This window comes from Zea mays, chromosome 5, assembly GCF_902167145.1.
Source record: "Zea mays cultivar B73 chromosome 5, Zm-B73-REFERENCE-NAM-5.0, whole genome shotgun sequence".
NCBI classification, from domain to species: domain Eukaryota; kingdom Viridiplantae; phylum Streptophyta; class Magnoliopsida; order Poales; family Poaceae; genus Zea; species Zea mays.
Genome location: NC_050100.1, coordinates 214455335 through 214527257, shown reverse-complemented (window position 1 = coordinate 214527257; position 71923 = coordinate 214455335). Strand labels below are relative to the sequence as shown.

General features: G+C 47.8%; 1 protein-coding gene across 1 annotated transcript; it reads right to left on the bottom strand.

The window, feature by feature from the left end:
• Nucleotides 1–32781: 32781 nt before the first annotated feature.
• LOC100384705 (uncharacterized) lies at nt 32782–35466 on the bottom strand. Its single transcript, NM_001366873.1, has 7 exons — nt 34945–35466; nt 34718–34771; nt 34411–34608; nt 34184–34289; nt 34035–34076; nt 33870–33926; nt 32782–33618 (listed from the first exon to the last, which is right to left on the bottom strand). Exons 1-7 carry the CDS (start codon nt 35079–35081, stop codon nt 33154–33156), a joined length of 1059 nt encoding a protein of 352 aa, NP_001353802.1. The 5' UTR covers nt 35082–35466; the 3' UTR covers nt 32782–33153.
• Nucleotides 35467–71923: the final 36457 nt, after the last annotated feature.

Here is a 71923-nt window from a genome sequence, read left to right as displayed (position 1 = left end):
AAGTTTTACTACTAAGTCTCTTTACAGGTTTAGAACATATTGGGAGTTTCCAATAACATCCATTCCATAATCCGGAAATGCGGGGTGCCTAAAAATCAAGATCTTCCTCTGGCAGCTTTATAACAGGAAAATTCAAGCGGCTATGGTAATGAAAAATAAGGTTGGAAAGGCGGCGGATCTTGTTCCCTGTGTGGGGGAAAATAAAACTATTTATCACATTTTCCCCACTGCGTGTTAGCCAAATATGTTTGGTGCTGCTTACACCTTGTCTTTGGGCTGGACCCCCACCCAGCGCGGTGGACGACTTCTTTGGGAATTGGGTTGTCCCTCAGACTGACTGCAACCGTTCCTCCTAAATGTTACTATGCAGCCACGTCAGCAAGATTCCATCCTCTATATTCACTCGTCCCGCAATTGTTCCTCCTAAATTTTCCCCTATATATCCCTCTACTCATTAAATATACATTTCCATACAACTAACTTAACCAACTTCATTTTTTATTTTCATTTCATTTATTTGCACACGTCGGACATTTTGCGCATGTTTAAAAAAATTAAAATATTTATTTGTAGCATTTAAATAGCGCAAAATATATATGAAGGAATTGCATTTAAAAATAAATTCGTAATTCCAAACTTTTGTGCTCAATTATGGTCCGTCTTAAGTTTTCAAATATATTCATACGCAATATATAAAAACCACGCGTACGGTACAAGCAAATTGGACATGTCGTGCGTGGCAAGGCGCACTTGTCTTGCAACGAATGCCACACTTGGCTTTCAACGCAAGCCACTTGCTTCCCCCTGAAGCCACATTGCTCTCCCCTATATATTTGCAATCCATCTCTTGACATATGCACCAACAAAGTCTAGTTGTTCAACATTTTAGCCATTTCACGGTATGTCTCACAGGCATAGGTATCATGATTCTGATTCGAGTGATAGTGACGACGAAACACTTATGCTGGTCAATCTTCTTACCCTCAACATCGAGGCCAGACGCCTTCACCGACGACGGTCCCATTTACCTCATCGCGTCATTCACAGGGGTCATTTTGCTAGAGAAAATCTTATCCACCATCACTACTTCGGCCCGAACCCAGTGTATCCACCCCACGTGTTTCGTAGACGGTACGCACTAAATTGTATTCGAAGACTTTTGATATTTGCAAATTATTTACTACTATCGTACGTTTAAATATTAGGTTCCGCATGAGTAGGCCTCTATTTCTTCGTATCTTGCAAGGACTTCAACAACAAGATTCGTACTTTACACAACGGGTTGACGCAACAGGCATGCCAGGACTAGGTCCCCTACAAAAAGTATGTGCCGCAATGCGGGTACTTGCATATGGGTTACCTTCTGATGCAGTAGACGAGTACATTCAAATTGGCGAGTCCACAGCTAGGGAATGCCTTCACCATTTTTGTCGAGCAATAATTGCATACTTTAGTGGGTGGTATCTACGAACTCCTAACGAAGCTGACATAACCCGCATAATGCACCATAGCGAATCAAGGGGTTTTCCTGGTATGTTGGGTTCTATAGATTGCATGCATTGGGAGTGGAGGAACTGTCCTACGTCTTGGTGTGGTCAGTTTTGTGGCAGAAATGGTCGACCTTCCATGATACTAGAAGCGGTAGCAACGTATGATCTTTGGATTTGGCATGCTTTTTTGGCATGCCAGGGACAAACAACGACGTCAACGTGCTGCATCGATCACCTGTATTCGACCCCATGACAACCGGTCGAATGCCACCAGTCAATTACACAATCAATGGTAATGCTTACAACTTCGGTTATTACCTAGCTGATGGTATTTATCCGAACTGGCCAACATTTGTAAAAGCAATCAGACATCCATATGAGCAAAAGAAAGTATATTTCACACAGATGCAGGAAAGTTGTCGAAAGGATATTGAGCATGCATTTGGAGTTCTTCAAGCTCGATGGGCGGTGCTGCGAGGTCCAGCGTATGGTTGAGATCGTAATCGTTTAACTGAGATAATCATAGCTTGCATCATCATGCACAACATGATTGTCGAAGACGAAGGGGCGTTTGCTGCTAATATTGATTTTGGAGACAACACTTCACGCATTCAACCATCTCAACTCATTGCAGAAGGTAGGGCCGAATGGGTGATAAACCACTTCGATCTTCGTCGCCAAGATAGATCGTGCTCCCTCCAAAATGATCTTGTCGAGCATTTGTGGGCTCGGCGTGGTACCATGTAAATATTTGTATTCATTGCTACGTACTTTGTATTGTGCACTGTCATGTCCTACTTATGCGTGTTCAAATAAATATCCGGAATTATATGAAGCATGTTTCGCCAATTTGCTTAGTAACTTTGTACATTCATAAATAGTACGTTGTCATGTACACAATATAATTTGAAAAGGACTACACACGTGAGTCCGGGTGCCACGCAAACCATAACATTTGCAATGAAAACAAAGTAGCCATATTATTTTGACCGACAAGGCCATGACAAACTAATGGAACAAATTATAATCAACATGTTCACAGCACGCAGACAAGCTTATTTTGGTTTACAGGCCGATACAACAGCAGTGACAGCACAATTGTCCTTCACGACTTATGGTTCCTGATAGTCGCCTAGAGGGGGAGTGAATAGGGCGAAACTGAAATTTACAAATATAAACACAACTACAAGCCGGGTTAGCGTTAGTAATATAATCGAGTCCGAAGAGAGGATGAAAACAAATCGCAAGCAAATGAGAAGTGTGGCAAGTGGATTTGTTTTACCGAGGTTCGGTTCTTGCAAACCTACTCCCCGTTGAGGTGGTCACAAAGACCGGGTCTCTTTCAACCCTTTCCCTCTCTCAAACGGTCCTTCCGACCGAGTGAGCTTCTCTTCTCAAATCAAAGCCGAGAACAAAACTTCCCCGCAAGGGCCACCACACAATTGGTGCCTCTTGCCTTGATTACAATGGAGTTTTGATCACAAGAACAAGTGAGAAAGAAAAGAAGCAATCCAAGCGCAAGAGCTCAAAAGAACACGACAAATCTCTCTCGCTAATCACTAAAGCCTTGTGTGGAATTGGTGAGGATTTGATCTCTTTGGTGTGTCTAGAATTGAATGCCTAGCTCTTGTAAGTGGTTGAGAAGTGGAAAACTTGGATACAATGAATGGTGGGTGGTTGGGGGTATTTATAGCCCCAACCACCAAACTAGCCGTTTGGTGGGGCTGACTGTCGCATGGTGCACCGGACAGTCCGGTGTACACCGGACATGTCCGGTGCGCCAGCCACGTCACCAAACCTGTTGGGATTCGACCGTTGGAGCACTGTCTTCTGGGCCCGCCTGGATGTCCGGTGGCGCACCGGACAGGTACTGTAGAGTGTCCGGTGCGCCAGCATGCGCGTGCCTGACTTCTGCACGCTCTGGCGCGCACTAAATGTCGTTGCAGGTGACCGTTGGCGCGAAGCAGCCGTTTCCCCGCAGTTACACCGGACAGTCCGGTGAATTATAGCGGAGCAGCCGTTACAGTTTCCCGAAGCAGGCGAGTTCATGAGGTCGCTCTTCCTTAGAGCACCGGACACTGTCCGGTGTACACCGGACAGTCCGGTGAATTATAGTGGAGTTGCCTCAGGATTTTCCCGAAGGCGACGAGTTCGCGCTGGAGTCCTCTGGTGCACCGGACATGTCCGGTGGCACACCGGACAGTCCAGTGCGCCAGACCAGAGGTGCCTTCGGTTGTCCCTTTGCTTTTTTGTTGAACCCAATACTTGGTCTTTTTATTGGCTAAGTGTGAACCTTTGTCACCTGTATAACTTATACACTGGAGCAAACTAGTTAGTCCAATTATTTGTGTTGGGCAATTCAACCACCAAAATTATTTAGGAACTAGGTGTAAGCCTAATTCCCTTTCAATCTCCCCCTTTTTGGTGATTGATGCCAACACAAACCAAAGCAAATATAGAAGTGCATAATTGAACTAGTTTGCATAATGTAGGTGCAAAAAGTTGCATGGAATTGAGCCAATATAAATACTTACAAGGTATGCATGGATTGTTTCTTTATTTTTAACATTTTGGACCACGCTTGCACCACATGTTTTGTTTTTGCAAACTCTTTTGTAAATCCTTTTCAAAGTTCTTTTACAAATAGTCAAAGGTAAATGAATACGATTTTATGAAGCATTTTCAAGATTTGAAATTTTCTCCCCCTGTTTCAAATGCTTTTCCTTTGACTAACCAAAGCTCCCCCTAAATGAGATCCTCCTCTTAGAGTTCAAGAAGGTTTTGATATATCATTTTTGAAATACTACTTTCTCCCCCTTTTGAACACAATAAGATACCAATTGAAAATACTCTTTGAAAAACTAAGTTTTTGAAATTGGTGGTGGTGTGGTGGTGCGGTCCTTTTGCTTTGGGCTCATACTTTCTCCCCCTTTGGCATGAATCGCCAAAAAACGGAATCATTAGAGCCCTTCAAATACTCTCTCCCCCTTTGGTCATAAATAAGTGAAGATAATACCAAAGACGAAGACCTTTTGCTTGGTGCTCATGCTTTCTCCCCCAAGAATGGAGAGGTGCTTGGAGTGACGGCGAAGGATGAGTTACGGAGTGTAAGCCTTTGTCTTCGCCGAAGACTCCAATTCCCTTTCAATACACCTATGACTTAGTTTGAAATAGACTCCCGTGTCGAGGTCGAGATGCCCATTAGTTCCCATGGGTGTCTTGATGGGTTTGGCATCCTTCATTCCAAACTTAGTGAGAATATCTTGAGTATACTTTGTTTGGCTTAGGAAGGTGCCTTCTTGGAGTTGCTTCACTTGAAATCCCAAGAAATACTTCAACTCCCCCATCATAGACATCTCGAACTTTTGTGTCATGATCCTACTAAATTCCTCACATGTAGATTCGTTAGTAGACCCAAATATAATATCATCAACATAAATTTGGCATACAAACAAATCATTGACAAGAGTTTTAGTGAATAAAGTAGGATCGGCCTTGCCGACTTTGAAGCCATTAGCTATAAGGAAATCTCTTAGGCATTCATACCATGCTCTTGGGGCTTGCTTGAGCCCATAAAGCGCCTTAGAGAGCCTATAAACGTGGTTAGGGTACTCACTGTCTTCAAAGCCGGGAGGTTGCTCAACGTAGACCTCTTCCTTGATTGGTCCATTGAGGAAGGCACTTTTCACGTCCATTTGATAAAGCTTAAAGCCATGGTAAGTAGCATAGGCCAATAATATGCGAATTGACTCAAGCCTAGCTACGGGTGCATAGGTTTCACCGAAATCCAAACCTTCGACTTGGGAGTATCCCTTGGCCACAAGTCGAGCTTTGTTCCTTGTCACCACACCATGCTCATCTTGCTTGTTGCGGAAGACCCATTTGGTTAGGGATGAAAACGGTACGGAAAAATCCCATACCGCCCCGTTCCGATTACCGGTTTTTTTGGATCGTTTTCGTATACTTCGGTTATTTTTCGGTTTCGGGACGAAAACGGGTAGAATGTCTTCGGTAACGGTATCGAAAACGAGCATACTATTTTTTCGTTCGTTTTTGCGGTTACTGTTTTGATTCGGGAAAATCCCGTTTTTGTACCGTTTAGGCTATTCGGTTCTGGGCCTTTTAGTTCTTGTCTTCCACTCTTCCAGCGATCCAGAATTCCAGATTCCAGCCCAAGGCCCAAGTTGAACACACAAAACGTAAAAACCTAATACCCGACCCCGGTTGCTACCCTGTCGTCCCTGCGTCCCTGCCCTGCTGTCCAGCTGCTGCCTGCTAGCCGCGGCCGCCTCACCGGCGCCAGCTCGCCCTCTGCCTCTCGCGTCGCGGACCGCCGGACCTCGGTTAGCTCCTGCCTTGTGCTCGATCGTGGCCACCAGCCCACCAGTACACCAGTACACCACGGCTTGCTTTGCTTCACTGCTTCAATGCGTAATGCGTTGACTGCGTTTGGACTTTGGATGTTCCTCTCCACGCAGAACAGGGAGCGGCCTTGTCCATCTGCTGAACTGCTAAAGGGGGCGGTACTCCACTCTCCACTGGACCTGCAGCTAGTCAGTGGCTCGGTGCCAGCTTTGTCTCCCGTCAGTCGGTCATGTGATCTGTGCCATAGCGTCAAACTATCAGTATGCTGTTGTATGTGACATGAGTGTAGATATAATTTCTCACTCAAATAATGTCACTATGTGTTTATTGATGCTATGAACTTAATATATATTAATGTTTGAATTAAGTCATTCAGTTTATTGTTTGTTTTTGTTAATTACCGACTCAAGTTTCATATATCGATCGTTTTCGACGTATCTTCGTTTCGAATTTTTCGTTTTCGAATGATCGGTAATTTCGATATCGTATACCGACCCGAAACTTTCCATTTTCGTTTTCGTACCGTTGTTATAAAACAAAACCAAAACCAATATCAGTGTTTTTCGATCGTTTTCGACCATTTTCATCCCTACATTTGGTTCCTACAACATTTTGATTGGGACGTGGAACTAAATGCCATACCTCATTCCTAGTGAAGTTGTTGAGCTCCTCTTGCATCGCCACCACCCAATCTGAATCTTGGAGTGCTTCCTCTAACCTGTGTGGCTCAATAGAGGAAACAAAAGAGTAATGCTCACAAAAATGTGTAACACGAGATCTAGTAGTTACCCCCTTATGAATGTCGCCGAGGATGGTGTCGACGGGATGATCTCGTTGGATTGCTTGGTGGACTCTTGGGTGTGGCGGCCTTTGCTCTTCATCCTCCTTGTCTTGATCATTTGCATCTCCCCCTTGATCATTGTCGTCATCTTGAGGTGGCTCATTTGCTTGATCTTCTATTTCATCAACTTGAGCTTCATCCTTATTTTGAGTTGGTGGAGATGCTTGCGTGGAGGAGGACGGTTGATCTTGTGCATTTGGAGACTCTTCGGATTCTTTAGGACACACATCCCCAGTGGACATGTTCTTTAGTGCTATGCACGGAGCCTCTTCAATACCTATCTCATCAAGATCAACTTGCTCTACTTGAGAGCAGTTAGTCTCATCAAACACAACGTCACAAGAAACTTCAACTTGTCCAGTGGACTTGTTAAAGACTCTATATGCCCTTGTGTTTGAATCATATCCTAGTAAAAAGCCTTCTACAGTCTTAGGAGCAAATTTAGATTTTCTACCTCTTTTAACAAGAATAAAACATTTGCTACCAAAGACTCTAAAATATGAAATATTGGGCTTTTTACCGGTTAGGAGTTCATAGGATGTCTTCTTGAGGATTCGGTGCAGATATAACCGGTTGATGGCATAGCAGGCGGTGTTGACCACCTCGGCCTAAAACCGATCCGAAGTCTTGTACTCATTAAGCATGGTCCTTGCCATGTCCAATAGAGTTCGATTCTTCCTCTCCACTACACCATTTTGTTGTGGCGTGTAGGGAGAAGAGAACTCATGCTTGATGCCCTCCTCCTCAAGAAAGCCTTTGATTTGAGAGTTCTTGAACTCCGTCCCGTTGTCGCTTCTGATTTTCTTGATCCTTAAGCCGAACTCATTTTGAGCCCGTCTCAAGAATCCCTTTAAGGTCTCTTGGGTTTGAGATTTTTCCTGCAAAAAGAATACCCAAGTGAAGCGAGAATAATCATCCACTATTACAAGACAATACTTACTCCCGTCGATGCTTATGTAAGCAATCGGGCCGAATAGATCCATGTGGAGTACCTCAAGCGGCATGTCGGTCGTCATGATGTTCTTGTGTGGATGATGGGCACCAACTTGCTTTCCTGCTTGGCATGCGCTACAAACCCTGTCTTTCTCAAAATGAACATTGGTTAATCCTAAAATGTGCTCTCCCTTTAGAAGCTTATGAAGATTCTTCATCCCAACATGGGCTAGTCGGCGGTGCCAGAGCCAACCCATGTTAGTCTTAGCAATTAAGCAAGTGTTGAGTTCAGCTCTATTAAAATCTACCAAGTATAGCTGACCCTCCAACACTCCCTTAAATGCTATTGAATCATCACTTCTTCTAAAGACAGTGACACCTATATCAGTGAAAAGACAGTTGTAACCCATTTTGCATAATTGAGATACAGAAAGCAAATTGTAATCTAATGAATCTACAAGAAAAACATTGGAAATAGAATGATCAGGAGATATAGCTATTTTACCAAGACCTTTGACCAAACCTTGATTTCCATCCCCGAATGTGATAGCTCGTTGGGGATCTTGGTTTTTCTCGTAGGAGGAGAACATCTTCTTCTCCCCTGTCATGTGGTTTGTGCACCCGCTATCGATGATCCAACTTGAGCCCCCGGATGCATAAACCTACAAAACAAGTTTAGTTCTTGACTTTAGGTACCCAAACGGTTTTGGGTCCTTTGGCATTAGAAACAAGTACTTTGGGTACCCAAACACAAGTCTTGGAACCCTTGTGTTTGCCCCCAACAAACTTGGCAACGACCTTGCCGAATTTGTTAGTCAAAACATATGATGCATCAAAAGTTTTAAATGAAAAGCTATGTTCATTTGATGCACTAGGAGTTTTTTTCTTAGGCAACTTAGCACGGGTTGGTTGCCTAGAGCTAGATGTCTCACCCCTATACATAAAAGCATGATTAGGGCTAGAGCGAGACTTCCTAGAATGAATTCTCCTAATTTTGTCCTCGGGATAACCGGCAGGGTATAAAATGTAACCCTCGTTATCCTGAGGCATGGGAGCTTTGTCCTTAACAAAGTTGGACAATTTCTTAGGAGGGGCACTAAGTATGACATTGCCTCCCTGTTGGAAGCCAATGCCATCCTTAATGCCCGGGCGTCTCCCATTATAGAGCATACTTCTAGCAAATTTAAAATTTTCATTTTCTAAGTTATGCTCGGCAATTTTAGCATCTAATTTAGCTATATGATCATTTTGTTGTTTAATTAAAGACATGTGATCATGAATAGCATTAATATCAATATCTCTACATCTAGTACAAATAGAAGTGTGCTCAACGGTAGATGTAGAGGGTTTGCAAGATTTTAATTCTACAACCTTAGCATGCAACATATCATTTTTAGTTCTAAGGTCGGAAATGGTAGCATTGCAAACATCAAAATCTTTAGCCTTAGCAAGTAATTTTTCATTTTCATTTCTAAGGCTAGCAAGAGAAATGTTCAATTTTTCTTCAATCCTAGCAAGTAAATCATCATTATTATTTCTAGAATTGGTAATTGAAACATTACAAACATGAGAATCAACCTTAGCTAACAAATTAGCATTTTCATTTCTAAGGTTGTCAATAGTTTCATGGCAAGAGCTTAGCTCACTAGAAAGTTTTTCACATTTTTCTACTTCTAGAGCATAAGCATTTTTGACCTTAACATGCTTCTTATTTTCTTTAATAAGGAAGTCCTCTTGGGTGTCCAAGACATCATCCTTTTCATGAATAGCGCTAACTAATTCATTAAGTTTCTCTTTTTGTTGCATGTTGAGGTTGGCAAAAAGAGTGCGTAAGTTATCTTCCTCATCACTAGCATTTTCATCACTAGAAGACTCATATCTAGTGGAGGATTTAGATTTAACCTTCTTCTTTTTGCCGTCATTTGCCATGAGGCACTTGTGGCCGACGTTGGGAAAGAGAAGACCTTTGGTGACGGCGATGTTGGCGGCGTCCTCGTCGTCGGAGGAGTCGCTAGAGCTTTCGTCGGAGTCCCATTCCCGACAAACATGGGCATCGCCGCCCTTCTTCTTGTAGTACCTTTTCTTCTCCTTTCTTCTCCCCTTCTTGTCATCACCCCTGTCACTGTCACTAGAAATAGGACATTTAGCTATAAAGTGACCGGGCTTACCACACTTGTAACAAACCTTCTTGGAGCGGGGCTTGTAATCTTTCCCCCTCCTTTGCTTGAGGATTTGCCGAAAGCTTTTGATGACAAGCGCCATCTCCTCGTTGTCGAGCTTTGAGGCGTCGATTGGTTGTCTACTCGATGTAGACTCCTCCTTCTTCTCCTCCGTCGCCTTAAATGCGACCGGTTGTGCCGCGGATGTGGAGGGATCATCTAGCTCGTTGATCTTCTTCGAGCCCTTGATCATATACTCAAAGCTCACAAAATTCCCGATTACTTCCTCGGGAGTCATTAGTGTATATCTTGGGTTGCCACGAATTAATTGAACTTGAGTAGGGTTAAGGAAAATAAGAGATCTTAGAATAACCTTAACCACCTCGTGGTCATCCCACTTTTTGCTCCCGAGGTTGCGCACTTGGTTCACCAAGGTTTTGAGCCGGTTGTACATGTCTTGTGGCTCCTCCCCTTGGCGAAGACGGAAGCGACCGAGCTCCCCCTCGATCGTTTCCCGCTTGGTGATCTTGGTGAGTTCATCACCCTCGTGCGCGGTCTTGAGTAAGTCCCAAATCTCCTTTGCACTCTTCAGCCCTTGCACCTTGTTATATTCCTCTCTACTTAGAGAGGCAAGGAGTATGGTTGTGGCTTGGGAGTTGAAGTGCTCGATTTGGGCCACTTCATCCACATCATAGTCTTCATCCCCTACGGATGGTACCTGTGCACCAAACTCAACAACATCCCATATACTTTTGTGGAGTAAGGTTAGATGAAATCGCATTAAATCACTCCACCTAGCGTAATCTTCACCATCAAAAGTTGGTGGTTTGCCTAATGGGACGGAAAGTAAAGGTGTATGTTTAGAAATGCGAGGGTAGCGTAGGGGAATCTTACTATACTTCTTGCGCTCTTGGCGCTTAGAAGTGACGGATGCCGCGTCGGAGCCGGAGGTGGATGCCGATGAAGAATCGGTCTCGTAGTAGACCACCTTCCTCATCCTCTTTTTCTTGTCCCCACTCCGATGCGGCTTGTGAGAAGAGGATTTCTCCTTCTTCTCTTTGTGGTGTGAAGAAGATCTCTTCTCCTTCCCTTTGGAGGAGTCCTTCTTCTTCTCCTTCCTCTTGGTGCGGGACTTTTCTGATGAAGTGCTCACATGGCTTGTAGTGGGCTTTTCGCCGGTCTCCATCTCCTTCTTGGCGTGATCTCTGTTGGAACTTGCTATCAGTCGCAAGAAAGCCAACAGGGGTGGACAGTAGGGTTACGCGTGAGATGGCAAATAGCTCTATTAACCAGGCCTCTCACGGGCACTGTGCGGGGGTATTTATAGGTACCTGAGCGCCCAGCGCCTTGTGTTAAGGACGCATGTGCCCTCAGCTACCTAGGCTATCCCCAGAATATTCCTATAAAGCAGGGTTACAGACTGTAATTACAGGGATGCCTTTACAAATTAGGCCCGTAACACGCGGCGGCCACGCAGGGCCCGTTACAATGGGCCGGATCACACGTGGGCCTCTGAGCTGGACGAGGCCGCACTGTGGGATGCCTTCGTCGCCGGTCTTCGTCTGGTGCCGATCAAGCGAAGGGTGTCCCTGCCTGCTTTGTCTGTCAGAGCAGCGGCTAAGCAGCGGAGACTTCGAGCGAAGGGTGGCGTTTCTGCCTTCGCTCCAACATTTGCCCTCCGAGGGACCAGTTCGACAAAGTCACCTGGTGCCGAAGACGTCGCTAGATGGCGGAGACGTTGCCCTCGCTCGAAGTGGTTCCGCGTGGGTTTTTGATGTGACCGTTGATTGACCGCGTACTGTTGGATTGCGGGTTTCCCGAAGCGCCGCACTCTGTTGGATTACGGGTTTCCCGAAGAGCCGCGCCCTGCCTATAAAAGGGGGTGGGGGCCGGCACTTTTGAACTTTACTTTCCGCGCTCCGCGAAAACCCTAGCCGCCCGCCGTCTTGCTGCTCGTCTGCCCGCCGCCTCTTGTTCGCCGGAGATCTGGCGCGAGTGAAGCAGACTGCCCGCCGCCGCCGACGGTACGTAGCGATGTCGTCCTCCTCTTCTTCCACTGCCGCTACGCCGCCGGTCGATTCCTCGCCGCCGACCGCCGCCTCGTCGGAGGAGACGCTGAGTAGTTTGATGGCGGCTTTGCGCGCCGGCGATTCTGTCGATTTCGGCGTGTCGCGAATGTCGTCGGCCCGCGTGGAGGATATGCAGCGGTTGGGCTACTTCGGCGGCGGAGTTGGTCGTGCCCTGGGGACGGAGGAAGTCCCCGAGCCGGAGGCGAGTTGGTTGTTTTCGAGGCGTTCTTCGCCGCCGGTCTCCGCTTGCCTGCACACCGGTTCGTCGGCGAAGTCCTGCGCAGGTTCAACGTTCAAATACATCAGCTGACGCCGAATGCCGTGGTGGCCCTGTCGAAGTATGTCTAGGCGACGACTTCGTACGGCGGACAGCCATCGGTCGAAGTTTTGCGAAGCATTATTGTTTACACTGGCAGAAGAGGATGATTGGGGACGAAGTTGCTCAGTTTGGGTCATGCACTTTCACGCCGAAGACCGGCAAGACCACAATGCAAGTAGTGGAGTTGGTTCCATGCGCCCGCAATAAGTGGGGCAACTGGAATGAATTTTGGTTTTACGTTGCCGAGGGTACCGTCGAAGGCCATGAGGGACTCCCCGTGTCCGAGATGTGCTCTCATTTCTACTCAGCGTACCCGCCCTTTGAAGTGGCAGAGGAGGATGTGGACGAAGGGGCCCTTCGGTGTGCCGCCGGCTAGAGCAGTGGGCGCGATTTAGTTGAAGAGTTCGTGGCGTACGGGGTGTGGCCCTTGGCGCATGGCTGGGCGTTGGGCGAAGTGTGCCCTCGCCAGATGCCTTTTCGCGGTGGAAGGGTAGTGCGGAGTCCTGCCTTCGCACTGAATCTGCGAAACCGCGACCCGGCCGCCTTTGTGCGTGAGGCGGAGGATGTGGCGGTGCGGCTTGTTGGACGTTATGTGCCGAGGACAGAGGGCCCGCGCAGCTGGGAGATCCGCGGGTCGAATGACCGTCTGAACAGGGTCTTCGAATTGAACCAACTGTCATATGACGGCTATCCTGGATAAGACGATGCGGACCGCCGAGGGAAGAAACCGGTGGTGGAGACTAAAGACGACCCTGCGCCGGCGGCCGCCCCATCCTCTAAGAAGAGGAAACTAGGTACTGCCATGGGAGGGCTTGGGGTTTCCGATGGCTTTGCTAGAGAGTTGATGAGGACGTGCGCGGCCCCGGGGGAAAGGATGTCTTCGCCCGAGCTCCGGGAGTCTTCGGCTCGGATGCTGGAGGTTACCGGGGGTTGCTGGCCTAGGAATGTTCCTATCCCCCGCGCGGCCAGCGGGGACGTTTTTACATCTCGCATGGTTCACAAATGGAGAGTTTTTCCTTACGGGTGGAATATTGCTGCTGTTGTGTCGGCAGTGATGGACAAGGATCGCCAGGGGGCTGCACAAAAGCGGCAGGCGACTATCAGGATTGTTGAAGCCAGGCCAAAGAGGCAAAAGCGGGGGTCGGCGACGGCTGCGGCCCCCGGTGGAGGCAAGCCGCCGCTGGCGGTGAAGTCTGGCGTCCCTGCATCTAGCAAGGCGCCAGAGGCAGCGGCGGGCGCTGGAGGCTCCAAACCGGCGAAGGCTGTGTCGCCGCTCAGCAGGGTGGCGGAGGCTGCGAAGGCGGCCCGAGCGTTGCCGTCGGCAGGCAAGCGTGTCGCCGACTTCGCCACCGACATTTGTGTGGAGGACTATCTTGGTGGTAAGTCGCTGGCTCTTTTTTTTAATTCGTTGGTGCGTTGCAGGGTCGGACGAGGGCCAGCTTGCTACAGTTGCGCCTGCCTCGGCGATCGCGACGGCTGCCATAGTGCCGAAGGCGAGGGGCGAGGCCCTTGGCTCTGGAGGCGAGGTGTCGGCCCTCGCGGTTGTTAGGGACGAGGCGGACGCAGCGACCCGCCGGCTGAAGGAGGTGACGGAGGCGCTGAGTCAGGTCCGCTGAGCTATACTCTCTCCCCCCCTTTCTTTTGGGGCAACGGCCTTACGTGTGCTCTGCAGGTGGCTGACTTCGCCAGCCGTGCTGCGTCGGGGGCCCTCACGGCAGCTGTGTCTGCCGAAGTCAAGAGACTTCAGACGCAACATGCTGACGCTGTCCGTGAGAAGTCCGCCTCCGACAGCAAGTGTCGTAAACTGACGAACAAGGTGGCCGCATTGGAGAGGGAGAAGGCTGACCTCCGGCGCCAACTGGCGGCGGAGAGGAGGGAGGCCAACGAGGCCATCGCCAAGGAGCAGGTTGCGCAGGCGGAGGCCAAGCTGGCGCGGGCGGAGGGCAATCTTGCCAAGGAGCTCGCCGAACATCTGCAAGAGCGGCTCACCGCCCTGGAGAGCCGCGCGAAGGGGGCCGAGGCCGCGATGCGTGCGGAGGCCGAACGGACGCGCACGCAGCTTATGGATACATATCGTGAGCTGGGTGCGCAGACCGGTGACTTCGAGGTGCCGGACCGAGAGCCCGGGCTTCGTTGCCTGCAATGGGTGCAGGAGGAGCTGCTGGAACTCCCCGCTGTCGTGGGGGGGTTTATGTCGTACGCCTCCCTGGTTACCTGCGAGGGGGCGATGAACGCGCTCTCCCGCGAAGGGTGCCGGCACTTCGAGGTCTTCGACCAGGCGGATGAAGATTTTGATCGAGATGTCTATAAGGTTGAAGACATCGTGGTGAAGGATTCTGCCGGGGCCCTTTACGACCGGATGTGGGGTCCGCACGGTCGCGAGGTGTTCAGGGAGCGGGCGGAGACGGCGATGGCTCAGGTAACATTTTCGTTTGTTTGGCGTTTGTTGGATGTGGGGTGTGGGTGTGTTTGCTGACTCTTGCGTGTTTTGTCTTAGGCGTTGCGTGGCGAGCGGGTGGACGACCTCGGGGCGTTGAACAGCGCGCTGCCTGACCCGGAGCCGACCCCTGCGGAGGCCGTGTCCGGGGTCGCCCTGGAGCCAACCCCGGAGACCGCGGCGATCGCGACGGCTGCCCCCACATCTGCTGCGGCCGGCGAAGACCTGCCCCCAAAGGTGGCCGAAGGCGAACCGGATGCCCCCGCGGCTGCTGTGCCGAGTGCTGAAGATCCCGCGGCGGTGGCGGCGGAAACAACAGCGGAAGCAGCGGCGGAGCCAATGGCGGAGGCTTCCGCAGCGCCAGGGCCTTCGCAGGTGGCGTAGTGGGTGTAATAGGGTTGGGGAATTTTGGATATGTTACTGAATTTTGGTTGCTGCGCAGGTTCAAGATTTTGGGCCTGCGCACGCAACCGCTACTGCTAAATTTTTGGCGGCTTCGACCGTGGAAGGTGGTAATGAATGTGGTGGATCTGGATCTGAATTTTCTGAGTTTTTTGATGTTGTTGATTCTGGGAGCTCGGTTGAGTGGACTGAGGAGTCGTCGGAGGAGGATTTGGACTATTTCGCGGCTTTGGATGTGGCTGCGGCGGAGACCTCGCCGCACGCTGCGGACGCGCAGGATGTGCCAGGTCCTAGCACCGGGCGCCGACGGCGAAGGGCGGTTGCAAAGCGTAGAGTTAGCACGGAGGAAAGGTCTCGGCTTCGTGTGAGTAGGGCTGGTCAGCAGGAACTGTTGTCTTTGCCGGCCGCCGCGAGTATAGGGGAAGGGGAACTGCGAAGTCTTTTTGCGGGTGAGGAGCTTAGGATAATGTTATTTAATTATAGGGAGATGGGAATTATTCCTAAGGTTGAGCCGATGTAGAGTGTGGCGCCCTCGCGTGTATATGTGTAAAGGCTTGTACGATGAAGTTGTGTGCCCTCGCTTGCCTGTGCCTGCAGAGGCGTTGTGTACTTTGTCTGGTATGTTATGTTATGCTGTGCTGGTGTGATTATAGTCGGTCTTAGCGCGGACGGTTTGATGCTGTCGTTTCTGCTTTTGTTGTACTAGTTCGGCTGCGCCTTTAGGCGGCTTCTGCGTGGATAGTCTTCGCGGTAGACTTCGGGTTTTTTCGCACTTGTTGTGCTAGTCCGGCTGCACCCTTAGGCGACTTCTGCGCGGATAGTCTTCGCGATAGACTTCGTGTTTTTTCGCACTTGTTGTGCTAGTCCGGCTGCACCCTTAGGCGACTTCTGCGCGGATAGTCTTCGCGATAGACTTCGTGTTTTTTCGCACTTGTTGTGCTAGTCCGGCTGCACCCTTAGGCGACTTCTGCGCGGATAGTCTTCGCGATAGACTTCGTGTTTTTTCGCACTTGTTGTGCTAGTCCGGCTGCACCCTTAGGCGACTTCTGCGCGGATAGTCTTCGCGATAGACTTCGTGTTTTTTCGCACTTGTTGTGCTAGTCCGGCTGCACCCTTAGGCGACTTCTGCGCGGATAGTCTTCGCGATAGACTTCGTGTTTTTTCGCACTTGTTGTGCTAGTCCGGCTGCACCCTTAGGCGACTTCTGCGCGGATAGTCTTCGCGATAGACTTCGTGTTTTTTCGCACTTGTTGTGCTAGTCCGGCTGCACCCTTAGGCGACTTCTGCGCGGATAGTCTTCGCGATAGACTTCGTGATTTTTCGCACTTGTTGTGCTAGTCCGGCTGCACCCTTAGGCGACTTCTGCGCGGATTTGTCGCACGCGAGGGTGGCTAGCGCTTAGCCTCGCGGTGACCTCGAATTGGTCGAATGTCGAAGACCGTCGTCGCGGTCTTTTTTCGACGCATGTTTTTGCGGGGGATGTTTCACACATATATTACAAGGCTCCGCCTCGTTAAAAACCTCACCCCCCGGGAGGAAAAGAGTGCGGGCCAGTACAAGATTGTTTTTGGCGAATTACAAGGGCAGAATCAGCCCCGATGAGTCAAACAAAAAATTTGCGAAGGTTGTCGATGTTCCAGGAGTGCTCCAGGTCCTCGCCGTTCGGCGTTGTGAGCCTGTAGGCGCTGGGGGAAGCTTTTGTCTTGACTATAAAGGGGCCCTCCCACTTGGGCTCCAGCTTGCCCCTGGACTCCGTCCGAGCTGTTCGGACGAGTACGAGGTCCCCTTCGCTGAACTCCCTCGGGATGACTGCGTGGTCGCGCCATGCTTTGGTCTGGGCTTGGTATTTGTTTAGGGCCTGTAGGGCGAAGACCCGGTCTCCGTCAATGAGATCTTTTGAAGTTGGCTCGTCCACGTCGGAGACGGCTGACGGAACTGTACGCGGGTACCCATGCTTTATTTCTTGCGGGGTCATGGCCTCCGATCCGTATAGAAGGCGGAAAGGAGTGAACCCAGTCGCCCTGCACTCGGTTGTGTTTAGCGCCCAGACTGCCTCCGGTAACAAATCGGTCCATCTGCCTTTTTTTCATCGAGGAGCATTTTCTTGACAGCTGTGAAGATTTTCCCATTGGCGCGCTCCACGACCCCGTTGGACTGCGGGTGATAGACTGAAGCAAAGGCAAGCTTGGTGCCGATGGAAAAACAAAAATTCTTGAAATCTTGGCTGTCAAACTGCTTGCCGTTGTCAACTGTTAGCTCGGACGGTACTCCGAAGCGGCAAACGATGTTTTGCCAGAAGAATTTTTGGGCAGTCTTTGATGTTATTGTAGAAACAGCCCTCGCTTCGATCCATTTGGTGAAGTATTCGACGGCTACGAAGGCGAACTTGAGGTTCCCCTGAGCGGTGGGCAGGGGCCCGACAATGTCCAGGCCCCAGCGCTGGAGAGGCCATGTATGGGCAATCAGCTTTGTATACTGCGAGGGGCTGCCTGACCGAGGAGAAAACTTCTGGCAGGCTTCGCAGGACCTTGCGACCCGATTAGCGGCGCAGATCATTGCGGGCCAGTAAAACCCTTGGCGGATCACCTTGGCAGCTAGGGCCCTTGGCCCTGCGTGCGAGCCGCACGTGCCACTGTGGACTTCACGTAGGATCTGCATGCCTTCGGTTTCGGTGACGCACTTAAGCATTGGCTGACTGACCCCTTTCTTGTAGAGTTGGCCCTCAATCAGTGCGAAGTCCCGGCTTCGATGTCTGAGGCGCTTGGCCTCACTGACGTCGGTTGGATGATAGTACCCCTGTAGGAACAGGGTTATTGGTGCCCGCCAGTCTTCGGTCATGATTAGGTTGACTATGCGGTGGCCCTCGCTATCATTAGTTATTTGGAGCCCTTCGGGGCTCCGGACGGCTGGCGTGCCGATGGTGTGAAAGAACACGTCGGAGGGCAAGGGCTCGCCCCTGGCGGCAGCCTTGGCCAATGCATCGGCCTCCTCGTTCTTGGCCCTATCCACATGCTGCAAGGTGAATCCCTTGAACTGTCTCTCGAGACTTCGGATGGCCGCGAGGTATTGCATGAGCGTGGGGTCTTTTGCTGCATAGTCTTTCTCGACCTGGCCGACAACTATCTTGGAGTCTGTTTTGATGATACATGTGGTGACTCCGAGGGCCCTTAGCTTACGGAGGCCGAGAATAACCGCTTCATACTCTGCTATATTGTTTGTGCATCTGTCGGATTCCAGAGCGAAGCTGAGGCGTGCTGCATATCTATGTTTGACTCCGGCTGGTGAGGTGACGATTGCGGCGACGCCTGCCCCCGCATGGCACCATGCGCCGTCGCAATGGATGGTCCAAACCTTCTCTGTGGACGGGTCCGGCTGTGTTATTGGCCCAGTCCAGTCGACGACGAAGTCTGCCAGGACTTGTGACTTGATGGCTGTCCTGGGCTCGAAGCTGATGTGGTAGCCGGAGAGTTCGGCTGCCCACTTGGCAATCCTCACCGATGCCTCCGGGTTTCTGAATAGTTCGTCGAGCCCCCTGTCTGAGGTGACTCGGACCTTGAATGCTTCAAAGTAATGGCGCAGTTTGCGCGAAGACATAACAACTGCGTAGGCGATCTTCTCCAGCTCTGTCATGTTGCATTTAGACGGTGTCAGGACCTCGGAGACATAGTAAACAGGGCACTGTCTGACCGCGCCCTCAACTGTCTGCTCCTGCACTAGTGCCGCGCTGACCGCGTGCGGCGAAGCCGCGACATAGAGCAATAGGGGGAGCGAGGAGTCGGGGCTCGTGAGGATGGCCAGCTCCGACAGGTACTGTTTTAGTGAGGCGAAGGCCGCTGCTTGCTCCGGTCCCCAGGCGAAGTCTTTTGCACCGCGGAGTGTTTTGAGGAAGGGGAGACTTCGCTCGGCAGACCTGGAGATGAATCTGTTGAGAGCGGCCAATCTGCCTGTCAGACGCTGGACGTCCCTGGCGGACTGCGGAGGCGACATGTCGACGATGGCCTGGATCTTGGTTGGGTTGGCCTCAATGCCGCGGTGTGACACCAGGTAGCCCAATATCTTGCCCTGGCGAACACCGAAGACGCACTTTTCCGGGTTTAGGCGGAGTCGTGCATCTCGCATGTTCGCGAATGTCTCGGCGAGGTCGGCGAGGTGGTCCTCCTTATTCTTGCTGGCGACGACGATGTCGTCCACATATGTAAATATATTTCTTCCAACCTGCCCTTCAAGTACTGTTTTGGTGAGTCTGGAGAAGGTGGACCCGGCATTCTTGAGTCCCTCCGGCATTCTGATGAAGCAATAAGTGCCGAAGGGTGTTATAAAGCTGGTGCTAGCCTTGTCTTCCTCCTTCATGTATATCTGGTGATAGCCGGAGAAGCAGTCGAGGAGTTACATGACCTTGCATCCGGCCGCGCTATCGACTATTTTGTCGATCCGCGGCAGCGGGAAATTGTCCTTTGGGCATGCCTTATTGAGACTGGTGAAGTCTATGCACATTCGCCATTTCCCGCTTTTTTTCTGCACCATTACGACATTGGAGAGCCACGTGGGGTAAGCCACTGGCTCGATGAATTTAGCTTCTAGGAGGCGGTGCACCTCCGCCTTGGCGGCCTCTGTCTTTTCGTCGGACATTTTGCGAAGCCTTTGCTTTTTTAGTCGCACCGAAGGGTCAATTCCCAAGCTGTGCTCAATTATGGATCGGCTGACTCCGACCAGGCGAAGACATCTTTATTCTTGGCTAGGCAGCAGAGAAGTTTCTCTTCTTCATGTGAGGTAAGGTCTTCGCTGACAGTGACTGTCTGCTTGGGCATGGCCTGATCGAGGGGGACAGTCTTGGTCCCGTCTTGGCTCTGCAACTGTGCTTTGTCATGCTGCTTATTGGTTGGGCTGGCGGGCGCAGGGACCTCGCGCTGGGTCGTGAGACAGTGCACGTTCCTCTGACCAGGCACGAAGTCCCGCTCTATGTTGCGCGCCGTCTGCTGGTTGCCGTGGATCGTAATAGCGCCTAGCTGGCCTGGTATCTTCATACATAGGTACAGTTCGTGGATGGCAGCTTCGAACTTATTGATGGAGCCCCGGCCCATGATGGCGTTGTATGGATATACCATGTCGACAATGTCGAAGGTTACTTGCTCGCTTCGGGCATTGGGTGCTACACCGAAGGAGAGGGACAACTCTATTTTGCCAACGGGAAAGGTGCCCTTGCCGCCGAAGCCATACAACGGGTTGTCCGAAGGCTTGAGCAGGCTGTGGCTTATACCCATGCGGTCGAAGGCGTGGAGGAAGATGATGTCCGCCTGACTGCCGTTGTCGACTAGGACTTTGTGTAAGTCCCAGCCTGCCACGCTGCAATTGATGACCATGGCGTCGATGTGGGGGGCGCTGCGTAGGTCGACGTCTCGTGCGTCGAAGGTTAGCGGTATGTGGGACCACTTTGTCTGCACGACTGGGCCAGTGACGGCGACATGGTTGATGCTGCGGTAGTGGTCCCGCTTCTGCCGCTTGGTGTCGAAGTCAGTGCTTGACCCCCCTGTTATCATGTGAATGACTCCGCGATATGGTTGATCGGCGAAGTCTTCCTGCTTTGGGGCATGGGGGATGTTTTGATGTTGCTGGTGTGGAGGTGGGGGCGGAGGAGGTACGATTTGTACTTCCTGATGATGTTGGTAAGCGTGGTGCGGTGGATGCGGAGCGGGGGCGTGGATATATGGTGGAGGGGGTTGCTGGTAGTTGTGCGCGGCAATTCTGGGGTTGTCGGCTGGCTGCGCCCGTGCCATTCTGTCTCTGGTGGCCTTCGTTTCGGGGCAGTCTTTGGTTTGGTGGGCGCAGTCTTCGCCGTGAAAAAGGCAGTAGAATCGGCGCGGCGGCTGTGCGCGCCCTCGGCCCCTGCCACGAGTTCCATTTCTGCGGCCTTGGGGGGGATATTCCTGGCGGCGAGGGGGGTCAGCAGCGGGATGCTGGTTGGCGATGTTGTGCACTTGCTGCTGACTGCGGCCGTCTCGACTGGAGTCTGGCTGCGGAGTCCTCGTCCATGTGCGGCTGGACTGCGGGGCATCTTTGGGCTTCCGCTGTGACTCAACCTTGCGCTGGTGGAGCTCTTCGGATTTGGCATATTTTTCAAAGAGCTGATATAGCTCCTGGAGGTTTTTGGGTGGATCTCTGATACAATGACTGTAGAGGACGCCAGCACGAAGGCCACTGATGGCGTAGTGGATAGCGATCTGATCATCGACGGAGGGCAGCTGTGACTTGAGTGTTAAGAATTTGCAGTAATACTCCCGCAGAGTCTCCTTTTCCAGCTGCTTGCAAAGCGAGAGCTCGGCCAAGGCGTCGGTGTCTGGGCGGTACCCTTGGAAGTTGAGCAGGAACTTGTCCCTGAGACTTCTCCATGAATCAATGGACAACGGAGGCAATCTGGTGAACCAGGTGAGTGCTGGGCCCTCTAGGGCGATGATGAAAGACTTCGCCATTGTGGCGTCGTCCCCTCCGGCGGATGCAACGGCGACCTGATAACTCATTATGTATTGCGCCGGGTCGGTGCTGCCGTTGTACTTGGGATAGGTCCCTGCTCGGAAGTTAGCTGGCCAAGGCGTCACTTGCAGGTGTGGCGCCAGGGGACTTCGCTCGTCGAGGTAGTTGACCCCTTGGAATGGTGCGCCGTGCTGGAAGGTGTAGTCATGCTGGGGGAAACACGGGTTCTCCGGCTGCGCTCGGTGTTGCAGGGGTGGGCCATGCTGCAGGCCGAGGTGGCCTTCGCGCGTGTCTTCCGGTTGTGCGCGCTGCTGGAGGGGTGGCTCTTGCTGTAGACCGAGGTGGCCTTCGCGCTACATCAGCGCGATCTCGCGCTCGAGGTCTTGGGCCTTCTGCTCCTCGTCGTGTATCATTTGCCGCACCTTGGCTAGTGCGGACACACGCTGGCGCTTGGCCTCCAGTATCTCTTTCTGCCTCTGGAGATTGCGGTTCTTGAGGCGCAGGGCGCGTAGCTATAGCTGTTCTTCTGTTGAGACGCCGAGGACTTCGCCGTCCTCGGTGAGATCCGCGCCTTCCAGTGGGGCGAAGCCTGGGGGCGGCTGCGATTGTCCTTCGGGCCCGCAGGTGCGGAAGGTGTCGTCTTCGCAGGTGCGGGGAACATTGTCTTCAGTGGGCTCTTGGTGGGTGGATTGGGTGAGGACGAGGGCCTTGCCCTTTCTTGCGGCAAGCAGTGCTGCCTTCGCAGCCTCGTCAGCCTTCGGGTTAGCTCTCTTGGGTGCCATCGCGGGTGGTTTTGTCGTAGCATGAACGGTGGGCGCCAAATGTTGGAACTTGCTATCAGTCGCAAGAAAGCCAACAGGAGTGGACAGTGTGGACAGTAGGGTTACGCGTGAGATGGCAAATAGCTCTATTAACCAGGCCTCTCACGGGCACTGTGCGGGGGTATTTATAGGTACCTGAGCGCCCAGCGCCTTGTGTTAAGGACGCATGTGCCCTCAGCTACCTAGGCTATCCCCAGAATATTCCCATAAAGCAGGGTTACAGACTGTAATTACAGGGATGCCTTTACAAATTAGGCCCGTAACACGCGACGGCCACGCAGGGCCCGTTACAATGGGCCGGATCACACGTGGGTCTCTGAGCTGGACGAGGCCGCACTGTGGGATGCCTTCGTCGCCGGTCTTCGTCTGGTGCCGATCAAGCGAAGGGTGTCCCTGCCTGCTTTGTCTGTCAGAGCAGCGGCTAAGCAGCGGAGACTTCGAGCGAAGGGTGGCGTTTCTGCCTTCGCTCCAACAATCTCCCGACATCACTTCGAGCGGTTAGGCTCTAATGAAGCACCGGGCTCCGATACCAATTGATAGTCGCCTAGAGGGGGGGTGAATAGGGCGAAACTGAAATTTACAAATATAAACAAAACTACAAGCCGAGTTAGCGTTAGTAATATAATCGAGTCCGCAAGAGAGGATGAAAACAAATCGCAAGCAAATGAGAAGTGTGACAAGTGGATTTGTTTTACCGAGGTTTGGTTCTTGCAAACCTACTCCCCGTTGAGGTGGTCACAAAGACCGGGTCTCTTTCAACCCTTTCCCTCTTTCAAACGGTCCTTCTGACCGAGTGAGCTTCTCTTCTCAAATCAAAGCCGGGAACAAAACTTCCCCGCAAGGGCCACCACACAATTGGTGCATCTTGCCTTGATTACAATGGAGTTTTGATCACAAGAACAAGTGAGAAAGAAAAGAAGCAATCCAAGCGCAAGAGCTCAAAAGAACACGACAAATCTCTCTCGCTAATCACTAAAGCCTTGTGTGGAATTGGAGAGGATTTGATCTCTTTGGTGTGTCTAGAATTGAATGCCTAGCTCTTGTAAGTGGTTGAGAAGTGGAAAACTTGGATACAATGAATGGTGGGTGGTTAGGGGTATTTATAGCCCCAACCACCAAACTAGCCGGTTGGTGGGGCTGACTGTCGCATGGTGCACCAGACAGTCCGGTGTACACCGGACATGTCCGGTGCGCCAGCCACGTCACCAAACCCGTTGGGATTCGACCGTTGGAGCACTGTCTTCTGGGCCCGCCTGGATGTCCGGTGGCGGACCGGACAGGTACTTTAGAGTGTCCGGTGCGCCAGCATGCGCGTGTCTGACTTCTGCGCGCTCTGGCGCGCACTAAATGTCGTTGCAGGTGACCGTTGGCGCGAAGTAGTCGTTTCCCCGCAGTTACACCGGACAGTCCGGTGTACACCGGACATGTCCGGTGAATTATAGCGGAGCAGCCGTTACAGTTTCCCGAAGCAGGCGAGTTCATGAGGCCGCTCTTCCTTGGAGCACCGGACAGTCCGGTGAATTATAGTGGAGTTGCCTCAGGATTTTCCCGAAGGCGACGAGTTCACGCTGGAGTCCTCTGGTGCACCGGACATGTCCGGTGCGCCAGACCAGAGGTGCCTTCGGTTGTCCCTTTGCTTTTTTGTTGAACCCAATACTTGGTCTTTTTATTGGCTAAGTGTGAACCTTTGTCACCTGTATAACTTATACACTGGAGCAAACTAGTTAGTCCAATTATTTGTGTTGGGCAATTCAACCACCAAAATTATTTAGGAACTAGGTGTAAGCCTAATTCCCTTTCAGTTCCAACAAGAATATAATGGTTTCACAAACAGATTTGTCAAAACTTAAACAAATAACGCAAACCGGGATCGTTCTCAACCTCAAGTTTTCAGGCACCGAACACAGCGTTTACTCAAACCTAAATATGAATTGTTGCAACTTTTTTTTGTTCTTTCATCATAATCCATACTTCTGGATCCACATCTTCTTCATTTGTTGCCTCAAGCCTTTCCAATCTCTTTTCGGCCGAAGCCAGTTCTTCAAGTTTCAATTCCCTTTTTCGAATGATTACCTTTTCTGCTTCCAATTGCAACCTCTGTTTCTCTATTTCCCTGTCTTCTTCGGAGCACTTTTCTTTCTTTTCCCCCTTCTCTATGGACCTCTGAATTTGTTTTTCAGTTATTTCTTGCAAACGGCTAAGGTATTCAGGAGATGAACAAGAACCTGATTTCTTTCTCTCTGATTTACTGTAATCACGACCACACGATCGTTTACCTGTCAAACCAGCAGATGCACTATCAGTTTCATTTCCATGTTCAGATGGAGTACCTGGAGATCCAATTGGATTTGCATTCATTCCTCAGAACGAATGTCCACTACAGATGCTCTCCCATTTGGGTTCGCCCTTCAGTTGGTGCCAGCAATGCATGTAATGGAAAGGTTTGTTCTCCTCGTGTGCAAACAATGTTGCCGCCTTCGATGTCTGTACAAATTGTTGTTTGATTACAATAATGTGGCATCATGTACAGTGTCATATTAACATGGATACTAATGTGTGTAAAAAGGGTTACCTTGTCGTCATCAGTTAGGCCACTTTGTTTCTCCCTTAGAACTCTTGAGTAGTAGCCAGAGAACTTACTAACATCTGCTCTAATCTTGTCCCATCTGCTGCTAAGGGCTCTGTTAACTCTACAAGGAAACTTGCCCCTCTGTTCGTTGTACCTTTTTTCAATTCGAGCCCAAAGCCCCTTCCTACGTTGGCCAGTGTGCACAACAGGGTCACTGCTTATTTGCAACCAGGTTGTGCAAAGGAGAAGATCTTCAGGTCCAGTAAAGTTTTGTTCCTTAGACTTCTTATGTTTCTGCAGAGGAGGTGCATTCTTTTGTGGACTGTTGATGTCGTGAACACTGTGTTCAGCATCTGAGTCCAAGTTCACAGGTAATGAAGGTATAGTATTGGAACCCTGCAATGGTGTACTAGTATTGGAAGGTGGAATGGAGTCAGGAAAAGGATTGCCTTCAGCAGACCCAAGAGGATTCCTCACAAAGTTCAAGTAATGATTCCAGTACATTGCTGATTGTGAGGCCGGAATCATGTTAGATTGCGAAGTAGTATTTCCTGTCTGCATGGGCGCCCACATTGTTGTCGGACCTTGAGCAGGGTTTGGAAAACTGAGGTTTCCCATAAAGTTACAATCCATACCACTCTGCTGCATGTAACCCGTAGGCCACATAGGGTGTGGAGGAGGAAACTGCTGGCCACTTGAGGCATTTGACATGGGCTGCGATGAAGTGGCATTGTTTGCTGGGTCCATTCTAGTAATTGTGGAGATGGGACAAATTTAGTTATATGCTCTAAACTTATTGAAATGTACAGAAGCAGTTGAACAAATGAAGTATATAAGAACCATTTAACTGACCACAGTCAAAATAAGAGGGTCCCATTCACGGTTTCAGTAGGAAACCATGGACATAATAACAAATAGTACTGAACATAGTTCACACACTACACAATTCCTTACATCATAGTTGGTACTTAATGTCCCTGGGTACCACTTAGACTTAGACATACATGACATATGGTAGTTCAAAAGCATGTCATGTACCTAACACTGGAATACATGTACCTAATACAAATTCCAGTAGCTATTTCGGCCGAATTTTTTGTACTTCGGTCCTTCATCGAAAAAAAATTAACGTTTGGACCTTAGAAAATTTTAATGTCATTTTTGGACCCTTTACTCGGCGCCATAGCCTATGGCGCCGAGGTAACACAGCTCGGCGCCATAGGCTATGGCGCCGAGGTACATGCTACGTTGGCACAAACGGATGTCGTGGCGCCGACGTGGTACCGAGCTCGGCGCCATAGATCTTGGCGCCGAGCTCTTGGTTACAATCACAAAACTCGTTTAGCTTAGTTGGTAGAGAGCAAAGCTTCTAACCTTGTGGTTGTGGGTTCGAGCCCCACGGTGGATGTTTTTTAATACTTTTTGTCTTTTTTGTCCAGATTTTTGTTATTATGACTGATTTATTTATTCACGGTGGAAGTAACAAGGTGAGGCCAGCATGAATGCAGCTCCATTATTCCTATACTTTTTGTTTATTTCTCTTCTCTATATATATTTTCTCTATCTTTCTGAGAGCACAGCTATGCATGCGCGCGGTACAAGCAGAGGATAATTGCAACAAAAAAGTGAGGGACTGTACAGTCCCCCTACACAGAGATATAAGCTCACAAAGTATTTTGTCCACTTGAAAAACGTTATGGTAAATGGAGGGAATAGAATTAGGTATCATCTAGTGGCATAATTTATGCAGTAAATTCTAAAATTATCATCCATGAGAGAAGTATATAATGGAGTATACTTTTATTTAGTGCAAAGGAAAAAAGATGAATATGTGTGCTTGTTTTTCCTTGGAATATGTTATTATGTATTTAGAATTTTTGTTCAAAAGAACTCAATGAAAATATAATATTTTTATTTGATCACGATTGAAGTAAGAGTGTTCTCATTTGATTTTTATTGTGGTTAGCTGAGCAAACAAGGGGAGAAGTTGACGGCTTGTGAGCACTGTGGCACACAGCCGCTGTGCTCGCCGGATAAAAAAATTTTGGACGAATAAACAAATCAGTCACAAAAAAAAACTGAATGACAAATAAATCTGAACGGACAAATCAGCGACATAAACGAAAAATATGGACAACAAAAAAACAAATAAGTGACAAAGACAAAAAGTATTAAAAAACACACACTGTGGGGCTTGAACCCACGACCACAAGGTTAAGAGCCTTGTATTTTACCAAGTGAGCTAGACACGGTTTCTGTACAAAATAGAGCTCGGCGCCAAGATCTATGGCGCCGAGCTCGGTACCACGTCGGCGCCACGACATCCGTTTGTGCCAACGTAGCACGTACCTCGGCGCCATAGCCTATGGCGCCGAGCTGTGTACCTCGGCGCCATAGGCTATGGCGCCGAGTAAAGGGTCCAAAAATGACAATAAAATTTTCTAAGGTCCAAACGTTAATTTTTTTTCGATGAAGGACCAAAATACAAAAAATTCGGCTATTTCGGGTAGACCTATCCGAATCACTGAAGTACCATTCGTCACTGACGTCGGGGCAGTAGAACTCCTCTTCTTCAACAGAAGGATCAGTAACTGTTGGAGGGGGTGACGGAGAGGGAGGTTCAACAATCATGTCATCCCACTCGTACTTAGCTATTTCTGGAAAGGCTTGGACTTTTGCCTCTAAGGCATCCTGCTGAAGCAACTCTAGTTTTTCTTTCATGGCTAACAATGTCCTAGCTAGGATCTCTTCATCATGCATGTGGTCTAGTGCATGATCAACTAACCCCCCCCCCAGGGATTTTGTGGCATCCTCTGCACAGTCTACAAGGACTTTCAACAAACCCTTCATCTTATCTTCTGTCGAGGATGCCATGATCAAAAGCGCTGCAAACATTTCATATATGAAGTAACATGTGCAAACCCATAAAAAGCAGAAGCATTCAAGGAATGAATAAAGTTCCCACAAAATAGTGCCTACAAAATTGTATGCACCGGCATGGATTCATAAAAAAGCAACAGCATTACAAACTTGTATCAAATATAAGGGAACTGTATGTAACAGAGCTTGCAAAGTAGTGAAATGCGCTAACATTAATATATCATAATGATGAACAAACAAAACATGCAAATGAATCTTAAGGCGTATGAAAAACATGTAAATGTCCATAATTTACTGACGAAGTAAAATGAAGATGACATATGACTTGTACAGGTCGATGCATAAACCAAACAGACACATGAAAACAATAAATTTGTCAGTACCACTTAAATATTTGTTGGCAGGTACATGTGTTATGAATGAAACACAAGTTGAAGTCTTGAACATTTACATATGTTTGTGGGTCAAACACATGTTCAGGCACACACATGATGAGGCAGATAATCATAGGCAAAGGTAAATGAACATGTCATGAATTGTACTGAACAATTCATGAAAATACGTGTATTCCATGCATTTGACTGAACAATAAATTTGTGAACTAATCTGGTTGTCAGTCCAATGACATATATTGGTCAAGACTACAATGCTATGAAATGGTAACATTGGACATAAACGCCAGAAATACAAGTTGTTCACTTAATAAATATCTGCTTCAGTGGATTGAACATCACTGGGCAAATGCAGTACACTGGCATGGCTAATGTTAGGATAGGAGGTTGCAAACCTTGCTTGCATTGGCAACTAAGGGTGAGCTCAAAAATTGGATGGGGCGTCTGCATCTCCTAGAAACCCTAAACCCAAAGAAGGGTACAAAGTTTGTTCCACCAGGTAGCTAAATCGGAGGATGAACAATGTAACAAGTTGACAGCTTAAACTACAAGTGTGGATCTGGTAAAGTCGTAAGGGCTGGGGAAAATAAACTAGGATTTTTGAACAAAACCATTGGTGTTCTAAATCATTGTTGAATGAAGTATTCATATGACGGGGTACAAGATGGTATACCTCAACATGGGAGGATCTCGCCCGGTAGACGGCGAATCGAAGAAAAAAACGAGTGCTGTTCGAAATCAATCGTCAAATAAGTATTGATTTGACGAGGTTGAACAAGGTATTACCTTAAGAAGGGGAGATCTCGGCCGCAACACGCCGAATCGAAGCGTCTCCGTGTGGATCTGATGGAGCCGTCCAAGGTCGGATACGGAAGGCAACGAATCGGTCGCGGGGTACATCGTGCGAAGCGGATTTGACCCCGCTTTGTCTTCGGTCACGAACGGAACTGCGTGGTCACGAAGTCGAGTTCGTCTTCTGCGCAACTGAGCGGGGCCGGGGCCGACTCCACAGCCCGACGGGAGATCCGTCGCCGCGTCGCCGCGCAAAATCTCCCTTCCGCGGACGGTTCGAGGCGAAGCGAGGTGGAGCGGGAAGTTTCCGTTGTCTTCCGCGGTCGGCTCCGTCCGCGCGAAGGAGGCGAGGGGGCGGCTACAGTCATCCCCTGCATGTGGCGTGAGAGAGAAGAGTGCGGCGAGGAAGGGGAGAGTGTAGCGCTCGCCGCTGCGGGAGATAGGGAAAAACTGTAGCCTCTACAGCATGAACAGTATTAGGGTAGGGGACGGGTAGGGTGCGGCGCTGCGGGCAGTCTCAGCTCAAGGGTGGGCGAACTATTCACCTATTCTTGTTTATAGGTCTTTTTGGGCCATGTGGTGTAATCGTAACAGGATGGTGATCGAGAAGATGTTTCCTAACAATCGTACTGTGATCTTGTATAACTCCATATTCTTTATGTAGTCCTGGGATTCCCTGCTCAAGCCGAACGAGCAAGAGATGGTGAGGTGCTAGATCAACCCCTTGTAAGTAATGGCTGAGCAGCTCCCAGCAAGCGTGTGGTGAGGTGCCAGACATTGGGGCCATCTGAAGCAGGCGCTTTCTGGAGTGGTAGTTCGTGGATTGGAGGTTGGTAGAGAGTGTGCGCCTGTGTGCGCTGGTGTTCTTTTCCTTTGGTTTTTTCTCTCTCAACTCTAGTGTGTCTGCTCCGTGTGGATCTCTTATATGCTTTCTTAAAAGCAGAGTAATAATATGCTCCTTTCAAAAAAATCTCGTGCCCAACAAGACCCAGGCCACACCGGAACGTAAACACATCCCGCATCCCCTGAACCCGACCTTGACATGCACGGCGCAGCCTGCCCGATAAGGGCATGTACAACTACATGTAAGAGCTAGTATAAAAACTTAAATCTTTTTTGGATTCCCGGAGATTTTGGTGAAAATTAAGACTGAACAAATGGTGAAGATTTAGGTTTCCAAACTGTCTTAATATAGGGTCTTTTGAGGGGGCTTTAGACGGCTAATTAAAAAATATATAAGAGATGTTCTTTTGGGTGAAAACTTGCCTCTACACAATTATTTATACATATTGTGTTTTAACTGCATTTATGATACAGACACTTAGCTTGTATGGTGCAATATTTTAGCTGCCTCTAATGCTTGGAAAATCGATCCATGTTCTCATACTTATACATATCCTTAGACCGTCTACAACAGTATACTCATAGTATATCTAAAAGCATTGTTTTGCATGGGTAGATTACACTGTTCACAAAGTGGAGTTTGAATATAGATATGTAAATAAGTAATATGTTAGGGATAGTCTTATGGGGCAGGTCGCTGGCAAGCACGTTGTCGGAGAGGAAATTCTTCGGTCGAGTGGCGGAATGCACCCGCCCTAAATCCTAAGATAAGGAGGGGCCTTAGTGGTTTGTCTGTTATGTGGATTGGTGGATGAACACAAGAGGACACGAGAGTTTAGAATGGTTCAGACCGCCGGAGCGTAAAACCCTACTCCACTGTGTGTATGTAGTTTGAGAATGTCTGAGAGCTTGTGAGCCTGAGTTGGGTCTGAGAGTCTGTTTTGTAACGTTGTGTGCCTTCCCTTTTATAGCTCAAGGGAGGCACATACAAGGATGCTGAGCTCCGACATGTGGGCCCAGGAGCATAATGGAAGGAATATATTATAGGAGTAACTAATGCAAGTAACGTCTGAGCAATCTCTGGGCGCCATATGATGTCCGCAGTCCACGCAGTATTGATACGCGGCGGCTGCTTCCTTGGTAACGTGCGAGTAATAATGAGCGTAGTGCACGCGACAGTATGGGCGTGCCGCCTGCCAGTGGAATGGACGGGCACGTCGCCTGCAGGATGGACAGGTCGCCACCTGCCAGTGGAATGGACAGGTCGCCGCCTGCCAGCGGAATGGACAGGTCTCATTAAATGCAGAGGCGACACACCGCCTGCCAGTGGAATGGACAGGCGACGCGCCTTACCCTCAATAAATGCAGAGGCCGCGTAACCCGGAGGCCTTACATCAGGCTCCGCCCGTTGGTTTACGTCACATACAGTAGCTAGGCCACGTGGCAGCATTGGGTCTCCGCCTGGGCGGGGAGCAGAAATGTATGCGGACAGGTCCGCACCAGACTAGTCTGGACACGCGCGTGTCGGTACCGGACCCCGCCTGGGTCCTGTTCAAGGCTCGTGTATGTTCTGTCCTGAGACCGTGGGACCCCATTGTGGACGGCCCGGACCCCATACGGGAGGGTCCGGATCCCATTCCAGGGGTCCGGCTTGCACACGTGGAGGTCCTGGACCAACCTTGGGGGGTCCAGACTGTATATCCAGGGGTCTGGTGCTCTCCCGTGGGGGTCCGGACTTATTGTTGATGCTTTAGAGTATATCACCTTTTCTGGACACGTGGCGGCTTCGGACCCGCCCATGTGGTGGAGTCGGGCACTGCTGTGGACCCAGAATAGTCGCCTGAGACTGGGGCGAGTCATGGTCTGGTCCCACATACAACACCTTTACCATGCGACTAAGTGATAGCTATGTCTTTATATAGTAGTAAGGGATACCTTAGTTTCAGGGTACCGACACACGTCAAGGTTGGGTTCAGAGGATGCGGGAGGCGTTTATTCCGGTGCAACCAAGTTATCTCCCTCCATCGACCTTCCTATACCATCTCTATTTTAGACTACACTCTGTTGACCACCAACCTTCGCGTCCGTTTATCCGAGTGAGCAGCTGGCGCACGTGTGTTCGTCGGGTCAAACCGGCAGTATATCCGGCAGCGCGGCGAGCTCCATCGTCCAGAAACACGGCCACCTTGGCTCATACCGGCCGGGCCGGAGGTCGGCGGTGCATGACTGACTGCATGAGCACCGCGGCCGCGCCGCGCGGGAGGTACTACGCGCGCGCTGTTGCGCACATGCGTAGGGAGAGACGACCTGATGAATGTGTCCCATCCAATCCCTCATGGCCTGAGATCCTTCGCAATTCGCTCTCAGTCGTGTGTGCGTGTCACGTTTCCCAAATCCTCTCGGGGCTCATCCGCCGATAGCGCCGCGCGATGCGATCCGTGCACGAGCTCGTGAGTTGAGGCGGACGATCTGTCTATCAGGGATGCAGGAGCATGCGGACGACGAGGCGGGGACCGCGGCGGGAGACAGGATTGAGACGCCGGCGAGGGTACCGTACGGCTCCGTTGAAAGAAACGGCAACAGCGAACGAGCTGCCCCCCCGACCGTCCTCGTTGCAACCCCTGTTGATCTCGTCACGGAACGGAACAGCCGTACGCCCCGGACCCGGCGGGGATCGGCAGGCAGGCGGCCGGCGGGGACCGACGGTCGTTCGGCATCGACAAGGAGTACTGTGCTCGGCGTTCCAGAGTTCCCGTGCGGCTGCCACGTTCCCATGCGTGGTGTGGGCGGCACATGAACAGCGGTCAGGAAAACGATGTCAGCGGATCGGAGGACATGCACGCACGGCACGGTGCAATCTTTCAATGAGGCAGGCGCAGGAACACAGCAATCAACAATTCACGAGATTCGTTACGTGCGCAACAGTTTTGCGGCAGCTGCTGAGTGCTGACCATAGTGACCTTAGGTCCATGGCCTGCTGTTCACTTAAGACTAATTGTAGTAGAGTGCATGCCATGTCTTTTGATTAGGTGATGCTAGCACTGCATCACAGAACGCATACATACAACATTCAATATATATACCGATCGACCACACTGAATGTACTACAAGCTAGCTACGTACGTGCCTCTGTCGACCGACCTTATCTAACGACCAATTGATCGGGTACAGTACACGCACGTACGTACGTACGTCGAGGTACGGCTACTCCAAGGACACGTAGTACAGAGCACGACACATGATTGGTTCCATGTAGAGTAATCATGCTGCAGCGCGGCGCGCTCCAGGAAAGAGACGTCGCAACTACCACGCCCACTAGCTAGGCGCATGCGTACGTACGTGCACCAACTTGAGACGGAGAGTCGGAGACGGACTAGAATCCCTCGCTGGGCTTGGCCACGTTCACGTAGTAAGATACTGCGGCGGCGGCAGCAACGCTGGTGCTCTCGCCGCCGCTCCCTGCGGCCACTACGTCGGCCATGCCGTGGCGCTCGCCGTGCTCCACGGCGTCCATCTCCTCTTTGCTGGCCATCGCGGCCGCCGCAGGGTCGACCGACGGCAGCTTCGACAGCAGCGCCTCCAGGCTGCTCATCGACGGTACGATGTGCATCTGCGCCGCCGCGGCCGCTGACTGGGCGTAGGGGTCGTAGAGCTCCACCGGCGGCGGCATGACGAGTCCAGGCGGCCAGCTGCAGGCCGCGTCTGCGGCGGCGGGGCCAGCGATGGCGCCCGCCGGGAACGCGGCCGACGACGGGTGCGGCAGCAGCACCCCCGGGATGCTCTCCAGGTAGCCGAACTTCCGGCGCAGCATCACCACGTAGCTCAGGTCCTCCGCCACCTGCGCGCGCGCGTACGTATACGGCGCAGCGAGCAAAACATGCACGCGCAGCAATTCGTCAAACAGCAGCACACGCAGCAACACACACGCCGCACGATGTCGTACAACGCAGGTACACATTAGTGTGTACGTCTTGTCGTGCGTGCATGCACGCGAGGCGAGAAATCATGCATGCACGCACCACCAAGTCACGCTAGCTGCAGTGCAGTGGCTGAGTGGAGTGGGCGTAGAACAGTGTCGGCGGGGTGTACCTTCTTCATGGAGCCAAGCTGCACGACGCCTTCTCTGACGGCGATCAGAGCGATGGTCTGCAAGAGGGAACGATGAAAGAAGTGCACGGTCAGCTTTGGTGTCATGCGTGCAGTGCGGAGCTTTTTCAGTCACGCAAATGGAGACTCCAGCTCGGCCGGCTCTACCTTGATGCCAGACTTGAACTGAGCCTCCCATGTCCTCGGATGCTGCGAAGTGCAAACAAAAGCGCTAGAGTGAGTGTGTCGTCGCTAGTGTTGCGATTGAGGCTTTGGGAGTAATCTGTTGGGGTCGAGAGAGAGACGCAGACGCTTACAGAGTCGGCAGGGTTGCTCCAGGAGGAGATGAGGTTGATCTCGTGCTCCTGGGCCTCCTGGAACACCCACTTGTGGCTGTGGTCGGCTGCCACTTTCCCTATCAACCTGCAATAACGCAAAGCACACAAGCACATCACCAGGCAACGGGACCGCGCGCGATATGATGGTTGACCAGTAGTCCTCTACTAGTAAACCACTGTAGTGTTATTTACTGCTAAATACGTACCCTTCACCGTAGTTGTAGATGTCGTGGGACATCTTGAAGAAGAGCTCAGGCTGCAGGCCCTTGGCGGCCTCCTGCCCGGCAGCAGCACACTCCGCCGTGTAGGAGGAGGAGGCGGCGGCGGCGGCAGGAGCAGCTGCGCCCTCGTGGTCACAGGCAGAGGCTGCGAAGTTGCAGAATCCATCCTCCCATGCCAGGATCCTGGGCACAGATAATTTGATTTGGTTTTGCGACCCAGGAATCACGTACAGACAAACACAAATCCATAAGAAATTGAAGAGAGGAATAAGCATGAGCTAGCAGGTGGTACCAGTTCCTCCTGTTCCCTCTTGTCCGGTCGTATATGCCGCCCTGGAGATCCCATCTGAACAGCGGCCGGATAAACAATTTAATCAGCACCAGCAACGACCCAGAAGGCCGTGGCCGCCGAACCAGACCAGACTACTAGACGCAGCGCCGGAGCGCGTCAGGGATGGACGACGACAAGGACACCGAACGAAGGTCGCGCGCATGCATGTCGAACGAACGGCGACTCACTTTGGGGGCGGGTAGTTTCTGGGGAGGATCCGCCAGAAGACGGCGTACACCCACTGCGCGTCGTCGTGGCCGCAGAGGCTGCGCAGCGTGTGCTGGAGCAGGTGCGTCACGGCCAGCGGGCTGAGCTGCTCCTCCATTGCAGACAGCAGAAACGAAGAAGCTGCTTGAGGAGGCCTCGAACCAGCTAGCAGCAGCGGGAGCTAACGATGGATGGAGCTCCGAAGTGGGAGCTCAGCTGCTATATGGAGTACTACGTACTACGAAGCTTCACTTCAACCCTCGTAGAACGGGGGCACACGGGGCGCCCGGCCGGCCGGCGAGCTGCTTGTCTTCCTTCCGTCACTTCTCAGTGGCCACAGCTGGCGAGCCTGCACTTGATTTCAGGCTAGCTAGTGTTGAAGGGCGACTAGAATCTAGAGACGGATGGAAGTGGCTAGACGAGAGAAGTAGGTGTTTCCTTTTCTCGCTTGTTAGCTTCACTTTTGATCGCTCTGCTGCTATCAGCCGGTTGTGACTTGTGAGGCCAGGCCACCAGTCCACCACCGGGGGAGCGACCACTCTTGCCCTGATTTATACACGTAGCATATAGCATAGCATTAGCCTCTCTCTCTCTCTCTCTCTCTCTCTCTCTCTCTCTCTCTCTCTCTCTCTCTCTCTCTCTCTCTCTCTCTCTGTGTGTGTGTATCTCGTTGTGCTACAGTCATCGCTTTAATGAGGTGCTAGTGCTGATACGTTGCTTCTCTCTTTCCACAAACTTGGCATGGACCATATGTCGCATAACTTTATTACTATGTTTTAGAGAGAGAGACGAGCACTACTGGGAGATGATCCATCATGAATGAGCACAGACCCTTGCTGTCTCCTTGGTGCCCCGCCGCATCGACACAAATCAGTCTCCCGCCTCTAGGAGCTTGAGCGTTCATAAGAGGGTATAGCGGCGGTCTAGGACACTCGTCCTCATCGGTCAATTGGAAGGAACTCGAGACCCGGAGAAGTTTAAACAAGGGAAGGCTTACTCCCCTGCTTGAAATGAAGCAACTAAGGAGGTGTTTGTTAGTAAAGTGTTTTTGAAGTTTTGAGATAAAACCATGGTATCAAAGAATACCATAATGTTTTTGACAAAAATTGTTTGGCTATATGGTACAAAACTCTATTTTGAATACCATAGTTTTGTAGATACCATGATATTTTTGGAGTATTTGAAACTTCACTCCAACATAAAGTTTTTGGATATATGACTAGCCTTGCACGTGTATACTCGATGCCATGGTTTGAGACACTTTGTATCCAAACACGTATTGCTAAGAGTGATGCCAAAAAATATTGCGATTGTGTCATGACATTTTAAAACCATAATATTCCAAAACAACGGTTTTGGAATACTTTACTTCCAAACACGCACTGAGGGTCACCGTGCATCTTGTCAAGCGCTAGACCTATGGAACACACATTAGGGGGCTCATGAGTTCTATGTGTTAGACCATCTCTAGGTTAGCCTCGATTTCATGACGGGTTACCAGGAAACTGAGCAGTTTGCCTGAAGGTACTTTCAAATACATATTTTTGGGGTTGAACATCATTCAGGTCCACAGAGGATTCCAAACACTTGTGCTAAGTCTTGGAGGATCAAATCACTCTAACATGACTTAACTATATATGGTGCGCGACGTGAGGCTGCATGGGTCCCAAGCGCCATTATTTTGAATATACCGACCCTTGGCCTTCGTAGCTTGGGGCTCGACGTGGATCGTTGTGTTGCGCCCTGCCAGTGGTTTGTGCACTTAGACCTAGCCCCGATAGGTCATGAGTGCGCCGCAAGCCAAGGTGTGTGCGGGCCATAAATACGTCGCAGACTGGGGGTTGTAGGTCATGAGTGATATGCGGCCTGAGGGGTTCATAGGTCATGAGTGAGAAGTGGACCGGCGCCTCCGCTATGGATCAGTGCCAGGCCTAGTTATAATGCGACCAGGTATTTACAACGAGTCAGTATGGGGCCGGGCATGGGATCCACTCGAGTGGTTTCCCTTCGACACGCCCGACCTCCCCTGTCGGGTTCCGTCACGCTTGACCCCGGGCTCGATGCCGCGGGGTTCGACTAGGGGCGGGTTCTTTCAGGACAGATGTTATTCACCTCTTCGAGCTGACCAACGGGCCCCAGTGACCAGGGGCTCCCTTGGCACGTTCTCTAACCGATGGGCCCCAAAGGTCGTTGATCGTATCCTCGACACAATCATATGAATGTTGATGACTCGTTGATGAATCCTCTTCCACAACTAAAACATGAGGCATACAAGAGTGCAATCAGTATTATATGCATGTATGATTGAATTTAATGCAAGTGGGAGATAATATTATAAACATCTCATGTTTATGAGCGTTGAATAATGTGTTTTTTGGTTCCTTGAACTATCATTACTACATTGATTGGTGAGTACGTGGTTTGTTAGTGAAACTCTATGTTTTATATTTTCATTAAAAATATCCCCAGTCTTATGTCATTGTACGGGACAATAATGATTTTATAGACTATCACATGTATTGATTGATGATAGAGTTTCACATATCATTGATATAAGATATCAAAACAGTAATGTGCACATGTGATAAGTTCATGGTGTTGGATTGGCCAACTCTGAGACATTGTTGGGATTAATATGTTAAAAATGTGTCATCAAGCGTTCTCGAGTGGTATACCTATTGGATCCTTATACATGATATCATCATCGTTTGTCACTATGTGTAATGATGCATTTTGGGGCTATCAAACTCTACTCTATAACCAGGTAGTTATAATGGTAGTTTTTGGATGTACCATGAAACATAGGATGAGATGTGAGCGAATCAAAATTGAATTTGTCCCTCTAACATAATGAGAGAGAGAGAGATCTCTAGGCCCATCGATGTAGTCGGATTAAAAAAGTGTGTGGACATATCAATGTGATTATAGAGTTAATCATGATGTGACTAAGGGGTTAGTCACAAGTGATAATTCACTACAAGAACAAGTGAAATCTTGAGCTAATACAAGGGTAACACAAATCTCGCCTTGAGTTCGACGGATATCATGTGGCAAAAGAATCAAGACACATATCAAGGTTCAACCCATATGATCTTTTATTTGTACAAAAGATTCAATATATGCTCCTAGGCGCCACAATTGACTAATGGCTCGAAAATGGTTTTCAATCATGGTCGTCCACACATGAACGACCTAACAGGTCTTACTAGGGATGGCAATGGGTACATACCCGTCGGATAGCACCATTCCATACACGTACCCATCAAAAAATTCTACCCATCGGGTTACCCATATATGCTCGTGGGTATAAAATCTTACCCATACTCATACCCGCACTGGTATTTTTACCCGTCGGGTAACCCGTACTCGCTAGGAAAGTCTTAAATTCCAATATACCAATCACTCAAAATATTAAATAAACATACAAAAACAATTTCAACTTCACATATAACAAATCATATGATTACATAACTTGGTATCTAGACAAATGATAGCTAGAGAAGGGTTTTATTTTAGCTAAGATGGGCTCTATTAGATGGTCATAGTGGTATTGATGCGGGTATATTTTACCCATGGGTAGACAGGCATGGGTAGTACCAACCTGTACCCGTCTATCCAATGCGTAGAGGTTTTTACCTATTAACATACCCGCGGGTAGAGAAATCATCACGTACCCGTCTTCATATCGCGTAAAACTCGTCGGGTATTCAGGTACCCATTGCCATCTCTAGGTCTTACACTTATAGGATTGAAATTATTGTATAGATGATTGACTCTAGTACAAGTGGGAGATTGTTGAATATATATCCAAGAGGTAACCATGATCCATGAAAATGGTAATGAACTTTTAGGGTAAAAGCCCATTAGCAGAGGTCTATATGTATGAAGGGGCTAGCATGCTTGAGAGATTAGCTTAACCGTCGTTGCCTCTCTTCCCCTAGGACATTGTCGTTGTTTCTCTAGTTGTGTGTGTGGTGCTAGCACATCGGTCTCGTGCAGGAAAGAACTTGAGGAGGACAGGTGAACATGTTGATGCTACTTGTACGCGAGGAGGTCCAATTGCTTCCATTATATCAACATGTTCTTCAGTTGTACTACGTGTCTAGTGGTTACGATTCATAATCTTTTACTCGCATGCTATCTTGGTTGAACTTGATAAATATGCTAGTGCATGGTATACACATTTTCCAATGGGATATGGATCTAGGATCCATCTGGTACACAACATGCGTTGAGGTGGAAATAAGGGTGATTTTGGTTTGTTGAATGAGAGATGATAGTCCACGGATAAGACATAAGTGGTGTTTGGTTCACGAGTGAACTAGATGCACATATTAAGAAAAAATAGATGTTAAATATTTCCGCCACCAAAAAAATATCTGGCAATTTTCTAGTTTCATCATGAATAAATGATTAAAGATTATTCTTAAGTTACATTCTAGTCAGTAAGTATGACGTCAAGGCTAAATTTATAGGCACTACTATGTTAATTAATGCATGTTTTATATGCTAATTAACATATTTTATTTGTAATTAGTAATTATCATGACAAACCTAATGTTAGTAAGTAATTTGTTATTATTTTAAAATAATATAAATGCAATTAGTCTAGTATTCTCATCTCATCCACCTTCATCCATCAAACTAAACAGGAGAATAAATGTTCGCTTCATCCCTACAATCAAACGGACAACAAACACAGTACCACCACAGAACGACACGAGGAGCTCAGGCCCTAGCCCTACAAACAGTCAAACACATCTCTCTCTCTCAAGGGAGTGATCGAGATTGCGAGACACATCTCAGAAAATTTGGCACAGATTCCATTATTCACAGTCTTTAGCGTCTCTGGCTCTCTGCGTCGCCATTGTCCAAAAAGCCAATAAAAGATGCGAGGGCCAGCCAAGGGGCGCCGCTGCCGCCTTGAGCTGTTGAGCAGGGAATGGGGAAGGTTTACCTGCTGGCGGCCGCTGCTCCCTGTTGGTCTGACAGACTGGACCGCCACTCGCTCCTAATAATATTGTTTTTTGGACCAAATCAGATCTGCAGAATCTGTATGCTTTGGAGTCAGAGTCAAGTAGGGGAGTGAAACCTGTCCATGACCATGTACTCCTACATCGAAATGCAAAAATTCTCGTCATGTAGCCCTAGTTTGATGTATCTATTCTCCACGTGCGTTGAAAGGAATTGAGTGAACAATTAGTCATTTTCTTATATTAGAGTCTGTTTACATCAGTTTTACCTTAAACGAACTAAACATAGATTTGGGATTCAGTGAGCAGCTCCACTAGTAAATCTGAGATCTACCATAGAATCGTTTGGCTTACATAGTAGATTCAGATCCACACGATAGCAATTTGATTTTAATTGGCTAATTTACTATTAGAATGAAACCAAGTGTCTACCTCTTGTTCTTTCTTCCTCATAAGTATGGACGTGCCTAGGGACTAGGGAGAGAGGGAGGGGGGGAAGGCTACTGAAGGTGGACTGGGCATGGACAGACGCGTAGTCGGCACAGACACTATCACTACCACGTGATAGGACCTAGATGGCTAGAGTGAGGTAAATAGCAATATAAAAATATTTGATAAATCCATAAATATTTCTAGACCAAAATTGATTGTTAACAAAGAAAACATGAGAATATATACTTGCTCTAGCTCTAGTTTATTTTATGCAATTCTCCTAACATTAATTTTTTAGGCAATAATTCCCCTAAACATTATTAGTAGCTTGATCCTTAGCAAATATTAAATAAAAGCTCCAACTAGAAATCCAAATGTTATCCCTTAGTGGATAGAAATTAGGGGCACTGGACTTGTCCAGTCCACCATTGTTTCCTGCATCGAACGTGTATGGTGCCTTCCCAACTATTGTGATTTCAACAACTATATATGTTACATCTATAAGATAGGTGGTGCTCTTATCACACAAGACATTGGACATGCCTAGTGCGTTTGGAGCCAAAGTGTACATATTACATGCTCTCTAAGTGTTTGTCCAGTGTGGTATCCAATGGCATACCAAACACCTGTGATGTATAATTGAGATAAAGTTTGTGTTTGACATGCTTGTTGGGTTCTTTGTCTAATGGGTCATGTGGTGAGGCATATACTATGCACACTAGACTTCAATGTGCTCGACACAAAAGTGTGCAACGTGTATGAGTCGACTTCATATCCGATGCACATATCATGTGCACAATCAGATACGTTCAGTGCCTTAAGAAAATCAACATCGGGAGCACTATCTCGAGTCATCTCAAACATATTAGAACATAGTTAGCATTTTTAAAGTGTTTTTTAAACATTTTGGCTTGCTCTCACATGTGTCACTTAGGCTCATATGCAATGCATATGATTCCAATACCTAGTGGTACTAGATGATCAAGTTGTGTAATTAGACTTCCCACTTAATTGTACGACCATCTATTCTAAATCCAATTACGTACTCTATTGTGCCTTATCTAGCAAAACAAAATATCTTAGCTTATACCTTTGTTTTGAGACCTTGCATTTTATTTTTCTTCGCCATCTTTTCTATTTCGAACCCTTAATCACCTTTTGTGGCCTCCACCATCCTTTTTATGGTTGTCAATCTTTCTCATACTATTTAGCATATCTCATATACAATGCTAAAGTAAAGATTAGTCCACTAGTTTGTCTAAATTACCAAAACATATGAAGCCTTGACCAGGCATGCGACCGACGCAGATATGATCAGGGAGAGAGGGGTCGACTGGGTGGGGTAGGTCGATGCATGAAGCAAATAGGGCACATGGCTACGGAGAGAGAGGGTCGACTGGTCAGGGCGAGACATGGCCAGGCGTATGTCCGGTGCAGGCACGACCAGAGAGAGGGAGGGAGAGAGTGAGCCAGCCGATCAGGGCGAGGCGTGATCGACGTGAGGAAGGTTGAGAGAGAGGGTCGGTCGGGGCCAGGGGTGACCGACGGCTGGCCGAGGGCGAGTGAAGATGGCTATAGTGGCTAGAGCGTCGAGTAAGAAGAAGCCATCGAAGACATGAAAGAAAGGAAAGAACGAACTGATACATATGTAATGAGTGATAGTGATGGATAAATTTTGTCAACTCTACCAAAGTTGATTGTGTATCTGAATCATTTGGCTAACTTTTGGTGAAGTGTTGTTTCTGAAATTGATGAAACTATTATAACATGTCCATAGTATTTCACAACTCTTATACTCCCTCGTCTCAGTATATAAGGCGCAACCACTTCTGATTTAAACATAAAAAAATATTATTAATTGTCTCTATCAACACTAGTGTTACGGTATCGATATTTATGTCTCTAGAGAAACCACGTCTTATATTTTGGGACAAGAATAAAAAATAGTTGTGACTTATATCATATGATGGAGGGAGTAGATCGGAGTGGATCTACGTAGAGCCAAAGCTGTAAAGCTGTAAAGCTAGCTTTTCTCTCTTATTTTTCAATAAAATAAGTTCATATCGTGGCGACGTTATCAGAAAGCAGTGAACAACTGGACACTAGCTAGCGTGAAAACCTTAGGGAATTGGAGCACCATCCTTTTGACCGACACACGCACCTTGCATCCAATCCATGGGTCAATCATAGCAGGAGCCTAGGCTTGCATTGCATCATTGCATGCATGACGAGCTGCTGCAGGCTCGAGCTCATCTCGATCTGGAATTGATGGCAAATGGGGCGCATCCTGGCATCCTGCTGCAACAGCTAATGATCAGCAAGCAGGTCAGGGAACCCCAAAAGCATGACCAAGCATTGCACTGGTCGTGGTCGACAAGGATGGGCACCAGTCCACCTTAATAATTCCCCCCCCTGCCCTACTTGTTGCTGATATGCATGCTCTTGCTGTCTTGCCGGTTGGTGAGAGAATTTCACTGGTCCTACTCCTTCTTTCTAACGCGGTACTAGCTCACACGGTAAAAAAAATGTAGTCTTGAAACTGAAAAAATAATTATATCAGGATGAGAAAAAAATATCTAAGTTCAACTAAAGAGGAATCAGCTTCCGTAGCTTCTTCCAGATCCAAAAGCTCCGTAATTCCTCAAATCAAACGGTTCATAAAGCTACGCAGTACGGTTTTGTAAAAAAGTTGCGTACTTGCTGATATATGTCGTTGTTTCCCCCCCCCCCCCCCCCCCCATTATCTACATAATTTGCCAAAGATACGAAAGGTCTATCACTTTCAGAGCGATTCCAGATTTCCTGATAGGCACACTATGGACCAAACAGGGCATGGCTTCGATCGAGTAAAAGGGTCCATGCAATGCAATCCTTCCGTATGGCTTTCAGTAGCCATCTACTACCTGTCTACGCCTCGGAGAGGGACTGCTGCTGAAAGAGTCAGTGAGGCATACACTAGCTCATATGAATACGCATGGGAAATGCAGAAGCGCAGATGCTATGAGAGTGAAAAAGGTGTACGTGTGGAAGACAGGGGTCGAGAGATGGCAATGGAAACTAGCCACATAGCCAGGATCACAAGACTACGCACAGCTGGCAATGTATGTGTTGTGCATCAAAATGGGTCGAGTGGACGTTCGGTCTTGAGGTCAGACGGTCCGCGATCCGGAAAGCCGCGCGCGCGTAAAATCAGTTAAGATTCCGATTTTTTGCGGAATCTGTTAGCTAAATCTGTAGAATTAACTCGGGAAACAGTCTGTAACGGGTCCAGACCCACCTTTAATATGGAGGGCTACGACCGATTAGGACATGTTGGGGACCTTCGGCGTCCGAAGGTCCTCAAAAACAGGATTTAACAGTATTTCTGTAGTACAATGTGTAAACAGGTACTCTCGGACTAAAGTCGGCATTGCAGCAGACCGAAATAATACGAAGCTTGATACAGAGCCGAAGGTGTTGAGCAGGAAAGCTTCGGCGTAACAGCAAAGAGTGGAACCGACTTAAAGATGAAAAGGCTATTCAGACCTCGATAGACTACTATAGAGTTATTATCAAATGTAAAGGGCATGAATGTAATTTTGTAAGGGTTGTGTCCCGTGTCTATAAATAGGTGAACAGTATTCCCGTACTGTTCACGTTGACTTGGCATTCGCTTTTTGCGTCACGCTTGTACAATCATTTCCTTCCGATTGAAGGTACACTTGTTGTTCAATAATATTTTTGTTTATGCTCAATAATAATAAATGATTGTTCATGTTTTCCTTTACATTCTTCATATTTCATCCTTCGTCATTATTTGATTAATTTATGAAGGTATGTCCTTCATAACCTTCGTCCGCAAGTCATTATGTCCTAAGGGAAATAGTGCTTCGGAGGACGAAGGGCATTAACGATTAACATTTTCTATGTTGCCTTGTTCTTAAGCTCTTAGCACTTGAGAACAAGTCCCCAACATTGGCGCCCACCTCCGGTGAACTCACTTTCATTTCTTGAGCTTTTCAACATCTTCGGCAAGCATCACCTTCGTCATGCCGCCGAAGAAGGCTTCAGCACCAGGGGCTAGCACGCTGCAGCCGCTGGACCCCAATCAAGACGTCCTTTCTCTTAGAGAGGCACGAAGCCAGAAGAGGAAGGCTGCCAGTCCAACACCTCCAGAGGATGATCTAGATCAGGAGATTCAAAATCTGGAAATCCTTCAGCAGCAGGTTCAACGCAAGAAAGAAAAAATGGCCAGGGTAGCTGAATTGCAGAGGCAGATAGACGAAGCCTCTGAAGAAGTTCGTCATCTTGCTCAGGACGAGCAACATCGAAGGCCTCAGCATCAAGACCTTCATCAGGACGGTTTTCCCAACGAAGATGATTGGTATGACAATTTCCATCATGGGAATTTTGTTTTTGATGATGCTTCTCCTCTGTCCGCTGAGCTGCAGGCTACACCTTGGCCCCCGTCCTACAAGCCGCCTCAGCTTCCTGTATTTGATGGCCACTCAGACCCGAAGCAGTTTTTGATGAGCTACGAAGCAACAGTGTCTTCGTATGGTGGCAATGCTTCAGTCATGGCCAAATCTTTCGTTATGGCTGTCAGAAGTGTTGCTCAAACCTGGTATTCCTCCCTTCGGCCAGGAACGATCACTTCATGGCAGAAACTGAAGGATTTGTTGTTAACCAGCTTTCAAGGATTTCAGACGAAGCCGGTCACTGCTCAGGCTTTGTTCCAGTGCACTCAGGACCACGAAGAATACCTTCAGGCATATGTCCGAAGGTTCTTGCGTCTGAGGGCACAGGCACCAACGGTGCCCAATGAAATTGTCATCGAGGCCATGATCAAGGGGCTTCGGCCAGGTCCGTCAGCTCAGTACTTCGCCAGGAAGCCTCCTCAAACTTTGGAGAAGCTTCTCCAGAAAATGGATGAATACATTCGGGCTGACAATGATTTTCGCCAAAGAAGGGAGGAGGCTTTCAGGTTTTCTGAAATGACCAGGGGCTTCGGAGGAAGGTTTTATCCGAGGCATGTGAGATCAATTCACAATTCTACACAAAATGATGACAGAGGAAGCCAACAGCAAAGGCCACAATGCTCCTCACAGGCTTCTGGACAACAGCAAAGCTCCTTCCGGCCACCAGCTCCAAGAGGCAGAGGCGCCAGGGGCTTCGGAGGAAGATTTGGCGATCAACCAAGAAAAATCTTTTGCTTATTCTGCGGTGAGAACAAAGGCCATACTACCAGGATGTGCCATGTTACTATACAGAAGCAAAAGGAAATAGCTGAAGCAGCAGCACAACAAGCCCAGCCGAAGCAGGTCATGCATACAGCTTCGTATCATTCGCCCTACATCCCAGAATATGTGGGCAACCATCCTGCAGTCTCTGCTGCTTCGGCAAGTCAGCCTTCAGCTTCCTGGCAACAGCCTCCGCCTCCACCTCCGTTGCAACAAGGCCAGCAGCCAGAAGGGAGCCAATATGCTCCACATTAGGGCTGGAAACGAGCCGAGCCGAGCCAGGCTCGGCTCGGCTCGGTGCGGCTCGGTGGTGAACAGGCTCGAGCCTGGCTCGGCTCGCCGGTATGACGAGCTACCAGAATAGGCTCGGCTCGGCTCGGGTACGGCTCGCGAGCCGGCTCGAGCTGGCTCGCGAGCCTGTCCGCCCATCACAATATAACAGCTGACAGGAATCAATAGAAATACAAAACAAGTATACACAAAATCTGCATGACTGGTGAATGCATTATAAAAGGAAATTCCTTTGATAAAAATACAACCAGCCAAGCAATATAAAAGGAAATTACTTTGAGGGTTTGACAACATATTACACCACTGATATAAAAATACAAGCAGCCAAGCAGTCAAGTATTCAATGACAACAAGCATATGCTATCAAAGTATCAAGTATCAACCAGCACTCCAGGTCTCCAGCATTCCAGCAACATATTACATATATCAACCAAAAGTCAAAAGCACTCATCAACTTGCATATTTCAAAAGACCAAAAACATCCAGGAACTTCAACTTCACTGCTTGTAATCTTGTATAGTTGTATCCACATCCACCATTCCACCAAAACTCCAAAAGCATCCAGCAAGCAGCAGTCCAGCACTTTCATTATCATTAGTTCATTACACACCTGAACAAGGAAACAAATATACATAAGAATCTTACAAGGCTACAAGTCTACAACTACAAGCCATAATGGTACAAGTACAAATATACACAAGTACTATTACTAGTTGCTTTGCACAAAGCTTTTTGGAAATGAGATTGTCTCCATGTCGTCCTCATCATCATGTACCTGTTGAAAAAAATACAAATTTCACTCAAAATCTGAAAAGAACATAAGAAATGCACTCTAATAAATAATAAAAGAGCAACTAACCACATATGTCATGCTTCCATCATGCGACCCTCGAATCCAGCTAGAGGAGCATACCAAAGCCTCCACCATAGAAGGGCTGAGAGAACTCCGATAATCATCTAAAGTTCTACCCCCTGTGCTAAAAGTAGACTCTGAAGAGACGGATGTTGCTGGTACAGTTAAGAATTTCTTTGCCATCCTTGAGACAACCGGAAACCTATGTGAATTAACCTTCCACCAGCTCAACAAATCAAACTCCTTGTCTGCTAGACTGACATTCATCTCATCTAAATAGATAAGCAACTCACTCTTTGATGGGTTGGCTTCAGTGGATGATAAAAATGACTGAAATTCACATGATGCAGAAGGCAAGCTTAAAGTTCTATCATTAGCCAAAGATGATCTAGCACTATTTTTGTTTTGAGCAGCTTTTCTCTCTCTATGTTGCAGCTCACAGTCCTCAAACAATTTTTCTAACTCACCTTGAACTTCATCTATCTCAAATCTAACTTGGTCACCATCAAAGATTTTACCAAAGCACCACTCGATATACCTCATCTTATACCTAGGATCTAGAATCGTAGCAATCACCATAACATTATTTTTTTCTTCCCAATACTTATTGAACTTCTCCATCATCGCAGTACCCATTTTTCTCAAATGCAAACTACTAGAACTCATTGCTGCCCTCAATGCAATCTTGACATCCACAATGTGAGGATAAAAAAGATTTGCAGTAGGATATGTAGAAGCTGACAATGAAGTGGTTACTTTAGCTAATGAGGCAAGAATAGGCTCAATTGCAACAAATAAATCCCATTCCTCTTCTGTAGGTTCCCATTTATAATTCAAATCAGCATCAGCATAAGTTTGAATTGCTTCTTTGTAAGCTATACTAGTACGCAACATCTTGTATGTTGAACTCCATCTAGTTGACACATCAAGACTCAAGCCCTCTCCAATTTGCAATGCAAGAGATCTACAAATCTCTACAAACTTATGCATACGAGATGGGGATTTCTTAATGTATTTCACAGTTGACCTTAGGTTGTCTATCAAAGAAGCCAAAGCAGTAGTTCCATCATTGACAACCAAATTAATAATGTGTGCACAACAACGCACATGAAAATATTTTGAACTGAATGTATTACCTTGTCTTGTACTCATCTTGTACTCATGAACTATAATCATGAACTATAATCATCTTGGCAATTAATTTTCTAACTTGCTCATGATTATAATCTCTAGGGGATGTGATAGTAGGGAGACCAGAACCTGATTCACCTGCATTTGAAGGAGCAAAGTTGAGAAGAGATTGATCTAGTTTCTTTTCCAAATGCTTTGAATATGCCCCACAACTCTTCATATGCCTCGATAATGTTGATGTCGTTGACCCTTGCATGTAGGCATACATTTTCTTACAATACTTGCACTTTGCCTTTAATGTCTTCTTTCCATCCTCGGATGCATCTCCAATAGTCACTTTATCAAAAACTTCCCACACTTTGGATTTAGAGTTGTTATCCTTTACTTTCACCCCCTTACGCCTTTTCTTGGCTTTTCTTTTGTCATCATTATTTGATTCCACAACATCAATCTCTCTCCCACCTAGGACAGTCATTTCATCCTCAGACATGTCATCGTTCTTGTCAAATGAATTGCTTTCTGAATCTATCTCATTACTTTGATTCACCCCCTCCCCTTGCACACCAGATTCCATAACCTATCAATTTATGATCAAGAATATATAATATGTTAATTGCAACCTAGGACAGTCTGCATTCTGCAAGATATAATGTGTTAACTCATAACTGCAACTCGAGCTGTGGATGAGAATTGACGATGCTCACCGGTCAGATGGCAGATGGCAGATTGGGGCACTGGGCCAGGCAGCAGGCCAGCAGCCACCGGCCAGGCAGAGGGAGGCGGCCAGGCGGGTGGCGGGTGGCGGCAAGCGGCGTGCCGGCGTGGCCGCGTGCGCGTCCGCACGTGGCGGGGCGCCGTGTACAGAACGCCGGACCGCACGGGCGCACGGCAGCAGCAGCACGACCGCACAGCGGGCCTAGCGACAGTCGCGGCGCGGACTCGCGGTGGCCAAGCACGAGCGTCGGTCGCTGTCGAGCACGAGCGCCTGCCGGGCTGCCGAGGAGCAGTGGAGCACCGCCGTGGAGCTGAGGACTGAGGAGCAGTGGAGCACCGCCGTCCGCCGAGGCGCCGCCGCCGAGCACGAGCTGTTAGGGTTAGGTGGTTTGGGCGCGGCGGCTTGACGGTTGACGCCTTGATCGCTTGACGCCTTGATCGCGTTTCAGAGTTCAGCACTTACGCTGTGTGGCCTATTGGGCCTATTGGGCTGCACTTACGTTGTTTACTGTTGGGCTTGGCTCGCGAGCCGGCTCGCGAGCTTGTGCGAGCTGGCTCGGCTCGGCTCGGGATTTTGTCGAGCTCGCTAAACTGGCTCGGCTCGGCTCGCCGGCAGCTCGCGAGCCGGCTCGAGCCTGACCGAGCCGCGACGAGCTCGATCCGGCTCGCCGAGCCCGAGCTTTTTTCCCAGCCCTACTCCACATCAAAGGGACTTCAGAGAACAGTCCGAAGCTCGCACGGTCAACAGCACCGTGCCAGAGTCAAAGCACATCTATTGACAAATATCCTACCTTAATAGCAATCTTTTTCATTCAGTTTTATTTTCTGTAATAAAGGACATTGTTTAGGTTTCATGTAATTAGTTTCGTTGATTCCTACAAGAAAAATATGTTTTCTTCACAGGTTTGTGATAATAAAAAGGACCTTCGGACTATCGAAAACCCTTCGAAGCAACAAAAAGTCGTTCTAAGGAACGCAGAGTAAGTCTGACGAAGTCACAAAAAGTCGTTCCGAAGGGAGCGCAGTGTAAGTTTTCTGCTCCAAAGTCGTTCCAAAAGGAATGCAGAGCATACAGCGAAAAGTCAACGCTGATACCGCCTAAGTAAAAGGCGAAGAAGCTCCAAAGACGTTCCTAAGGGAATGCAGAGCTTATACCGCCTAAGTAAAAGGCGAAGAAGCTCCAAAGACGTTCCTAAGGGAATGCAGAGCTTATACCGCCTAAGTAAAAGGCGAAGAAGCTCCAAAGACGTTCCTAAGGGAATGCAGAGCTTACAGCGAAGAATCAGTGCTGATACAAAAATATTGTGTGGGGATATGTGTGTATCTTTCGGAACAAATGTCATCTACGTAACATAACATCATCACATCATTTTGCATAGCATAAGCATCATACATCATGTTGCATATGGCACAAGAAGGGGACACAATATTGATCTTCGGAAGTATGATTTGAAAGAGTGAAAATCGTGGTCACAAGGAGACACAATCTTCATCTTCGGAGTATAGCTTCGGAGAATTTTTTCACGAAGCTTGGATATTCTTCATCTGAGCACTATGGACATTGTTGTGATACATAAAAATTTTTCTTCACGAAGCATGAAAAGAAGGGAAGGTGTTTTTTCGCCAGACTCAAAAACGGTACGTGTGTAAAGTTTCATGCATCGTAAAGAATTGAGTAGCAAAAATAGATATATTACATTCGGGGTTACAAAATGTTACACTATATTACATTTCCGAAGTTTTTTACAAAAATGTTTAATCCTCTCTCAAAACGACTTCTGCAGCTTCATTCAGGAGCCGATTGACGACTTCGTCCATAATATCTTCGGCCATCTTTTTAATTTCGTCGTCCCCCTTCGGCTGGGGGTCCGAGGGTGCTTTAGTCGGATCTGAAGCAGGATACGGCTACATTGCTATTACAAATCGCAAACAGATCTTAAAAGCCTAAGGATTACAACACGATAAAAACTATTATTTAGTACCTAATTGACCTTCGGTTTCTGCGCTCTTGCCAGCAGCCTCAGCTACTTCTCTAGCATCGTGGATGCCCTTTTCACTTCTTCGGATAATTTCTCCGGCCATTTCTCGGCCACCATTATCCCAGATATCGGTAAAAAACTTTCCACCAATTATGCTAGCTTCGGCCGAAGGATCTATTGTATCTTCAAAGGACAAGGCAGCTTCGGACTGTGCTAGAATTTTTACATGTTCGCAACCCTTCTTCTCTAAGATGGTGGCAATCCCTCTGGCGCCAGAGAAGGCACATATATCTCCTCGGCTATTTAAAATTTCTTCGAAGGCTTCAGCTTCGTGGTCAATCCATTCAATGACACCTTCGGGATTGCCTCTCGAAAAGTTTTCCTCACTTGAGAATGTGCCAATCTTGGCGAAGCTAGCCTTTAATTTCTTAACACAATCTACAGATTTATTGTAGCATTTCTTTTTGGACGAACGAAGCTCTTCAACAGTCACTTCTAGGTGATCTGCCCATTGATCGCTGAGTTCGCGCTTTGTTTCTTCAAGTATACGTTCTTCTTTGGCTCTGGCCAGTTGTTTCCGAAGGTCTTCAATTTCGCGTTTCTGAGCTTCAGCTTGACTTTTGAAAGCAGCTTCGTCCTCCTTTATTTTATCTATCAATGAGTATAATATTTTGTCTTTTTCGAGACCTTCGTTCCTCAGTTCAATTACTTCGGAACGAAGGTTGCTCAGGGCTATAGTACATCCTTCGTCCTCAGCATCTTTCTGTGCTCTGAGGGCATTGCTGAGTATCAGGCCCTGCAGACAGGAATATGTCTGTGTCAATAGTTTTAAACAAACGAAAAATTTTGAACTCAACAAAAATATAAGAATTCCATTTGTCGCACCTTTAAACTGTTGTAAGCTAGGCTGTCAGCCAGATCGTTCTTTGACAGCACCGAAAGTCCGTCTTCTAAAGTTGGGAATCCGAAGCTTCTGCTCATCTCCCGACAGACAGAAATTTCCTTGCTGTCGGGGAGGCAATACAAGAAATCTTCTTCTCCACTGCCATTAAATATCAACGCCCCCTTTGGATATTTCAACTTTTGGGCATAGTGTTGGGCCTCTTGTTCTTCTTTTTCTGATAATTTTTTCCCCGAAGCATGACGAAAAATATAATCACGAATTTTGGGGGATGCTTCGGGGGTAACAACACCAGTTCCTTCAGCAAAAGTTGGCTTTGTTATTTTTTCTGCCTCACTTTCCAAGGTTTTTGCCTTTGTGGGCTCTGAGGGCCCAGCTTCGGCTTCAATTTCTTGCTCTGGAGCTGCAGAACCAGAAATTTCAGCTGTTGTTTCAAAAGTAACAGCAGCCTTCTTCGGAGGTGTGCTCGAAGATATGATCGTTTCCAGTACATCTAGCACATTAGCCATTCTCTTTCTCTTCGGAGTTGCAGCTGGCACTTTTTCATTTTTTGATGTCCCAATAATTGCTGAAGGACTCAAAACTTCTGATGTTTTGGAGTCCTCGGTTGCTTCCTTTACCTCTTCCATTTTTTCTGTGAATGGCGCTTCGGCCTTCTCTTTCGTTTCTGGTAACAAAATTTTTGATTGCTCCAATTTTGTCTTCGTTGGTACTTCGGCTGTTTCTGCGACTTCTGGCAGCAAAGTTGGCTCGGCTGGTTTTTCAGCTTCGGTGGCCGAAGAAGTCTCTCCGGTAAACTCAGGCACCGAAGCTGGTTCAATATAACGCGGCCGATGCGTAAGAACCTTTATCTTCTTCCTTTTCGGTTCTGGCTCGCTAGGAGCAGCTGCAGTTTCTTCTTTTGCAGAGGTTGTATTTTTTCTCTTCTGCCTTCGAATGGGGTAGCAATAGTCAGGGTAGACAAACCCGATGGCATCAAATACCCGATTCAGCCTTTTCTTTTTTCGGCCTCCGAAGGCTGCTGACATTGCAGTATCTTCGGCCTTCGAGTAGGTCCCAAGCAGCTCATCACTTAAATTGTCAATGCTTTTCAACCACTCATCATCTGGCTCAATAAATTTATCTCCAAATTTAAAAGTGTACTTAAACCTGACAAGTCCACCTTCGTCGGCCTCTTTAATGGTTTCTTGTGGCATTTCCCATTTCTCCGCAAGCGGCCACACCCGGAAGGCAATATGTTCTTGTACTAAATCTCTTGTTCCAATAAAAGAGCAGATGACGCCGAAGGCCCTCTGGCATTCTTCGGCAGCTTCATTCATTTCCACCTTCGGCCTCCGAAGGCCGAAGCTTTGCCAAATAGGACGCATAATTATACCTTTGATGTCTTCTCGTGCTGATAGGTCATTCTTCACATAAAACCATTCTGTCATCCAATCCCCGGGCCATCTCTTCCGAAAGGTTGGTACGGGACAGCTTGCCCCGGACCGAGAGACGAAACTGTAGCAGCCAAAGTTATTGTGGTACTGTTCTTTGCCCCAAGGCTTTGTTTCATATAATAATTCATGTATATTACAGAAGCTTCTTGCGTCAGGCTTCAGACCTTGGCTTCTCGTGGCCCACACGAAGTTATTTAGCCTTATAATAGCCTCTGGAGTAAGTTGATGAAGATAGACTTCGAAGATTTTCAACACCTCCACGACGAAGCTGCTCAAGGGGAATCGCAATCCGGCTTTCAAAAAGCTTCGGTACACCACAACTTCATTTTCTTCAGGGTGTGGACAAGTCTTTTCCCCTTCGTCCGCCCTCACAATGGACAGATCCCGGAAATACCTTCCCCTCATATTGGCAAGATGGTTTTCTTTGATAGCTGATTTGCCGAAAACCGCATGACTTGGTCGCCAGGGGCGGTCTTCGGAGTCTTCACCGCCACTATCTACATCAAAACTGTCACTGTCACCAGTATCTTCAGACAGCCCTTCCAGAATTTCCCTGGTGATCTTTTCTGTGTTGGTCTTCGACATTGCTATAAGAAACCCTAAGTTCTTCTCTTCATCAAGACTCAGCTTCATCTCAGCAGCAGCCTTCTTAGCAGCTTCAGACATCTTCGGAAACACTAAAAACTGTTTTCAAAGCCGAAGCTTCAAAGCTAAAAGCTTAGCAGATCACAGTGCACCAGAGTTAAAAAATGAGTGAGCAGGAGTGGTTGGCCAGAAAGCGTGCAAAATAAGTTTGCGGTATGGCCGTATTTATACGCTTGATGCGTTGAAAGTTGAAGGACCCCACTTGTCATTGAATGTTGCTATTCTAGCAAAGGGAAGGTGTTTTTTCGGACCTTCGGCATAAAGCCTTCGTTCATATCGCAATCTGAATTTATTATTTCAAACAAATTAATATTGCGAGGGGCTACTGTTGGGGACCTTCGGCGTCCGAAGGTCCTCAAAAACAGGATTTAACAGTATTTCTGTAGTACAATGTGTAAACAGGTACTCTCGGACTAAAGTCGGCATTGCAGCAGACCGAAATAATACGAAGCTTGATACAGAGCCGAAGGTGTTGAGCAGGAAAGCTTCGGCGTAACAGCAAAGAGTGGAACCGACTTAAAGATGAAAAGGCTATTCAGACCTCGATAGACTACTATAGAGTTATTATCAAATGTAAAGGGCATGAATGTAATTTTGTAAGGGCTGTGTCCCGTGTCTATAAATAGGTGAACAGTATTCCCGTACTGTTCACGTTGACTTGGCATTCGCTTTTTGCGTCACGCTTGTACAATCATTTCCTTCCGATTGAAGGTACACTTGTTGTTCAATAATATTTTTGTTTATGCTCAATAATAATAAATGATTGTTCATGTTTTCCTTTACATTCTTCATATTTCATCCTTCGTCATTATTTGATTAATTTATGAAGGTATGTCCTTCATAACCTTCGTCCGCAAGTCATTATGTCCTAAGGGAAATAGTGCTTCGGAGGACGAAGGACATTAACGATTAACATTTTCTATGTTGCCTTGTTCTTAAGCTCTTAGCACTTGAGAACAAGTCCCCAACAGGACACCAACAATCAATCAATCAATATGCATATAGTTTTTTATATTTTGTCCTAGGAGTAGACAGTAACTTAGATTCCTCTCTAAATCTTTACCTCTCTCCGGCTCTATGTCGATTAAAGACGTCTTGGGTGGCCTACCGATACCAAAACAAAGCCTATGATCTCTCCTTCCCGACGGGGTCCCTCCCGGGAGCGAGATTCAGACACCGTTGACGAACTCTGCCGCCCCTGCGCACGCGCGGACTGTCCGGCCACCAGACGCGGACCGTCCAACTCAACAGGCAGGACCCTAGTCTCTGCGCTAGGTCGCGGACTGTCTGGCCCCTGGCCGCGGACCGTCTGCGCCTCCGCATAGAGCACCGCCAGGTGGTTCTCATCGCAGTGATTGGCGCCCGAATCGGCCCCAACACACTTTTTGGCGACTCCGAACCACTACGAAGACGACATAGGGATCATTAGTGTTTGGTCCAAAAAGACGCCAACACACTTTTTGGCGACTCCGCTGGGGCTGATCCCTAGGTTTTGCCCACGGAGGTCAAAACCTAAGATGGTTATCCTGAAGGTGGGGCAACACCTCTATAATGGTCACCACCTATTTGGGACCAAACAACAACGAACCCTAATGCCTTCTCGTGATGAGCAATACCTTGGGTTTGGCTCCGCGAGGTGAATGGTGCAGGCGGTCCGTGACGGGTCGCCGTGCGGTGCTCGCTGCGGCGGCGCAGACGGTCTGCGGCTCTGGGCCAGACGGTCCGCGACCTGACGACAGGAGCGGCGCCTTCCTTGCGCGTTGTTCGGACGGTTCACACTCTGGGCCGGACAGTTTGCGATGCGCGAGACCTTCCTTCTCCTTGTAGGACCTAGATCCCGCCTCCGGGGGAGAGACCTTAGGGTGCTCCGGGTCAGCAGGTCACCCGAGGCGTCTCCAAACGATTTAGAGTCGCCTAGAAATTAAGAGATCAATTCGAGGAAGAGATCTTGAATGAAGCAGACGAAGTAGATCCTGCCCCTCAGGAGGGGTAAGATACTAGGGTCGTCCTGGGTTCGACAGACCACCCTAGGACGAATCTAGACGACGTAGAGTCGAATAGGGGTGGAGATGGATATGCGGAAGGCTACAACTAAAACTACGTTACATTTACTCCTAGGGTAAGAAAAGTAAATAAAGTAGATATGTTCGATTGGAATGTGTTCGAATGTTCTAAATCGGTTGTATTCCTTTATATTTATTGGGGATGAGATATGGATATATTCGTAGACGATGGCTAACAACTCACACATGATTAGATGGATAATTACACACGGAATAAGTATAATCAACGAGTTAATCTAATCGCGGGACGTGCGAATGTCCCGACCCAAGGTTCAGACCGTCAGCTACTTTTGATACTCAACGTTATGTCTTGCATCCTGACCTGTGCATGTGCTTGTGCTTCTGAGCCTTCTCGATCGATCAGTGTCGCCATCCCCTCCGAAGGAAAAACCGAAAGCGGCAGTGCTGACGGGCTCTCACGAAATAAAACCTGTGCGTGCAAGCAACGACTGAACTGAACACCCGCGAGATACAGGCAGGGAAATATGGGACGAGATACAGTCAGACGCACAAATTCGCAGCAAAAGCGTCCTGCTGCTGTTACTGTGGTCCTTCAGAGAAACACGTCCTGATTCGTGCGTCTGATGGCTGCTTGACAGAGACTCAGAGAGAGTCTGGTAGAGTGGTACAACAGAGACTACAGGCTACAAAAAGTGATAACGATTCAAAACTCTGCACCGCTGAGCACCCCTCGCCGAGGCAGACTTTACAACTGTTGGTTTGGCTTTAATGGGAAACGGCTTATATTATTTCTATGGTATTTTTATCTTTATAAATTATAACTACAGCCGTTTGAATAGTTGACTTTAATCTAAAGAGAATAGCTTGTTTAGCGTCGCTGACGCAGATTTTAGCAGAACGATTTTAGCACGGAATATCTAATTTCATTCGAGACGATTGTCTTCTCTCATGCTCCATGCTATGGTCCTATTTGTTTGGGCTTTTTTTTTGTTTCTGGACATTAAAAGTGATATTAACTGTCAAACGTCTAGTTTTTCAGCCTGCTTTTATAAAAATCATTTTGATAAAAAACGTCCAAAATCAACATGAACACATAATCGATCGAGTTATCACGATAGTAGGAATCCGTCGCTTTCTAGATCACGAACCATTTGGACCACTTCATCATCATCCGCATGTAATCCCCATAATGCTCAGGGCTCATTTGGTAGAGCTCCGAGAGCTGATTCTTTAATAGAGTGATTCCGAGTGATTTTCTATCGAAAGTGAACCTATTTGACGAAAATCGTTTGACAAATAGGCTCTGAAGTAATTCCTGAGGGTTAGAGAGTGGGAAGTATGTTGGGAGTAGTGGGAACTAGTCTTTTTTGCTCCTATTTTATAGTACAAAATATAGACTAATTTACTTTACTCTCACTATGGAGCACTTCAGATTTTTATTGTTTAGCTCGACATGAGTGATTCTCGTTAGGAGCGAAGTTGTGGAAGCTCTCTCAAACGCCCCTCAGATTCTTCACACAAGTAGATTCTATCTAAAGTTAAATTCTTAGAAAAGCTGGTAAAAAAGCTGAAACAAAGAGTCATGTTTTGAGGGGAAAGAGAAACAGGAGTGCTGCAGGGGAGTGTTGTAACTTGCCGGTCAGTCCGCAATTAGTACTCCTACTACACTAGCTGATGAGTGAATGACCGCCAGTTCACCAGGATGAGAACGGTCGCCGGCCCTCCGCACATCTGGGTTGCCAGTTGGACTGTGACCAATCATCCAAATGCGCTGTGCTGCGGTCGGACCGGAACGGCACAACTGTGACAAAATTTAGGCCCAGATTCAAGGCTGTCTCGCTGCTGCGTGCGTACGGCGAGAATCTGCGCCATTAATTTTTGAACAAGGATCGCGACTGTTCGGAATTCAGAAGCGTACTGTATGTAGTAGTATGTTACTCCTATCTATATGTATGCCAGTCCACTAGCTTGTAGCTTCTTCGACCCCTGACGCCGTTTCCGTTTTCCAGCAGAAGCGGACGAGGACAACCGGAACTCGGACGCCGGATTAGAGGTGTCAATGGAAACAGATATCCGTTAGGCCTTGTTCGGTTTTCACGGATTGGAGACCCGGAATAGTTCTTAGCCGGATTACTTCTCTAATTTATATAAATTTTGATGAGTTGGAACGAAACCGGGTTTATTCCAATGGAAACGAACAGCCCCTTAATCTATAAGTAATCCCTCTATTAAAGTTAGAGTACGGAAAGATTTTTAATCCACATGGATAGTGATTTGGAAAAATTCTTTTCTCATTGGATATGGATATAGAAAAGTAGAACCCGAACTAGGTTGCTCATAGATAATATTTTAGGTGTGCATCTCAATAGATAATAAGCACAACAACTAACCATAACTCTTCCAACACTTTTAAGCACTCATTCACCCAACCCAGACGGGCATCCACTAGCCGGCCCACCCACTCGTCCACGTTCCACTTTGTTTTTTTTTGTTGCTTTTTTTATGGTTAAACAATGTTTTTTTACATCTTAGATTTATTTGTAATGTATTATTGTTGGGTGTCGTGTGACTGTTAATGTCATATAAAATATAATGTGATCATGCTTTTCTTGTCGAAGATAGGACCCATTGGGGTCCCGATATTCGAATGGGTATAAATATGAGATGAATCTTATGCTTATGATGAGTAGGTGTATAGGGATAAGTATGGGTATGGGGTGTCTAAACCCAATGGGAATTCTCTATTGACACCTCTAGGCCGGACACTAGTAGAAAAGAGCTCTAAGGTGGCGGCACACAAAAATTTATACTGGCGGTTTCAGTTACAGCACGCCAGTGAAAATAAACAGGTGGGCCCGCCTTAAGGAAATGCAAGTGTAAATATATTTACACTGGCGTTCACTTAACTGGACCGTCAATGGAAAACAAATATTTACACGGACCCGCTAGTGCTAATGTTATTTCCACTTGCGGTTGCGCCAGTGAAAAGGGCGATTTCTACTAGCCTCTAGCACGGACGGCACTGGAAAATGCCAGTGCAAATCGCTCTAGGACCGCACACTATAGAACTTCCGTGTACTAGTGAGATCTTGAGCCTCCACGGTTAGATCCATCTCTCCACTCCACCTCCTATATTTGACGGTGGGTGACTGGATCCGAGCGGCAGGAAATGTGGTGGTGGGTCCTTCGACGAAATCCATGCTCGTTTGCGAGCAAATAGTAGTGATGCCTGCGGGCGCCACTGCTACCCTATCGAGGGTTTCATCTTTGATCTCCCCCGCTATCCATGCGGGAGTCCTCGCCTCGACCATCTTGAGGTTTCGCTCTGGCTAGTTGGCCAGTCGGCGTCGAAGCATTGCTTGTTGGGACCTGTTGGGTTGGTACATCGGTGGACAACAGAAGTGTCGGCGTTTCGAACCCGGGGGGTCCCTGGACCGACGAGTAAATTATCGTCGCGTGCCCCAGCCCAGATGGGTCGGCGCGAGACGGAGCGCGAAGGGGGGAAGAAGCCGGAGGGAGGCAGGCGTGAGAGGTGAAATCCCGCGGCCTTCGTGTTTGTCCCGCGCCCAGGTCGGGTGCGCTTGCAGTAGGGGGTTACAAGCGTCCACGCGGGAGGGAGCGAGCGGCCTCACACGAGCGTCGTCCCGTCCTTCCCCGCGCGGCCAACCTTCGTAAGAGGGCCCTGGATCTTCCTTTTATAGGCGTAAGGAAAGGATCCAGGTGTACAATGGGGGTGTAGCAGTGTGCTAACGTGTCTAGCGGAGGAGAGCTAGCGCCCTAAGTACATGCCATCGTGGCAGCCGGAGAGGTTTTGGCACCCGGTTCGTGTGATGTCGTGGCCGTCGGAGGAGCGCCGGAGCCTGGCGGAAGGACAGCTGTCGGGGCTGTCGAGTCCTTGCTGACGTCCTCTTGCTTCCGTAAGGGGGCTGAGAGCCGCCGTCGTCATAGAGTGTGCAGGGCGCCATCATTACTCGTATAGTGGAGCGAGCCAGATGGGACGCCGATCTTGTTCCCCGTAGCCTGAGTCAGCTTGGGGCAGGGTAATGATGGCGCCTCCTGTTGACGTGGTCGGTCCGTGCCCTGGGTTGAGCGAGGTGGAGGCTCCTCCGAGGTCGAGGTCGAGTCTGTCTTCCAAGGCCGAGGTCGAGTCCGAGCCCCTGGGTCGGGTGGGGCGGAGACCGTCGGCTGATGCCAGGGCTGAGTCCGAGCCCTGGGTTGAGCGAGGTGGAGGCTCCTCCGAGGTCGAGGTCGAGTCTGTCTTCCAAGGCCGAGGTCGAGTCCGAGCCCCTGGGTCAGGCGGGGCGGAGACCGTCGGCTGATGCCAGGGCTGAGTCCGAGCCCTGGGGTCGGGCGAAGCGGGGTTCGTCGTCCTTCGGGGCTGAGCCCGAGTCCGAGCCCTGGGGTCGGGCGAAGCGGAGTTCGTCGTCTTCCGGGGCTGAGCCCGAGTCCGAGCTCGAGCCCTGGGGTCGGGCGAAGCGGAGTTCGTCGTCTTCCGGGGCTAAGCCCGAGTCCGAGCCCTGGGGTCGGGCGAAGCGGAGTTCGTCGTTGAAAGGGAATTAGGCTTACACCTAGTTCCTAAATAATTTTGGTGGTTGAATTGCCCAACACAAATGATTGGACTAACTAGTTTGCTCTAGTGTATAAGTTATACAGGTGCCAAAGGTTCACAACAAGCCAATTAAAAAGACCATTGTTGGGTTCCAAGTAAAGAGCTAAAAGCATACCGAAGTGTGCCCTGGTCTGGCGCACCGGACATGTCCGGTGCACCACCGAACATTCTACAGTACCTGTTCGGTGCACCAGGGGACTCCGCGCTGAACTCCTCAGCCTCGGGAAATTCTCAGAGCTGGCGCGCTATAATTCACCGGACTGTCCGGTGCTCCAAGAAGTCGCGGCTCAGGAACTCGACAGCCTCGGGAATTCAGAACGGCTACTCCGCTATAATTCATCGGACATGTCCGGTGTACACCGGACTGTCGGTGAACCAGCAGAGCAACGGCTACTTCACGCCAACGGTCACCTGCAGGCGCATTTAATGCGCGCCAGAAGCGCGCAGAAGTCAGGCACGCGCGCGCTGGCACACCGGACATTGAACAGTACATGTCTGGTGTGCACCGGACATCCAGGCGGGCCCAGAAGTCAGAGTTCCAACGGTCGGAATCCAACGGCATTGGTGACGTGGCTGGCGCACCGGACATGTCCGGTGTACACCGGACTGTCCGGTGCACCATACGACAGACAGCCTCCACCAACGGTCATGTTTGGTGGTTGGGGCTATAAATACCCCAACCACCCCACCATTCATAGCATCCAAGTTTTCCAGCTTCCAACTACTATACAAGAGCTAGCATTCATTGCAAAGCACACCAAAAGAGATCAAATCCTCTCCCAACTCCACACAAAGCCTTAGTGACAAGAGAGAGTGATTTGTAGTGTTTATTTGAGCTCTTGCGCTTGGATCGCTTCTTTTCTTTGGCATTCTTTCTTGTGATCAAACACTCACTTGTAATTGAGGCAAGAGACACCAATTGTGTGGTGGTCCTTGCGGGAAGTTTGATTCCCAAAAGTGATTTGAGAAGAGAAGCTCACTCGGTCCGAGGGACCGTTTGAGAGAGGGAAGGGTTGAAAGAGACCCGACCTTTGTGGCCTCCTCAACGGGGAGTAGGTTTGCGAGAACCGAACCTCGGTAAAACAAATCCGCGTGTCACACTCTTCATTTGCTTGCGATTTGTTTTCCACCCTCTCTCGCGGACTCGTTTTATTTCTAACGCTAACCCGGGTTGTAGTTGTGTTTATATTTGTAAATTTCAGTTTCGCCCTATTCACCCCCCCTCTAGGCGACTATCAATTGGTATCAGAGCCAGGTTCTTCATTAGAGCCTAACCGCTCGAAGTGATGTCAGGAGATCACGCCAAGAAGGAGATGGAGACCGGCGAAAAGCCCACTACAAGCCACGGGAGCACTTCATCGGAAGAGTCCCGCACCAAGAGGAAGGAGAAGAAAGACTCCTCCAAAGGAAAGGAGAAGAAGAAGGACTCCTCCAAAGGGAAGGAGAAGAAATCTTCTTCACACAAAGACAAGAAGGAGAAGTCTTCCTCCCACAAGCCGCAACGGAGTGGGGACAAGAAAAAGAGGATGAGGAAATTGGTCTACTACGAGACCGATTCTTCATCAACCTCCACCTCCGGCTCCGACGCGGCATCCGTCACTTCTAAGCGCCAAGAGCGTAAGAAGTATAGTAAGATTCCCCTACGCTACCCTCGCATTTCTAAACATACACCTTTACTTTCTGTCCCATTAGGCAAACCACCAACATTTGATGGTGAAGATTATGCTAGGTGGAGTGATTTAATGCGATTTCATCTAACCTCACTCCACAAAAGTATATGGGATGTTGTTGAGTTTGGTGCACAGGTACCATCCGTAGGGGATGAAAACTATGATGAGGATGAAGTAGCCCAAATCGAGCACTTCAACTCCCAAGCCACAACCATACTCCTCGCCTCTCTAAGTAGAGAGGAATATAACAAGGTGCAAGGGTTGAAGAATGCGAAGGAGATTTGGGATCTACTCAAGACCGCGCACGAGGGTGATGAACTCACCAAGATCACCAAGCGGGAAACGATCGAGGGGGAGCTCGGTCGCTTTCGTCTTCGCCAAGGGGAGGAGCCACAAGATATGTACAACCGGCTCAAAACCTTGGTGAACCAAGTGCGCAACCTCGGGAGCAAGAAATGGGATGACCACGAGGTGGTTAAGGTTATTCTTAGATCACTCATCTTCCTTAACCCCACTCAAGTTCAATTAATTCGTGGTAATCCTAGATATACACTAATGACCCCCGAGGAAGTTATCGGGAATTTTGTGAGCTTTGAATGTATGATCAAGGGCTCAAAGAAGATCAACGAGCTTGATGATCCCTCCACGTCCGAAGCACAACCGGTGGCTTTCAAGGCGACGGAGGAGAAGAAGGAGGAGTCTACACCAAGTAGACAACCAATCGACGCTTCAAAGCTCGACAACGAGGAGATGGCTTTAATCATCAAAAGCTTTCGCCAAATCCTCAAGCAACGGAAGGGGAAGGATTACAAATCCCGTTCCAAGCAAGTTTGCTACAAGTGTGGTAAGCCCAGTCACTTTATTGCTAAATGTCCATTATCAAGTGACAGTGACAGGGATAACGACAAGAAGGGCAAGAGGAGAGAAAAGAAGAGGTACCACAAGAAGAGGGGCGGCGATGCCCACGTGTGCCGCGAGTGGGACTCCGACGAGAGCTCCACCGACTCCTCCGACGACGAGGACGCCGCCAACATCGCCGTCACCAAGGGACTCCTCTTCCCCAACGTCGGCCACAAGTGCCTCGTGGCAAAGGACGGCAAAAATAAGAAGGTTAAATCTAAATCCTCCACTAGATATGAGTCCTCTAGTGATGATAATGCTAGTGATGAGGAAGATAATTTGCGTACCCTTTTTGCCAACCTTAACATGGAACAAAAGGAAAAATTAAATGAATTAATTAGTGCTATTCATGAAAAGGATGACCTTTTGGATTCTCAAGAGGACTTCCTTATTAAGGAAAATAAGAAACATGTTAAGGTTAAAAATGCTTATGCTCTAGAAATTGAGAAATGTGAAAAACTATCTAGTGAGCTAAGCACTTGCCATGAGACAATAGACAACCTTAGAAATGAAAATGCTAATTTAAGTGCTAAGGTTGATTCTCATGTTTGTATTGTTTCAACTTCCAATCCTAGAGATGATAATGTTGATTTGCTTGCTAGGATTGATGAATTAAACATTTCTCTTGCTAGCCTTAAAGTTGAGAATGATATATTGCATGCTAAGGTTGTAGAATTAAAATCTTGCAAATCCTCTACATCTACCGTTGAGCACACTTCTATTTGCACTAGATGTAGAGATATTGATGTTAATGCTATTCATGATCACATGACTTTAATTAAACAACAAAATGATCATATAGCAAAACTAGATGCTAAAATTGCCGAGCATAACTTAGAAAATGAAAAATTTAAATTTGCTAGAAGTATGCTCTATAGTGGGAGACGCCCTGGCATCAAGGATGGCATTGGCTTCCTACGGGGAGACAATGTCAAACTTAATGCCCCTCCTAAAAGATTGTCTAATTTTGTAAATGGCAAGGCTCCCATGCCTCGGGATAACGAGGGTTACGTTTTATACCCTGCCGGTTATCCCGAGAGCAAGATTAGGAGAATTCATTCTAGGAAGTCTCACTCTGGCCCAAATCATGCTTTTATGTATAAGGGTGAGACATATAATATTATTGTTCCTTCTTCGCAGCCGTTGAAAGATATCATGAGAAATAAAGAAGCTACTGGCCGAATTGGAAAATGGGCTGCGGAGCTTAATGAATTTTACATTGATTATGTGCACAGATCCTCGATCCAATCTCAAGCTTTGGCAGATTTTATTGCCGACTGGACGCCAGGGGCTCAGGGTGAAGAAGCGAATAAAGATGCCGAAGCATGGACAGTGTTTTGTGATGGCTCCTGGGGAACCTTCGGAGCAGGAGCAGCTGCTGTTTTGGTTTCACCGTCTAAGGTTAAAACTTGCTACGCAGCAAGACTGGATTTCAGCTGCACAAATAATATTGCTGAGTACGAAGCCTTGCTCCTGGGTCTTCGGAAACTAAAGGCGATGGGGATCAGGAGGGCGATCCTTAAAACTGATTCTCAGATTGTTTCGGGTCATATTGACAAAAGTTGCAAGGCTAAAGACCCGAAGCTTGAAAAATACCTAGACACAGTCCGAAGGATCGAAGCTTCCTTCGAAGGATTCTCTGTTAAGAATATCCCTCGAGGGCAAAATGAACATGCTGATTTGTTAGCCAGGTCTGCAGCACAGGGGCTGCCGCTACCTTCGGATGTATTCTTTGAAACAATAAAGGCACCTTCGGTGGAGTTACTTGAAAGAGCAGTTCTTACTATTTCCCCTGTGTACAGTGAAGATTGGAGAACTGAAATAATTTCTTACCTTCAGGGCAACTTCCTATCAGATGACGAAGCTTATAATAAAAGAATAGAGGCAAGAGCTCGTCCGTATATCATTATAGAAGGGGAGTTATACAAGCATGGAGTTTGTGCCCCGCTGCTCAAGTGCTTGTCTAGAGCCGAAGGTATAGAATTGATGAAGGAGATACATGCAGGCCTTTGTGGATCCCACATCGGATCCAGGCCGTTACTTGGAAAAGTGTTCCGTCAAGGATTTTATTGGCCGAAGGCAGCTTCGGATGCAGCTGAGTTAGTTCAAAAGTGTGAAGGTTGTCAGAAATGTGCAAGAGATCAAAAACAACCTTCGTCTTTGACACAGCTAATACAACCCATCTGGCCATTGCAAAGGTGGGGCCTCGATCTGCTGGGCCCATTACCACCGGCTCAGGGCAATCTGAAATATGTTGTAGTTGCTGTGGAATATTTTTCCAAATGGATTGAGGCGAAGCCATTAGCTACAATAACTTCGGCCACTGTCCAAAAATTTTTCTGGCAGAATATTGTCTGTCGCTTCGGAGTGCCGAAGGCTATAACTGTAGATAACGGAACACAATTTGACTCCGAAGAATTCAGGAATTTTTGTGATCAAATTGGCACGAAGATCCACTTTGCATCAGTCAGGCACCCGGAGTCAAATGGGCTTGTTGAAAGGGCCAACGGCATCATAATGACAGGAATAATGAAGCTAATTTTCAATCAACCAAGGGGAAAGTGGCCAGATCAGCTTACCAAGGTGGTATGGAGCCATAACACAACAACATCAAGATCTACAGGATTCACCCCATTTAAGTTGTTATTTGGTGACGAAGCAATAACCCCGGAAGAAGCAAAAGCTGGATCAATAAGAGTGGTAGCTTCGGCAGAATCAGGTCCCGAAGATACTTGTCTCGTGGAAAAAGATGCCCTAGAAGGGATCAGGCTTCAGGCCGTGGAGAATATCAATAAGTACCAGGCTGAAACGGTTAAATGGCGAGATAGAAAGGTCCGGCTAAAAAATATTGAGCCAGGACACTTGGTGCTTCGGAGAGTGGCCAATCCGGATACAGTGGGCAAATTGCAACTGAAATGGGAAGGGCCTTTCTTAGTAGCATCTTCGTCAAGGCCTGGTTCGTACAGACTGAAGGACATGGATGGCAATGAGATTCCAAGATCTTGGAATGCGGATGAGCTTCGGCGGTTTTATGTATAACTCGATGTAATTTTGACTTTTCTTTTCTTTTTCATGGCACCCTTTTCCTTTCTAAAGGGGGAGAAAGGTTTTTAATGGGGCCATCACATGTAATTTTTCTTTTTAGTTTTATAAGAGCAAAATCCCCCAAAAGATGTACATGTAAAGGCTGAGAGCGCACCATCGAGTGCCGAAACTGAAAAAGAGAAGAAGCTCCAAAGACGTCCCTAAGGGGATGCAGAGCTTACAGCGAAAAGTCAACGCTGATTCCGCCGAAAGTAAAAGGCGAAGAAGCTCCAAAGACGTTCCCAAGGGAATGCAGAGCTTATACCGTCTAAGTAAAAGACGAAGAAGCTCCAAAGACGTCCCTAAGGGGATGCAGAGCTTACAGCGAAAAGTCAACGCTGATATTGCCTAAGTAAGAGGCGAAGAAGCTCCAAAGTCGTTCCTAAGGGAATGCAGAGCTAATGTGTGGTTGTTTCCAAGTAATGGCTGACAATATGGCTTCGGACATATGCTTCGGACATTCATTCGTGCATTACATTACATCATAACATTCGCATGCATAAGCATTCATTCATAGCATTTGTGTTCCCAAGTGGCTGCTTCGGCAAAAAAGCTTCGGAGAAGTACCTTTTTATGACTTGTTACGCTATGTTGTGTGCAAAAGTGAAAAGTTCCGTTGCTTTGGCACAAAGAAAAGTTTCAGTATAAGGGAGAAATGGATTTTTATGAATCGTTGTATATAAGAGTAGTAGTCTTTTATGTCTTGCTATGTAAAAGCTTCGGCAGAAAGAAGAAGTAGTCTTTTATGTCTTGCTATGTAAAAGCTTCGGCAGAAAGAAGAAGTAGTCTTTTATGTCTTGCTATGTAAAAGCTTCGGCAGAAGAGGAAGCGACCGTTTAAGCTTCGTTGTGTACGAAAAGAAGGGAAGGTGTTTTTTCGCCTTCGGCTCAAAATACTGATTTCGTCCACATCAAAGCGACTCAATCGAAGGGTAAGGATATATTACAAGGTATGTACAAAGTTCCTTGAGAACAGTTCAATTGTATTTACAAAACTTGTTACAAAAGTATCCTAAGTTTTTTCCTATAGTACATTTCTACTGATCTTCATTAAGCTTCAGCTTCGGCGACAGTTTCGGCGACATAACTTAGGCATTATCTTCACCTTCGTCATTCTACATAAATCAAGGAACCGTGAGTAAAAATCAAGTGCAAAGAAAAAGGTAAGTACGAAGTATTATCTCTTACTGGTTCAAGATGGCTTCGTGCTTCATCTCCAGCCTTCTCCCGCCCGCCTTTTGTCCATATCATTTTTATAAATCTGTTGGAGATACTTCGGGCAAGGTCAGGCATATCATCCAGGATTGATGGAGATAAGGCGAAGGTGGGCCTGTTAACAACTTTTCCATGTTCACAGCCAGCCTTCATGAAGGCTGCAGCAGTCCCTCGAGAAGCTACCCAGGCACAGAAATCACCATGCCCAGCTATGACTTCGTCGAGCTCGTCAATTTCCCCCTCAATGTGTTCGAAGGTTTGTGGTAGGTCTTCAGCTGAGGGGGTAAATTTTTCGCTGCTAGCTCCAACCGAATGAAAAATCTTTCTTAGTCGCTGAATGCACTTGTTGCTAAATTCTAGGCATTTTTCTTGAAGATTTGTCAATAATTTTCTCAAATCCGAATTTTGCTGAGCTTCGGCTTCAAGTTTTGCATTGAGATCTTGTTTTTCTTGTTCGAACTGCTCAGACTGGCGGAGAAGCTTCGTGTTCAGTTCTAATATTTTTGCTTCAGCTTCCGCCAGTAAACCTTCGGCTGCCTGGAGTTCGAAGTTCTTTTTCTCAAAAGCATCTGATTGTTCCTTTATTTTGTTTTCCAAATTTTCAATTATAACTTCATGCTTTTTATCTTCAAGATCCTGCTGCATTTGCAAAGCCTTGCTCAATAGCATACTCTACACAAACACAACCTTCGTCAGTCATATTTTTATTAGAAGCAATAAAGGTTAAGAAACAAGTCATTCACCTTGAAGTTAGAATAAAATAAACTACCAACGACATGTTGTCGTCGGTAGCGGCTGATGTCTGACTCCAGCTTCGGAAAACCGATACTCTTTGATAAAGTACCGATGACCTTAGCCCCAGCTGAGTCCCGGATGCAGCCCAGTTGTTCATCATCTACACCCCCAAATAGGAGGGCACCTGACTTGTACCCGCAAGACTTGGCGTATTCTTTAAGTTCTTCTATTTCCTCCTTCGTCAGTTTTTGCCCAACTAAGTTCTGGAAAGTGTATGCTTCGTCATCCGAAGGGTCTTCGGCTATTTCTTTTCCTTTTTCAGGCACTGTGGCCATGGTTTTTTCAGTAGTAGCACCAGTTTCTTCCGCGGCCATGTCTTCCAAAATCTTGTTGATATTCGTAATCGTGGTTTCTAAGTTTGTATCTTCGGCTGTAGCGGCTTCGGTAGCCGCGACCTCCGAAGCTACACCTTCAACGATTGCTTCACCTTCGGCAGCTGCCGTTTTTTGGATTGACGCCCTTGGCGGCGTCTTATCGATAACTTCAGTTACCGCAATGATTCTTTGCCGCTTGGGTTTGCTTGTCTTCGTCTGATCCGGCTCGTCCACCTTTCGAAAAAGCTTCGTCAGTTGGAGCCCTAGTGGACTTAGCTTCGTAGGCATGGGTTCAGTCATTACCTTTAAAATTTCTTCTATGTCGCTAGTAGAAGGCGGTGTGGGGGTTCTCTCTTCTTCGGATATTTTCCGTTTCGGAGTTGATATTTTCCTTTTCTTCGGAATTTTCTTCTCTGCTGCTGGTTGCTCTTCATCCTTGGCCAGAATTTCAGCCACTCTTTTTCTTTTGTGGCCTCCGGCACCCTTATTCAACTGCTCATAGTCTGGATACTCGAAGCCCAGGGCATCGAATACTCGGTTTAGCCTTCGCTTCGGTCGGGTGCCGAAGGCTGCTGTCATTAATTGATCCTCCTTTTTGGAGTAATTCCCCAAGATTTCATTGCACATTGTCTCAACTGTGTCTAACCACTCTTTGCAGGGTTTCTTAAAGTACTTCTTGAATTTAAAGTGATAAGGCAGACGAACAAGCTCCCCTTCCTTCTTCTCTCCCTCCAGCTTCGGCATCTCCCACTCTTTTAAAGTAGGGAAAACTCTGAATGCCAAAAATTCCTGAACTAGATCCCTGGTGCCAATATGTTCTGAAATAATTTCGAATTCACCCAGAGCGGCCCAGGTAGGACCCTTTAAATCGCCGATGTGGCAGTGTGGCCTTGTCTCTCCGAAGGTTAATTCCAGAGGGCTTTGTACCAATTTTTCTCTATCTTCGTCAACTTTTACGTAGAACCACTCAGACTTCCAGCCTGCTGGCCATTTGCTTCGGTAGCTGATGACAGGACACTTTGTTGTCTTCCGGTAGGCAAAATTGTAACAGCCGAAATTATCATGTAGTCCGTCTGTTCTGGCCTTTGTTTGGTAATGTAATTCGTGGGCCCGGCAGAAGCTGTCGGCAAACGGTTCCACAGCTTGGCTTCGGAGGGCCCAGATATAAACATTGAGTCTAACGATGGCGTTAGGAGTCAATTGGTGAAAATAAATGCCAAACTTTTGCAACACATCTCCAATAATTCCATGGAGAGGAAATCTCAGCCCAGCTTTTAAAAAGCTTTTGAAAATTACAATCTCATCCTTCTCTGGCTTCGGGGTAGTCTCCTCTCCCCCGAAGCGAAGTAGCTTCTTCTGATCTTCTTTGAAGAAACCTGCTTTTACCATCTTCGCAAGGTCAGCCTTTGAAACAGTCGATTTTCCAAAATCCAGGTGACTGGGCTTGCTGGGTGTAGCCATGTGGTAGTCATCTCCGGAGTCAGTCCCATCAATGTTTTCTTCTTCGGCTGTTGTCGGGTTTGCTTCGGCACCAGGTCTCTCTTCCGCAGTCACTAGACCGGAGCGCTGCATCGCTTCGGAGATGGGCACAGTGTTTGAACCTTCGGCTTCGTCTCCCTCACGTACAACTTTGGCAGTAGATCGAATTCTCGCCATTTGATTTTAAGTTTGGGAAGTCAGAAACTTTTTACTTTTTTCTTCTCTCCGAAGCTCTTCTTTCTGACGAAGCGGACGTTGAGAAGCACCTTCGTTCGATTTTGGGACTTAAGCTTCGGCTATGATGAAAAATTTCGGCAGCAAAACAGTGCAAATAGCAATGAATGTTGTGGTAACTTCACAACTACTTGTCAGTTTATATAGTGCTGCAGGTAAGAACGCGAAGCGGCGGAATTGTTACACCAGGCGCGCAGTAACTCGTACCCGCTGCGCAGTGGACCGTAAGGATCAAACAGTAACTCTGCAAGGTGGGACCGACACGCGCTCGGAAGTCGGATCGCTTCTCCGCAACGAGCTCAGGGAAGGTGTTTTTTGGACCTTCGGCTTCCCGAAGCTGAAGAGGCTCTTTTCACGGGTCAAGCTCGTTACGAAGAACGATCTAGCACCGCGAAAGGGGCTACTGTTGGGGTCGTGCTTCGGTGCGCCGAAGGTCTCACACGAAGAAGCAGCTTCGGCTGAAGTCGTCTCCAAGAGATGGCCGAAGGTCCCTTTTTATGGAGCTTCGGCGTTTTGAACCGACATAGAGATAGAATGACCTTTTTACACATATAGGTCTGAGTCAATGCTATAAACTTTCGCAAGGGGCATAATTGTAATTTGTCACAGGCTGCGACCTGTGCCTATAAATAGATGAACAGTACCTCTGTACTATTCACGTGAACCTGTCATTTGCTTTCACATCACGCTTGTACTTTTGCCTTCTGCAAGACCGAAGGTACCTCTGTAATTCAAAGTCATTTATATTCATTTATACAAGTAGAAATAATTCTATGACAATTGTGTTTAAATGTTTATTTCATATTCTATGATTTATGCGAATGCTTCATTCTTCGTTGTTATGCTTACGAAGGTATGTCCTTCGTAACCTTCGTCCGAGATGCTTTATATCCCGAAGGGATATATCGTTATGGAGGACGAAGGACCTTAACACTTAACAATTTTTTTTGTGTTGCCTTGTTCTTAATTCTTAGCATTTGAGAACAAGTCATCAACAGCAACCAACCCGTGCTAAGTTGCCTAAAAATAAAACTCCTAGTGCATCAAATGAACATAGTCTTTCATTTAAAACTTTTGATGCATCTTATGTGTTGACTAACAAATCTGGCAAAGTAGTTGCCAAATATGTTGGGGGCAAGCACAAGGGGTCAAAGACTTGTGTTTGGGTACCCAAAGTTCTTGTGTCTAATGCCAAAGGACCCAAAACCATTTGGGTACCTAAAGTCAAGAACTAAACTTGTTTTGTAGGTTTATGCATCCGGGGGCTCAAGTTGGATCATCGACAGCGGGTGCACAAACCACATGACTGGGGAGAAGAAAATGTTCTCCTCCTACGAGAAAAACCAAGATCCCCAAAGAGCTATTACATTCGGGGATGGAAATCAAGGTTTGGTCAAAGGTCTTGGTAAAATTGTTATATCTCCTGACCATTCTATTTCCAATGTTTTCCTTGTAGATTCACTAGATTACAATTTGTTTTCTGTATCTCAATTATGTAAAATGGGTTACAACTGTCTTTTCACTAATATAGGTGTCACTGTCTTTAGAAGAAGTGATGATTCAATAGCATTTAAGGGTGTGTTAGAGGGACAACTATATTTGGTAGATTTTGATAGAGCTGAACTAGACACATGCTTAATTGCTAAGACTAACATGGGTTGGCTCTGGCACCGCTGACTAGCCCATGTTGGGATGAAGAATCTTCATAAGCTTCTAATGGGAGAGCACATTTTAGGACTAACCAATGTTCATTTTGAGAAAGACAGGGTTTGTAGCGCATGTCAAGCAGGGAAGCAAGTTGGTGCCCATCATCCACACAAGAACATCATGACGACCGATAGGCCGCTTGAGCTACTCCACATGGATCTATTCGGCCCGATTGCTTACATAAGCATCGGCGGGAGTAAGTATTGTCTTGTAATAGTGGATGATTATTCTCGCTTCACTTGGGTATTCTTTTTGTAGGAAAAATCTCAAACCCAAGAGACCTTAAAGGGATTCTTGAAACGGGCTCAAAATGAGTTCGACTTAAGGATCAAGAAAATTAGAAGCGACAACGGGAC

What these genes read in the sequence shown, in the direction of transcription:
- LOC100384705 (NM_001366873.1), bottom strand. Translation starts at nt 35,081, where the DNA reads ATGGAGGAGCAGCTCAGCCCGCTGGCCGTGACGCACCTGCTCCAGCAC. An exon ending in AGAGGGAACAGGAGGAACTG is followed by an intron (nt 34,609 to 34,717) that starts GTACCACCTGCT and finishes ATCTGTGCCCAG; the next exon opens with GATCCTGGCATGGGAGGATG. An exon ending in GGAGCAACCCTGCCGACTCT is followed by an intron (nt 34,077 to 34,183) that starts GTAAGCGTCTGC and finishes TGCACTTCGCAG; the next exon opens with CATCCGAGGACATGGGAGGC.